This window comes from Mauremys reevesii, linkage group 15, assembly GCF_016161935.1.
Source record: "Mauremys reevesii isolate NIE-2019 linkage group 15, ASM1616193v1, whole genome shotgun sequence".
NCBI classification, from domain to species: Eukaryota; Metazoa; Chordata; order Testudines; family Geoemydidae; genus Mauremys; species Mauremys reevesii.
Genome location: NC_052637.1, coordinates 14,511,109 through 14,582,608, shown reverse-complemented (window position 1 = coordinate 14,582,608; position 71,500 = coordinate 14,511,109). Strand labels below are relative to the sequence as shown.

Here is a 71,500-nt window from a genome sequence, read left to right as displayed (position 1 = left end):
TGGAGGGGCGGGGACTTGGGCGATGTGATGCTCAGGGGGCGGGGACCTGAGCGGGGCAATGCTCAGGGTGGGGTCTGGGCGGGGCGCCGCTTGGGGGCGGGGCCTTGGGCGGTGTGATGCTCGGAGGGGGGCGGCGCTCCTTGTTTTCGCTTGGGGCGCCAAAAATGTTAGAGCCGGCCCTGTTAACAGGCTCACTAATCTTCTTCCTTATCCTGACAATGACTAGCCTTCTCCTGAAGAAATTAGGGTACAACAGAGGGTAACACAGGGCAGTGCAGCAGAGACTTACTGTTAATAGCTGGGAATCCTTCATCACACGTGATTTTCTTTTTTGTATGCATATGTCAGCTTGCCAGGGACTCTCCTAGGCCTTGTCTACACTACAGGACTATTTCGAATCTACTTAAGTCGAATTTGTGGATTCAACCTTAATAAGTCGAATTTGTGTATCCATACTAAATACACAAAATTCGAACTTCTGAGTCCACATTCACGGGGCCAGCTTCGACTTTGGAAGCGGTGCACTGTGGGAAGCTATCCCACAGTTCCCGCACTCCCCGCTGCCCATTGGAATTGTGGGATTTCCCCCCAATGCATGCTGGGGGGAAAAATGTGTCGAGGGTGGTTTTGGGTAACTGTCGTCATTGAACCGTCAATCACGCCCTCCCTCTCTTCCTTGAAAGCGCCGGCGGGAAATCTGTTCGCGCCCTTGTCTGGTCGGTTACAGCGCGGACGCCACAGCACTGCGAGCATGGAGCCCGCTGCGATCATCGCTGCACTTATGGCCGTTGTCAACTCCTCGCACCTTATCGTCCACCTCTTCCACAGTCAGCTGCTGAGAAACCGGGCGAGGAGGCTCCGGCAGCGCGGTGAGGAGAGTGGCACAGACCTCTCAGAAACCAGGGTACGCCGGGCAGTGGAGATGATGGTGGCAATGGGTCACGTTCATGGTGTGGAATGGCGATTCTGGGCCCGGGAAACAAGCACAGACTGGTGGGACCGCATAGTGCTGCAGGTCTGGGATGACACAGAGTGGCTGCGAAACTTCAGGATGCGTAAGGGCACTTTCCTTGAACTCTGTGACTTGCTGGCCCCTGCCCTGAAGCGCCAGGACACAAGGATGCGAGCAGCCCTGAGTGTGCAGAAGCGAGTGGCCATAGCCCTCTGGAAACTAGCCACGCCAGACAGCTACCGGTCATTAGCGAACCACTTTGGCGTGGGCAAATCTACCGTGGGGATTGCTGTCATTCAAGTAGCCCACGCAATCGTTGAGCAACTGCTCTCAAAGGTAGTGACTCTCAGAAATGTCCAGGTCATCATAGATGGCTTCGCCGCGATGGGATTCCCAAACTGCGGTGGGGCTATAGATGGGACTCACATCCCTATCCTGGCACCAGCCCACCAGGCCAGCGAGTACATTAACCGAAAGGGCTACTTTTCAATGGTGCTGCAAGCTGTGGTGGACCATAGGGGACGTTTTACCAACATCAACGTCGGGTGGGCGGGCAAGGTTCATGACGCGCGTGTGTTCAGGAACTCTGGTCTGTTTAGACGCCTCCAGGCAGGTACTTTCTTCCCGGACCACAAAATAACGGTTGGGGATGTGCAGATGCCTACAGTGATCCTCGGGGACCCGGCCTACCCGCTAATGCCCTGGCTCATGAAGCCCTATACAGGCGCCTTGGACAGTGAAAAGGAACTCTTCAACTACCGGCTGAGCAAGTGCAGAATGGTGGTGGAGTGTGCTTTCGGACGTCTCAAGGGGAGATGGCGGACCTTACTGACTCGCTCGGACATCAGCGAAAAGAATATCCCCGTAGTTATTGCTGCTTGCTGTGTGCTCCACAATCTCTGTGAGAGCAAGGGCGAGACCTTTTTGGCCGCTTGGGAGGTTGAGGCAAATCGCCTGGCTGCTGTTTACGATCAGCCAGACACCCGTGCTGAGAGAATATCCCAGCGGGAAGCGATATGCATCAGGGAGGCTTTGAAAGCGAGTTTCCTCGCAGAGCAGGGTAACCTGTGACTGTCCACTTGATTTTAAGAGAGCCTGATCACAAACCAAGTTTCCCCCACTTCCAAAGGACGTTTTAAAACTAAGGACATGTTTTAGTAATTAATAATAAATCTTTCGTTGACTTTGCATTTCTGTTTCTTGGTTGAAACATGGAAGCATTCTGTGCTGGGTAAGGTGTGCACTGATGGGTGGGTTTGCAGGAAGGGGCGAGGGGTGCCGTCTTTGGATAGGGGTTAACATGACGGCTGTGGGTTTGGGCGTTGGAAGGGGTGAGGGGTGTGGGGGAAGGGTGAGTATCTGCCCCTGGATGAGGTCTCTTTTTGGGGCTCAGGGCACCGGGGAGGATCGTGACTACGGTCCAAGTGCATGTGAAGGGAAGCCTGCCTTTACATTCGGGGATGGCAGGCACCAGGACCCTGCACAAGCATACACATCAAGGAAAGACCCGGGGCAGCATACACCACACAGACTGTCCCTGGTGCCTAGTGACTGCAGTCTGTGTGTGCCCTGCAGTTGACCCTGCAGCCAAGTCTGTAGCATGGCACTGTGGGCTATGCACTGAAATTACAATTCCCACACACACAACAACAGAAAGTCTTCTGACACCAGAAACGTGACGGAAACAGTCAGTAACACCAAACCACTTTTAATAATGTAGTACACAGTGGGGGGTTTGAACTTGGAGTTGGGACTGGTTGATGCTGTAAGGAAAGAGCTTGTACAAATTTACAGCGCGACAGTTGTCTCGAACATTATCGGTGTGCTGCGGTGCAGGGACAGTTCTCACGGCCCCTACCGCCCCTCCTTCTTGTAACTTTGGGTGAGGGGGGGACAGGACTTCCTGGCGTTGGAGGGCGGTTGCAGATGCACTGCAGGGGGGCTCTCTCCTCCTGCCTGCGGTCTTGCAGAACATCTACAAGGCGCCGGAGCGTGTCCGTTTGCTCCCTCATTAGACCAAGCAGCGTTTGAGTCGCCTGCTGGTCTTCCTGCCGCCACCTATCCTCCCGTTCCAGGTGTGTGCGATGCTGCTGACACAGGCTCTCCCTCGACTGTCTCTGCTCTGCCGCCTCCGCTCTGGAGCTGGCCATCAGTTCCTGGAACATGTCGTCCCTAGTCTTTTTCTTTCGGCGTCTAATCTGAGCCAGCCTCTGCGAGGGGGATGCCGGGGCAGTCCGGGAAGGAGCCGAAGCTGTGTGATGCGAAAAAGTAGGTGATTTCCTTGAACACATACATGTTTGCCAACAGTAAACACAGTCTAGTCAGTTTCAGTGAACAAGACCAAAGAGGGAACCAAGTCTCAGGAGATCTCAGAACTAGTCCGAGATTTCGGAATACGCTCTCATTGGCGGCGCCATCGCACTGGATAGCGCACAAGCGAGGAGAGACAGCTGCATCCCTCTTGCACAAAGTCCTGGTAAGCCTTACAGTACAGAGTGCTTATCAGTTAGTGCTTAGCTGTGCTCTCCTGCTGAAGGCAATGTGCAAAGCAGAAAAGATGACCGTTTTGCGGCCCCTCCCGCCAGTGCACGGGAAAGATCACTGTATGCTTTTCCTCTGTGGCCTCCAACACGTGGCTGTTAAGCGAGGGTCATTCTTATGCAAAGTAAAAGTCTGTTAAGCGAGGGTCATTCTTATGCAAAGTAAAACTCTGTTAAGCGAGGGTCATTCTTATGCAAAGTAAAAGTCTACCATTCACAATAGTAACAGTACACTAATTCCACTAATTAGATGCAGCACTTCCAGAACGACATCACCCTGAGGCGTGTCAGGCGGACTCAGAGAGAGCGGATGCTAACAGAAGCCCTGCACAGACCAGGACCATACGCTGCCATGCTCGTCGAGGCGATGGTCCCCCTTTACCTTAGGATGGCCTGGCGCGGAAGAGTGTGCTTCAACGGAGCACCCAACAAGGCACCTCTACCAAGGAACCTCCTGCTGAGGCTTTTCCAGCTGCTCTCTGAGAGCTTTTTTGAACTGTCCCCAGAGGACTATTGCTCCATTGCTATATGTGTAGACCTACTGTTTGTATAGTTTGATATTTAAAAATTTTTATATAGTATTTCTATTTTTTATATATATCCCTGTTTCTTAAAAAAATAAATGTTTCCCTGTTTGTAGCACTTACCGCCTGATCCTTCCCCTGATTCCGAGTCCGGGTTAACGGGCGGGGACGGTTGGTAGGGGATCTCTGTGAGGGTGATGAAGAGATCCTGGCTGTCAGGGAAAGCGGGAGTGGGTTCGATGTCACCTGCGCCGTCCTCAAAAGACCCTTCCTCATCTTCCCCATCGGCGAACATGGAGGAGGAACTGTCCCGGTACACTATTCCGTCCTCGGAGTCCACCGTCACTGGTGGGACAGTGGTGGCAGACCCACCGAGAATGGCATGCAGTGCCTCGTAGAAGCGGCATGTCTGGGGCTGGGCTCTGGAGCGTCCGTTTGCCGCTCTGACTTTTTGATACCCTTGTCTTAGGTCCTTCACTTTCACGCGGCACTGCATCGCATCCCGGCTGTATCCTTTCTCTTTCATGGCTTTAGAGACCTTCTCGAAGGTCTTTGCGTTCCGCTTGCTGGAGCGCAGCTCCGAGAGCACAGACTCCTCGCCCCACACAGCGATCAGATCCTGGACTTCCCGGTCAGTCCATGCTGGGGACCTCTTTCTATTCTGGGATTGCCTGGACTCCTCTGCTGGAGAGCTCTGCATCGTTGCAGGTGCTGCGGAGCTCGCCCCGATGTGCAACCAGAACGTCAGATTCAAACCGCCCAGACAGGAAAATGAATTCAAATTTTCGCGGGTCATTTCCTGTGTGGCTGGCCAGAGAATCCAAGCTCGGACTGCTGTCCAGAGCGTCAACAGAGTGGTGCACTGTGGGATAGCTCCCGGAGCTGCTAAGTTCGATTAGCATCCACACCTAGCCTAATTCGAGCTAGCCATGTCGAATTTAGCGTTACTCCACCTGCCGGGGTGGAGTACCAAATTTGAACTAAAGAGCCCTCTAGTTCGAATTAAATGGCTTCCTGGTGTGGACGGTTAAGCGGTTAGTTCGAATTAACGCTGATAAATTCGAATTAAAGTCCTAGTGTAGACCAGGCCCTAGGGATGTGTGGGGAAGGGAACATTTGTGTCCTTCTGAACAAAGGCAAAGACAACAGAGATCTAGATCACAATCTGACTGAGCATTTACACTGCCGATCCTTGTATAACCCCTCTGGCAGGTGGGGTCAGCAGCAACAAGGGCCAGGTCCAGTACCTAGGAGTTCCTCTTAACAATGCAAAACAGAACTGGCTCAATTCTGGGAAAACTGAACCCCACCCCGGGGTGCCTCTAAGAAGCAGTAATTTCCCTTTCACAACCACTGAGTCTGTGTATAACACAAACAAAACCAACGATTTATTAAACAGGAGAGGGAACCTAGCAATTTGGGAAAACACCACAACCACAATTCAAAAGCAGGTAACCCTAAGTAAACACCCACCTCAGAGTTCATTGGGCAGTGGCCTTTGCCTCAGTTTCCCACCTTGTGGGATGAGAGTGTGACAAACAAACATCCCTTTATACGCCACTCCCCACTCCCTCTGTGGCACCCACTCACCGATGGTCAGTGAAGTCCCAGAATTCACTGCCACTGCCCCTGCTTGTCTCTGCCACTGCTCAGCCCTCCACTGCTCTCTGCCACCGTTCTCTGCTGCTGCTTGCTTGATGCTGTTAATTCTGCCGCTGTCTGCTGTTTGCTGCCCTCTTTACCATGCTCACCACTGCCACTGCTCACCCCTGCTGCAATCGCTGCTGCTCCGGCTTGCTGCTCGCTGACACCTTGGCACTGTCCTGCTCTGAGGTTCCATCACTTAGCTCAGTTCTTAGTGATTTCAGTAGGTAGTTGGGACCTCACTGCTCCTGTGCCTCTGTGTTGGCTTTCACTGCAGCACTGTCCCCATGCTAGATGTAAGACTACTCCCTAGACCCCCATTCCGGATAGTTAAGTGTAAAACACAGTGTGAGGAGCTACAGAGAGATCTCACAAAACTGGGTGGCAGGTCCACAAAATAGAAGATGAAATTCAATTCTGATAAGTGCAAAATAATGCACATGGGCAAAAATAATCCCAACTACACATATACAACGATGGGGTCGAAATTAGCTGTTACCACCCAAGAGTCACCATGGATAGTTCTCTGAAAACTTCTTCTCACTGCCCAGCAGTGGTCAAAAAGGTTAACAGTATGTTAGGAACTGTTAGGAAAGGGATAGAAAATAAAACAGAAAATATCATAATGCCTCGATAAAATCCATACTCCTACCAGACCTTGAATACAATGTCTAGTTCTGGTCGCTCCACCTCAAAAAGGATAGAGTGGAACTGAAAAAAGTTCAGACAAGGGCAACAAAGATGATCCAAATTATGCCATATGAGGAAAGACTAAAAAGATTAGGGCTGTTGAGTTTAGAAAAGAGACGACTATAGGGCTGCCAATTCTCCTGATGAAACTAACAGGCTGCAGAATTATTATAAGCAAGAGGAAGTACTATTTCCACACAGTGGACAATTAGCCTCTGGAACTCATTGCCACTGGATATTCTTATAGCCAAAAGAATAACTGGGTTTAAAAAGAATTGCAGAAGTTCCTGGAAGATAGGTCCATCAATGGTTATTAGCCAGGATGGTCAGGGATGCAAACCCCTTCTCGGGGTGACCCTAAACCTCTGATGTCCAGAAGCCAGGACTGGAAGACAGGGGTGGATCACTCCATAATTGCCCTGTTCTGATCACTCCCCCAGAAGCTCTGGTATGGGCTGCTACCAAAGAAAGGACACAGGACTAGATGGACCATTAGTCCATGACCATTCTGATGTTCTCACCATCAGCCCTACCCATGCTCTCTCCACAGCAGGCCAGGGGCTATTTCACACTCTGCTGCTGCCAATGCTGTTGATGGAAGCCCTTTCCCCACCATACTCTGCACCTTGTCCCCTGGCCCTTGGCTATGATGATTCCCCTCTTGTATGGTAGCTGCTGCTGTTGGGAGACAGTAGCCTGCTCCAGGGGCAAGCACCCAGCTGCCTCCTGGGCTCTGTCTGACCAGGGGAGCCTGGCCCTTGTCCTCCTTCCAGGGGCATTCTCACTTGCAGTGCAGTGGGCTGCCACCTGCCCGGCACCCAGGTCCCAGCATCTCACAGATCATCTCTCTCCCAGTTTCCCCAAGGCCAATTGAACAGCACATTCTGTGGGGCTGCTGCCTCCCCTCCCCACTGAACGTGCCAGCTCTTTCCATCTCCAGATCAGGAGTCCGTGCTCCGTAACCCAGTCCTGTCTCTCCTATGAACTGGGACTTCCTCCTCCGTCTCACATCTCTCCTCTGGGGCCCCGACCTGCCTCTGCTCTGAGCGCTCCTGTCAATTCCTCTTCAGTCTCACTCATCTCTCCTCTGGGGCTCAGACCTTCCCAGTGGCTGCTGTCTTGTGTTCCCTGTGGTCGACTCACTGGCCTGCAGGCGCCCTTCTGGTCTCTTGCCTCCCACAGTGCAAGAACTGTCTTCACTTCTGCTTCCTTCACTGTCCCCAGGAGGTCAGAGCCTCCTCCTGTCCCTAGGGCATCCACTATGACAAGGGCTGCCAGTAGCACCTGGGCCCTGCGCACTCACGACTGCACCTGGAGATCATTTTAGTGCCCATCGACCATGGCCAGCTTATCCTCTGAGCCTGAATTCTGGGGAGGGGACACTCTGGTAGCTGTTGGCCCCCTGACCCATGTGGCCTTGCACCCCCACTGCCATTCAGCCCCTGACTCAGCACTGTCACCCCACTAATTCCTGAACCTGTGCCCCAGTCAGTGCCCCCCACTTGCCATTCTGAACCCCAGTCTGTGACCCACCCAGCAGCCCCACGTGCCCCGCTCTGTCTGTCCTAACCTGGCTCTGAGGGCAGGGTGCTGTGATGAACTTCTACTCCTGAGGGGATTCTGTGACATTGCGCATGCCCCAAATTTTTTGTTCCTGCAGAAAATACATTCTGCCCAAGAATCATAGAATATCAGGGTTGGAAGGGACCTCAGGAGGTCATCTAGTCCAACCCCCTGCTCAAAGCAGGACCAATTCCCAACTAAATCATCCCAGCCAGGGCTTTATCAAGCCTGACCTTAAAAACCTCTAAGGAAGGAGATTCCACTACCTCCCTAGGTAACCCATTCCAGTGCTTCACCACCCTCCTAGTGAAAAAGTTTTTCTTAATATCCAGCATAAACCTCCCCCACTGCAATTTGAGAAGTTCTGCAGTTCTACCTTTTGCCCACCAGAAGACACTGTGGTCCTAGAAAGCCAGCTATTATAGCCATGCTGCTGGACCATGGTGGCCTCTGGTGAGCAAAAGGCAGAACTGCAGCACTTCTCAGGCGGAATATATTTTCTCTGGGGAAAAGAAATCTGCACCAGACATGAATTCTGCACATAGGCAGTGGCACAGAATTCCTCCAGGAGTAGAAATTGGTAGTCTGCATTATTAGCTCCCTTTTAAACTCCACCCTTGAGTTCTCTGGCTGTTGTGAAAGTTTCAGACCTGCTCCCTATTGTGTAGAGAGCAAAAGACATGGCACTTCCCTTCCCTTCCAGGAAATTCCTTGAGCTGGGGATGCTGTAACTTGACTTGCCAAGCAGATCTCCATGAAGGAAAATGGCCACCTTGATCCATCGGAGAAGAGGATTATGAGATTTGTCTAAGAACTCCCAGAATTGCAGGTGGAAGAGGCAGGGCTTCATGAAAATCATCCAGGATGCTATGCATTCTAATGGGATTCACTTTCTTTCTCTCCTTAGGAATACACTACCTCTCTTTACCATAAGACAGTTACACACTTAATAATTTCAAATGCCTTTTTTATGAATAACACTCCAAAAATAATCTGTTATTTCGCTGCAGTTACAATGCCCCCTACCTAGACCAACATCCCTAGCTAGAGATTTGTATTTTCTCTTTAAAAGGAAGACTATAACACAGGGTCTAGACCCAAAAATATATATAATAGCTTACAAAATAGGTACAAGGATTGGGACTTTCGACTATCAGAGATCTTCCGTTTTCACATAGGCTCAACCTGGATATTATATTGACAATTGCATAAAACATTTAGATATATAGTACAACCCCATGTTTCAGCACCCATACTACTGAGCTGAAATAGAGCTTCAAATAAATCAGATTTGACAATTGCAGTAGCTGTGAGGCTCATACACTGTGTTGGGTTCAGTGATGTGTAGGCAGGTCTGAATGACCCCACCCCCCGACATCTAGTGCTGAGCTGGGTGGGAAGCAGGGGCGGCTCTAGACCCCAGCGCGCCAAGCAGGCGCTTGGGGCGGCCGTTTCCCGGGGGGGCGGCATTTGGCTCCGGTGGAGCTCCCGCCGGCATGCCTGCGGCAGGTCCACCGGAGCCCGGAACGAGCGGACCTGCCGCAGGCATGACTGCGGCGGGTCCCGTCTTCCCGCGGCTCCGGTTGAGCTCCCGCAGTCATGCCTGCGGCAGGTCCGCTGGTCCCGGGCTCCGGTGGACCTGCCGCAGGCATGCCGGCAGGAGCTCAACCGGAGCCGCGGGAAGAGGGGACCCGCCGCAGGACCGGGGAAGGGCGGCGCAGCGCTCCGGGCTGCTTGGGGCAGCCTACTTTCTAGAGCCGCCCCTGGTGGGAAGACTTCAGGAACAGACTGCATTTGTATAAACACACCTACTCTGCGTAGGTGCGCACCAGAGGGAACTGCTCCAACAAAGTGATCTATTTTGGCTGGTTTGGGGTTCCAAATCACTTTATTACTGAATGCAGGGGTAGTGAAACGTTGTTATCCTTATTGTATGCGTAATGGGCAGTGGAATTGTGCTTAGCCTGCCTGAATGAGGGGGTCACCCTCAGCTACCTCACTTGCTAAGCAGGGGTAGGGAGGCCAACTGCTAGTGTAACAGAAAAAATGGATGTAGGTAGGGTGTGTCTGAAGAATTCTTCTAGACGTTATTTAACTCTTCTGTTTAAAGACAAAGCTGATTGGACTCAGTTGGGAGTCTTTGTTGTGTGAAGTGATCACTAGAATTAAAATGACTAATAACTGGCAGCTGACAGTGTGAACACACAGCAGTGTTTCCCTGTGGTGTTCTCTGAGGAGTGCTGTAACACCCAGCATTGCAGGAGTTTATACAGGATATCGTGCAAGGCAAATGTCCTTCTTGGATTGGACTTAACTTTACAAGCCTTGCAATGAAGTGGACCTGAGTGGATGGCTCCCCATTAAATCAAACACTTTGCATCTTTCCCCATGTTAAATACATCTGAAGTGTTTTTAAACATTAGCCAAGCTAATTGTTTATCATTCTCTGTATTTATTATTGCTGCACAATAAAGCCTCTGATCAACTATAACAAGTGCACGTGTCTAATGGATGACACAGGGCAGCAAAGACTTCCATTGCCCATTGTGCTGGAACACTGTATTTATGCAAGTTTTCAGTTGCAGAAGTTTGGCCTGTATTTATTTACTTGTGAAAAACACCAAAAGTTAGATTCTGACTGTGTGGAGACATCAATTACTACAGAAACCACATTATAATGTTTACTTTGCTTACTATATATGGGATTATAATAAAAATGTCATAAGAAAGATCCAAATGATAATCCTAGCCTGTGTTCTTGCACATAAGTTGTTAAACCCTAGGAAGTGCTGGGAGAAGATTTAATCAGGCTATATCCAGTCCCACAGATGGGATACCAGTATGTACTGACAGCTACAGATGATTTTTCAAAATAGGGAGAAGAATTTCCACTTAGTAGTTTGGGTTTGGAAGGTATGACGTTATCTAAATGAACTATGACCATATACATCATCATTGCAACCACTGTCATATAGCTGCAACAAATCTTGTACAAAGATGGTCAAGTAAGATATCTATGAAAAGGTTGTAGTTTGCTGATTGTGATTAAACTACTTGTATGTGTGTATCATTTATGTATTTGAAGTTATGAGTATTGGCTATGTATCTGTATTTCAATGTGTTTGATTCTAAGTAGCACCAGTGAAACATTTGGCCAGCTCATAGAGAAGGGACTATTCAGATTAACTGCCCCATCCAGAAACACATAACTGACAATGGACCCTGTGAGACTCCAATCCACATCTGAGGAGCCTTCCTGGAATGTTCAAAGTAGCATGTGAGCAATGGCTGCTACCTGCAAAGAACTGAATCATGCATAGACATGTGACTTGCTCATGTGACTTCAAACTCCATCTTCTGCTGTGATTTTCCATAGGAAGAACAATGGGGATTTTCCACATGGTAGAGGATATAAAAACGCCCTGGAAGTCCGCCCATGTTGTCTTCAAACCTGCTTCTGATCTCTGGAGGAACTTTGCTACAAACTGAAGCTCTAAACAAAGGACTGAAGGACCCATCCAAATCTGTGGGTGTACTCCAGAGACTTGATTTGAGGCAGCAGTTTATTCCATCACTGCTATAAGCCTGAACCAAGAACTTTTCAATTGTTGTATGTATTTGATTCCTTTAACTGATTTTAACTCTCATCTATATTTCTTTCTTTTTATGAATAAACCGTTAGATTTTACATCCTAAAAGACTGGCAAAATCATGATTTTGGGATAAGATTTGATTTTTATATTGACCTGGGTTTTGTGGCTGGTCCTTTAGGATCAGGAGAACCTTTAATTGGGGACACTGGTTTTCATAATCAAACATCCCTATAAGGAGTGCTACTGGTGGCACAAGGGAACTGGGGTACCTGAGGGAATTGCTTGTATGACTTCTGGTTAGCCAGTGGTGTGAAACCAAAGTGCTCTGTTTGGCTGGTTTGGTGTGCCTTAGAGGTGGAGACCCACCAGCCTGAGGCTGTGACTGCCCTGTTTCTCAGCAAATTGCCCTGAAGTGGTACTCTCAGTAGCGTCCCACCCAGGGGCGGCTCTAGGCACCAGCAAAGCAAGCAGCTGCATGGGGCAGCCCATTTGCAGGGGCGGCAGCTAGCAGGGATCCAGCCTGGGAGTTGAGAACCAACAGGGGGCCCTGGAAGCTGTAGTTCCTTGGTTAGCTCCCTGACTATAGAACCAGCCCTGGAGCAGGGAAAGAACTACATTTCCCAGCATTCTCTTGGCCACTGCCAACAGGAAAGGGGGGAGGGAGTATGGTAGTTGAAACCTCATGCTGCAGCTTGAGCTCACTGCTAGAGCCGGGTGGCACTGTGAATGGGGAACAAGTGTGCCCAAGGAGTAGAAGGCTTTGCCCCCGATATCCCCTTCAGAAGACATCCCCAGACTGGCTTAGGGATACTGGTGTGACCTCCCCTTGCAGACCCCAAAGAAGGAATTGGGTAGACTAAATGGACAGTGCCCCTCTCTATCTGAAGCCTAGCAAGGGAGGTACGTGGATCCCACTAGAATTTAAAATGAAAAGTAAGGGAGGGGAGGTGAGGCTGGACCTGGGCAACTTTAGCTACAGTACCAGGCAATTAGGAGGCTTTCCACTTCTGAGCCATGGAAGCAGAAATTGACTTTTCCTTTCCAGATTTAGCTAATATTCAGAAAGGGAATCTAGCACCTGCCTTCCAGATTTGAACACCTCAAAATTCAGGAGTGCTCAAGCTCAATTTGGGCAGCTGTTACTTCATTTCTCCCAAATCAAATATACTGATCCACTATAATTCGCTGTAGAAAAAGTAGATATAATTGAGCAAGAAATACTTCCCAGTGGTTTTTAGGACTGGATTTGCTATTTTCAACAGCCAGTGCTTTTTGTTGTTGCTTGTTTAAAAGGAAGACAGTGATATTGCATTGGCAAATTCCCCATAGAAACAAAGAGTGGAACAAAAGAATAATAAAGGCACCTCAACTTTTCCTCATTTATGGAGGACAGTCTTATAATATACATCCAGATATCCTTCAATCACACAAACTGAAAATTGAGGCACTTTACTGCAGTTCTGTAACCATATGGGAACCAATCCTGTCTGTGTTCTGTGCACATCCAAAATTCCTGCTGAATGACCTGCTCTGGGAGCAAGTCACCAGTGACTGAGGGCTGGGGCAGAAGGAGGGTGCAGATGGGGGAGGGGGGTGAAGAGCCCAGGGCTGGGGTGGCAGGAGGTACAGGTGGGGGGGGGAGAGCCCAGGGCTGGGTCAGCAGGGGAGTGCGGGGGGGAGCCCAGGGCTGGGGTGGGGGCAGCCAAATTTTATTTTGCTTGGGGTGGCAAAAAACCTAGAGCCGGCCCTGGTCCCGAGAGCACCCCTTGTTACAGAAGGGGAGAGGGGATCACTTGCACCTATAGGGAGCCTGGTGAGGTCACTAGCTCAGCGCTGAGAAGAAATCAGCAGTACAAAAGGCTGAACCAGGGAGCTGGAAGAGGGCTCCTCATAAATGCTGCTATTCTGTGAGGCACCATAAATGGTAATAAAGACACGTGGTGGAGGTTCCCTGGCAGACTGGAGGCTGATTAATTCACACAGAGGTTTGCCAACCAGGGGTTGCAGGAACTGATGGGGGAGCCCAGGCAGAGTTAGAAATTTAAAAATGAACATTGCCAGCAATCTCTTCATGACATTTCATGCTGTAAATTGTTAGTGACAACACATTTTTATGTCTTGTCGGATAGTAAAAACCATGTTGTATATTAACCTATTTGCCAACATATTTTCCCATGTAACAACACAATAAGATTGGATAAGAAACCACAGTAATTACACATAATTCAGTGAGAAACAGGGAAAGGAATGCAGATATTTCTGAAGGAAATTTTAGGGAAAAATTATCTATTTTTAGATTAACATTTCCCTGTGTTAAAACTAGGAAAAAACACATAGCTTCAGCAGCCCATTCCACATAGACACCAGCAGACTGGATAAAAACACAAATGAATCCATCAAGACATAACTTTAGGGTATTTATTTTAAAATAATCAAAGTAAGTTTAGGGCACTCTGACATGAATGGCATATTGTGAATAAATTTTCAAAACTGAATTATTACATTGAAAATGTTCATAACACATCACGTTTAAAACAAAAAGTAGTCCTAGCAATGCCATGCAATGTGCCTCCCCTCATACTCTGCTGAGATATCTCTTGAAGAAATTAGTTCAATGTCTAATTTGAAGGAATTAGATCAATGTCACTATTTTTACAAGTATTCCTGAAGATGGTGGACAGAACTGAGAGGAACTGAGATGAATTTCCTGCAGCAACTTTATTTTCTTTGTACTCTAAACCTCACAGGACAACAAAATATCGCCCTTTCAACTGATTTATGGCCAAGAAGAAAGGTTTCCTAATAAAGCATCACCAAATTTCATGTTATGTGTCATCAAGTGCCAGTGTCTTTAATACAATTAACTTAATTTATGATGATTCAGTAAAGGAATACAACAACCCTGTCTCTGTTTCTTTACCAAAATACATTTGTTTCATCATTAGAACCAAGAACATAAAGAGCCCAGCAGTATATTGAAATCAACAGTGGACACTGACAGTACATTGCCTGCAAATCATATTTCTAAAGAAAAATAAAGTAAGAAAAGGATATTGTAGAAGAGATTTCTATCTATAGGAAGAGAGCATTTGAGGTTCGGGACCCTGTTTAGTTAATTGATGTGAGAGCAAGAAAGGAAGCGTCATATCTTGATTACCGATTATATGCAGTTAGACAGTTAAAAATCACATGAATTAACAGAAGTTCAAAGATTATTTTATAATCTTGTGTGAGTTAACTTAAATATATTGTTTAATTAATTCTATCATTTTTTCAATTAATTGTCAAAGGTGTGGTGGAGGGGGTGGGTGTATGTGCCCTGCCTGCCAGAGAGAACCAGTCAAGACAATAAATAGAGACAAAGAGAGTGAGAGCAGCTGCATATGTGTGTAGTTGTGATGTTTATGGCACATGTACACATTGTAACTGAGCAACCCAGTCTGACAATTAAATAATTTTTTTTAAGATAAATATTTTGGATTTCTTGAAATTCGACAGCTGAAATACAAATTACACTATTTAGAGAAGTTAAACTTCAATATAGATTTGAGGGAAGAATTAAAAAAAATGTACATAATTCCATTTCTAAAAATATGTTTAGATGCTTGTTTTTGAAATGCTGTTGAAATGTAAATGAAAATGTTCTTGCATTTACACCTTGTGACAATAATATTTTCTAAATTAGAATAATCTTTTTTCTTTCATATTTTACATTGAGATTTCACAGGAGTAGAATATTCTGACAGGAGTGAATAATCCCTGTCCATCACCATCTGCTATCCCTGGGACAGAGGATGGGGAAAGGTGAGGGCAGCAAAAACCACCAGCTGTCTGGCAGGATTTCTTACCAGCATCACCCTGTGCCAGGGATGGAGCAAACACAAGGGGAGGGGGAAAAGTTGTCTGGCTCCTTCCAGCAAGTGGGACCTATTCATCCAGCCTGGGGTGGAGTTGCGAGGTATCCGGTTCTCAACTGAAACCTCCAGTTGAAAAGGGAAACTGGCAGCATGTGGTCAGCACAAAATGTCCAGTTACCTGTAGTAACTGGCCCCCACCACTGGGGAGCGGGAAGAGCAGCAGGGCTGGGAGGGGCCAGTCTGTGCCACGGGGTCACTGTCAGGGACCGAGATTCTCTCCGGCCTGAGCTGGGACTGGGCAGATGATCAGGGGAGCCGCGTTTGTACCCCCAGCGCTGTAACTAGGACTGAAATAAGGGCGGAGCGTCCCGGAGAAGGTGTCAGTGAAAGAGAAGAGACGGGACCTGTCAGTCACATTGTAAAACGAGACCTCGCCCGCCTCATAGTCCAGGAAAATCCCCACCCGGCTGGGCCTGATGCTCACGGGGAGGGGGGTCGAGGGGGAGGTGAGGGCCTGATATCCCCCACCCCTCAGCAACATGACCCAGTATCCATGCTCAGGTGACAGTGTGACCTTCCCCTTCCTGTTCACAGTTTCCCTACAAACCCCCAGGTACCAGCCTGTCTTGCCTCCCACCTCCACCTCCCAGTAACGCCTCCCGCCCGTGAACCCCTCAGCGCCCAGGACCCAGATATCATGCTCAAATCCCTCAGACTTGTTGGGCGGATCCCAGTTTCCGTGTCTCACATTTTTCAGATCTGCAGACAGGACGAGGTTGGGATGAGCCGTGCCTGGATCCAGAGTCACATCCACTGCGGAGAGAGTCACAGAGTCAGGGCCAGGGCCAGGGACAGGGGCTGGTCACTGGGATCAAAGGGAAATTAACCTGCATTCCCGTTACTCCCCATGGTGCCTGCCCCTTCTTCCACACACACACCCGGACCCTTCCTCTTAGTTCTTCCCCCTGCTCCTCCCCTCACCTTCTGCCCCCTGACACCAGCACCCCTTACCACCCCTCTAGTGCCCTGGTGGCAGCCCCTCCCTTCACTCTTCCTCTGGCCCCCTGAGGCCCATCTCTACCATTGCCCCCATCTGCCTCCATGGTGCCTGCCCTTCCCTTCCCACTTTTGGACCCCTGGTGTAAGCCCTTTCCCTTACCCCATCTCTGCCCCACTGGTGCTCACCCCTCCCCTCATCCTCCCTCTGCCCCCCTGGGGCCCACATCCCCACACCCCTCTCTCTTTTTGGTTCCGCCAGGTGGCGCTGAGAGGGGGTGGGGGGGCTTGGGCGGCGCAATGCGATGCTCAGGGGGGCGGGGACTTGGGCGGCGCAATGCGATGCTGGGGGGGCGGGGACTTGGGCGGCGTGGCGTGGCACTGGGGGGGGTTCGGGCAGCACGGCGGTCGCGGGGGGGGGGGTGTTACGGCTGGGCAGGGCTCTTTTTTGTTGCTTGGGAAGGCAAAAATGTTAGAGCCGGCCCTGCCTGCGGTTTCATCAGTGCAGCCCCCACTGTGTGCCAGCTCTCAGCCAGCAGGGCCCTGTCCCCTGTCCCGTTTCCAGCCAGCACTGACTGCGCGCTGCGAGCTGCAGTAGCTGGTGAGTGCGGGCAGGCCCCAGGTGGCAGCTGGTTACATGTTGCCCCTGCTTCTCCCCACCCCGCCCGGCCCTTTACCTGCTCCCCCTCTCGCTGTCCTCTTCCTGCTTTGCCCCTTCCCGCCCCCCAGCCCCACTGCTCCTCCATATCTGCTGTCCACCAGTGGGACACATCCTGCTCCCAGCACTGTGTGAAGAACCAGCCCCTGATCCAAGTGCTCAGCAGCTCCCCAGCGGCATCGCCAGCAGTCTCTTTCCTTCCCCACTGCCTCTGGCTGGGCTGCACTCTGGGAAAGCCCAAGATCCTCCAGCCCAGCCAGGGCACTGGCCAAGCAGAGCCAAGCTCTGCATGTGCCAACCTCTCCCCCCCCAGAACTGGCACAAGGAAGCCTCTCCTCTCCTCAGCTAAGCTCTGGAGAGAGAGAGAGAGAGAGAGAGAGAGAGAGAGATTTCCAGCCTGTTCACGCCCCAAACTTGCCCGGGGTAGGGTCCTGCTCTCAGGAGTGCGGAGCTACTCCATCCCCTGGGCACCCTCCCCTGCTGAGCCACCTCACTGGCTCAGTTCCTTGAAGCCCCTGCAATCAGGTTCCTTTAGGGCTTAACCCCTTCCTGCCTGCACTAACGTCAGAGGAGGCTGGCTCGGGTATGTCGATGGCCATCCCCTGCCATAACCCCTCCCCTCACTGGGGTTATGGATGAACAGAGGCAAGGGCCAAGTGGTAATGTGGAGTCGCAGGCACCTGGGAAGCAGAGGCATACGAGGGATGGGGCAGACCCCAGGGAATCTCTGTTGCTTTGGAGGGGGGATTTCCTCACTTCCTGCCCCCTCCATCTGGGAGAAGCTGCATCGGGTGCCAGTCCCAGTCCATACCTGTGCAGTGCATCTGCACTAGGGGTTTGCACTGGGGCAGCTATATTGGTGCAAGAAAACCCCGGCAGACACAGCCTGAGACACCACTGTGCCGTGGCCATAAACTCTCCCCTTACTGGGGTTATGGGTCAGTAATTACAGGGGCACTGGGACAGGGGAGCTGGACTCTGGGCTCCAAGATATGGCCCGACCCACTGGGCTGCAGAGTCATTCTCACTCCCACGCTCTGGCCCAGGCCCATGGCAGTGTTTAGACTCAGGGAGCGTCTTCAGCAGGAGAGACTGAGGGAGCCCCACGTCCAACACCCGGAGCCCAGCAGTTCCAGCCCTCACCTGAGGAGGGAGACCCACATTCTAATTCCCGCCTCACATCACACAGGGGGCACCTTTTATTGTTCATTGAAACTAGTCAGCAAACACAACATGGATTCGGGAATAGTTTCAATCAAACCAAAAATACAAACTATTTCTCCAAAACATTTCTCCCTGGCCCACTTCAAACCTGTCTGAGCAACTTAGGAGTCCAAATTCCAGAAACTTGCGGTGAGTGACTGTCGTCATCCCCAGAAACACACAGTTACGGGCAGGCCAGGCTCAGGGCATCAGCTATGAAACACTCCAGAGCTGCTGTTAAATTTGCCCTTGGTAGAAAAATCCCCCTTTCCAGGCCCTGATCTCACCCCCACATCAGGCTTAAAATGGAGACGGCTCCAGTCAGAGCTCTCTGCCCAGAGCCATTTGTCCCATGGACTCTGTGAGTGGCACAGACCCTCTGCAGCTGCACCTGGGCATCTCCCAGAGCAGATAATGGTCACAGAGCCCATCTCAAAGCCCCAGGGGCTCAGGTGTCTCCATCTAACGACTGTGCCAGCCACCCTCCTCGCTCTCATTAACTGGCCCTGGGTCAGACACGCTGGGAACTTTCACACCCAGACTCTGGAGACACTTTGGATTCGTCTACACAGCCCGCAGCAGTGAGTCTCAGGGCTGGGAGAACAGACTGAGGTTTGTGGGGCTCTTGCTATGGCGCTAAAAAGAGCCGTGCAGACCTTCTGGCTCAGTCAGAATTTTGGGCTCTTATGCCCAGGGAGCATGGGGGGCTTCAAACCCAGGCTCCAGCCCCAGACACAACAGCTACACAGCACAGCACATACAGTAGCTGTGTTTAATGCTGTAGCACAAACTGCATGAGCCAAAGTCTGTCACCTCGGCTCTGAGACTCGCCCAGGAGGGCTGACAGAGCAGCACGACACAGACACCTTCCATGCCAGAGAGACATTCATTCTCCCAAGCTGGTGTCTGGAGGGCCAGCAACAGCCAAGGGTGTTCCAGCTCCCATTGCTGGAAGTGCCCAGGCACCCACAGCGATGCACTGAGGAGGACCAGTGACTGGAAAGTGTCATCCTAACCCACCGCAGACAGGGCTGATCCAATGCTGTGCACTGACTGTGGGCAGGACAGGCAACTGAGATGGGGCTGCCTCCAGGAGCAAGGATGGGGAGACTGGCCTGGTTTCCCAGAACACTCAGGGAACAGAGGAGTCCCAGGTTACTAAAGACACCCTGCCATGGGGAGGTGAGGCCCAGGACTGTGGGAACCCTATTTTGGCCTGGGAAAAGTGACCCTCCCCCAGGGTTAATTTGTTTTGACTGCAGGGAAAAGGGATACATAAAAAGATGCTGCCCTACAACAACTTTGGATTTTGGGCAGAGGGGATTGGGGATGTCGCTATGAGGCAGTGAGAGTTTCTAGTACTAGTAAAATGGGTTGCTAAGAAAGCAGGCCCTGGGGTATAAGCATCAGAGGGAGAGGCCAGCCGTGGGTTTCAGATGCAGGGGCGGCTCCAGAGCCCAGCACGCCAAGCGCATGCTTGGGGCAGCAAGCTGCGGGGGGCACTCTGCTGGTCACCGCGAGGCGGCAGGCAGGGTGCCTTCTGCGGCTTGCCTGTGGAGGGTCCACTGATCCCGCGGATTTGGACCTCCCACACGCACACCTGCAGGAGGTCCGCCGAAGCCGCGGGACCAGCGGACCCTCCGCAGGCAAGCTGCCATGAAGGCAGCCTGCCTGCCGTGGTTGGGACGGCAAAATGGCTAGAGCCGCCCCTGTTCAGACGTCCCTCCGCTTACCAGGGATACCTTAGCCTCACTCCCAGATTCAAAGCTTGGGAACTGGGAGCGTTTGAGTAGCTTCCCCCAAGAACCTGAAAGGACTCCCTTGGAAAATGATCCAACCAGCAGCTCTAGTGGACAGCCGGCTCTCTGGGCCAGGGGAGCTGAGACAGAAGCTAAATGTGATTCAGCCTTTCTGGTGGTCCCAAGAGAAGGGTGTGACAAGAGCACTGACAGGACTATTGAACAGCTAGTAGTTTGCAGGCCCAGGTGCAGGTTTTCTTACTGAAACTGGCCAAGCAACAGGAGTGAACCCAGTGACCAGAGGACAGGCAGAAAGAGCTACTCACAGAGCAGGAGAGAAGCCACCAGATTGTGGTTACAGAGGGCAAATGGATCAATGCACTGAAAAAGGAATAGGGCTTTCGGCAGAAGAAATTCTGCTCTAGTTCCCAAGAAGCCGTTGGAGATAAAGCTCCAGCACCCGTATGAGCCACGGACTGGTGAGATTATTCAAATGCAGGAGAAACTCACAGCTGCTGAATGCACCAAGTGCCAGGCACCACCCCATAGGGAGGAAGTGGCAGTTGAAATTGCCAATACCCCAGTCAAGGAGCCCTGTCCCTAGAGGAGAAGCAGCACCTGGGGACCAGAATAGTTCAGCCATTGGAGGTGCAAAGCAACACGGAGCTGGGGAACAACAGTCTCAAGGCAGCCAAGCTGCCGGCAGCCAAGGTAGGAAATGAGCCATGCAAGAGGAAAGTTACCCAGGAGCCAAAACGGGAAGGACTTGAACATGCCCTAGGCCTTGGGAAGGAGGGGCCCCAGAAAGATGTGTGTGGTGTGGCTGGGAAACTAGAGGAGGGTTTGCTCGGACACAGGAGTCTGCCACACCGGTTAGAAGGAAGAAAGTTAGAGAAGATGAAACAGAGGGTGTCTGCAACTGAGTTGGGAGGTGAGATTCCCAGCTCATGTAAACGTACCTGGACTAACTCTGCTCAGGCTATCACACTGAAGCTCGCATGCTAATAGAAGCAGTGTAGCCCAGCTAGGAAGGGCAGCTCAAGCCAGCTGCCTGAGTACATACCAAGGGGGCTGGGCAGGTTTCTACACAGGCAGTTGCTGAAGCTGCCACCTGTGCTACCCTGGCCACATGGCTATTTTTAGGTGCTAGCTCAGCTATGTTTACTGGAGCTGGGAATCACACCTCTTAGATCAAATGTAGATGTTTGCTAATAGAGGAGAAGGAACAGCTCCTGGAATAAGTTAAAGAACTAAACAGACAAAAGCTGATGGCTCAGGAGGGGGCAGAGGTGCAGGCTGAGGGCTCTGGTGTGTGCAATAAGAGAGAGCCGAGCAATAAATCACCAGGAGGCTGCATTTACACAGGGGAGTGCAGTGATGCCGTGGGTGTCCTTGGAGGTTTTTAGGGGAACAAGTTGATCACCCACTGAAGGGCTGGATGTTAACAGGCACAGATATGGAGGTGCTGGCTAAAAGGGAAGCTGTAGTAATTGCCATGTCCTCTACAAAGACCCAACAAACCCACCCACTAATGAACTGGGAAGAGCTAGAAGAAAAGGTTGCTGCAGCTGAGGGGAGCAGGGCAGAAGGCCTTGCACAGCTGAGCACCCTCCAGGCCCAAAGACTGAGGAGGAGCTAGAGAAGATGCGCTGCCCAAGGGACTGGATCTCAGCCCAAGCCATCTAGCAGGAGCAGGAGCACTGGAAGGAGTTTGTTTCAGCACTGGAAGGTGACCGGGGAACAGCAGTGGTTGTTGCTGCAGCAGGAGCTGACGAAGCTCCAGAATCAGCTTAAGGTCGAGTGTGGAATGAAGCCTGGTTCTGAGATGCATACAAAGCAGGAGACCCCGAGGCCTTGTGGAAAGAGAGAAAATTATGCCAGAGAGAGAAGACAAGTCATTTTCAGAAAACAGAGCAGCTGGGCAGTGAGCTATGCCAGCCAGCTGGAGACAAGGTCAGCGCTGTGATGGGTGCATCGGGTGGAAGATGGGCTGTCTGAGGTGGGGATTCCGGTTGCTAAAGGGAAAAGCAACCATGTTAATAACATAAAAACACACATCCAAGTAGGGTGACCAGATAGCAAATGTAAAAAAGTGGGACAGAGGGTGCAGGGCAATAGGCATCTATATAAGAAAAAGCCCCAAATATTGGGACTGTTCCTAGAAAATTGGGACGTCTGGTCACCCTACATCCAAGAGGAAGCTGAAATAAGAAGGGAAGAGACAAGGGACCTGTCCCCCGCAGAGGTCTGGAAGAGCAACACAAAGCATGAACTGGAGCTGGGCTATAAAGAAGTCCATCCGAAAGGAAAAGACGTCCCTCCAGGGGAGGAGCAGGAAGGTGCTTTTCCAGTTGATAACATTACACACAGTCGTGTGGGCGGAGGAGGATCCAAAATGGACTCCCAGAGCTCCTCTGCTGAAGGCTGCAGGAAAAAAGATATGGCAGTGGCAATTAATGATGCAAAGAAGGAAATAGTCTGAATGAAAGAGACCTTGGAAGAGACTCATTGCAGACTTATGTGAATTCAGGGGACATCATTACTTGCTAGTTGTGCATTATTTTTCCAGGCATATAGAAATAGTGTACTTAAAAGATATAACATATCAGAGTGTTATTGAGGAACTGAAGCCCACTTTTGGTCATTTCAGGGTTCCAGAAGAACTTGTGACAGAGCATGGACTACAATTCACTGCAGCAGAATTTAATTTAGCTAAATAAAATATGATCTTCCTCATATTACTAGCAGCCCATATTATTCACAAGTGAATGGAGAAGCTGAAAGAGCTGTACAGACAGCCAAGAATATCCTACAACAGAAAGATCCATTCTTTGTTCTTCTGAGTTACAGATCAACACCAATAGCAGCTCCTGGATACAGTGCAGCACAACTCCTGATGGGAAGATAACTCAGAACTGCCCTCCCAACGCAGGGAGTAGCCAAATCCGATAAAAAGGCAAAAAGAGCTTAGGAACACTTTTACAACAGACATCATTCAGAGACCTACCAGATCTAGAACCTGGTGACGGTGTTTGTGTCAAACTGGATGGAGAAAAAGAATGGAATACTCCAGGTGTCATAAAAAATAAATCAGCGTCTAGGTTGTATGTGGTCGAGACTGACAGAAGAGAGCTCAGCAGAAACTGTCAGTATCTACAGTTTGTTCCTCAGAAAGAACAATTGACAGAGAAAACTCTACAGATGGTGGATGCAGAGCAAGAAGACGACTCAAGGATTCCAGACAGACCACAGTCAGTCATTGCAACTAATGAACACCAGAGAACCAATCTCTTACATATTCGGGTCATGTCATTAGAAAACCAGTGCCATTCAGAGAGACCCAATAGACTGATCCATACTGCACTCCAAATACAGTGTGACAGCGTAAATACTGTAAATGGTAGGAATGTAGGATTTAAAGGGGGAGATGTAATAGCATGCTAAACTGTTCAGCCATTAGGTGCTGCTGTGTGCTAAATACCATTTTTAAAACAAACCTCAGTCAGAGCTGGCAGAGCATTAATTGATCTTACACTGAACACAGCTGGTGTGTATCTAGCACGGAGGGAAGCGCTGTGGGCCTGTGGCCATTCCATATCTGGCACAGGAGCATGACACCAGTGGTGAAAGGTCAGTGCTACTGACTACCTCTGCGATGGCCAGAGGGGCTGACTTAGGTTTGGTCTACACCACAGAGTCAGTCTGACGCAAGGCAGCTTATGCTGACCTAATTATGTCAGTGCACACACCACAGCCTTGCTCCCACTTATGTAAGTGCTGCACTACACCGACATAATAACTCCACCTGCACAAGAGGCATAGGACTAATGTTGGTGTAGTTAGGGTGATGCAGTATTGGTGCAGGCACTGCCTTACTTACCTCAGCTGTTGTCGTTAATTTCACGGCTCCATGCTGGGCCCTGAAATTATCAAGAAAGCCCAGGCCCATGGTGGGCTTCAACTGAAGCCCAGCTGCCCTCCATCCTAGCTCCCTGCTAAGGGAGGTGAGAAGCTGGGTGGCTGCCCAAGATTCCCATGGGGCAGCTGGACTCCTGGTGGGGAGCTGGGCACAGCTGAGAAAAGGAGGGCAGTGGGGACAACAGCCACCCCAGTAATTACTGCCGTGGCTGTAAGGTGACCTAACATAGGTTGACTGAAGTTTGCAGTGTACACATGCCCTTACAGGGGACACAAGTTCTGAACTACGCCATGCTGCAGACTATGGGGGATTTTGCCTGTCACATGAGCTACATAGAACATTGGGGACACAACTCCTGGTATCTTTATACTTCAGTGACGAGAATAAAAATATGGCCAAGGGCCTTGCAGATTTCCTTGTGGCAGCAGGGCAGGAAGTGCCCCCCTGGGTGCAGACAATAACCAAGTGTGAGCCATGGTCAAGCCTTCCTTTGGATACAGTCTGGCTTTGTGGGGGGAAGGGATGTCATGGGGGGCTGGACTTTAAGGGGAGTCAGGGACCAGCCTACCTATGACAGGCTCTTGTAAAGGGAGAACCAGCCAACCCAGCCCCACCTGGAAGTAATTAAATCTGTAGATGGCTGGTTGGCAGCCAAACAGCTAATGAGCCCGATAAAGGGTTACCAAGGCTCAGCTGAAGGGTTCTAGAGACAGGAAGCTGCTGAGGAGAAAGGATCCCAGGTGAGTTCACCAGAGTAAGGAGCCAGGAGGGAATGCCCCCAGAGAGAGGGGCTCCCCTGCGGGAGAAGAACCCTCAGAGGTGACAATGACAGCCTACAGCAGGACAGAGCCCTAAAGCTGAGAGCTGCAGGGAATAAAGGTGCAGCCTGACCTGAACCCAGCTCTGGGGGATCCTGATTCCACCAGGGAGATTGAACCAAGCTTGGCTCCAGGAAGAAGGGCTGGGGGCTCCTCATTCCATGAGGAAGATAGAACCAAGCCCAGCTCTGGGAATTGGGGGGCTGAAGGACTCCTGACTTGAGGAGAGTGAGGAGCTGGAGTGAGAGTCAGGGCTGGAGCAGAGCAAAGGAAAATATTTTATTTGGGGGTTTACATGAACTAAAAACAGACCTCAGCAGGGGACTTTTGTCTCAGACCTTTTGGACTGTGTGGAGTAATGTGGACTGTGAAGAGGGTAAGCTGAGGCGGGGTGTTTGCAGGGCCACCCTGAGCCAGCTGAGGGAGTGTGGGAGGGGGATGATGAGGGGAGGCTCGGGATCCCTACATGCTCAGGGACATGAAATGGCCCAGACCCATCTGTGACCAGGCCCAGTGGACACAGACTGCACTGGGCTGGGGGTAGCGAGGGGGAAGGGAGCAGGGATGAATTGAGCCTGAGCCTAGGTTGGTGCCTGGAAAGAGCATCTGGCCTTCCTGACTCTTGCCTTGACCTGCGATTCTGTTCTGATGGTTGCCACACAATTCGTCCTCCTCACCACCCTGGATGCCTCACACCCACTGCCATCCCCTTCAGTGGCTCCACTCCTTCTGCTCCCCTCCCAAGCTCTGCCCTGCTAACCCCTCACCCCCTGCTGCTCCCCCACTACCAGCCCCACTCACCCTCATGCTCACTTTGTTCCCTTCTCCCACCAGCTCCCCCTATACCAGGAACAAACTCCCTCCAGGGTTAAAGTGCTGTCCTAGGAACCAGCAGATCTAGGCCCAGCTTCACCACAGGCTGCCTGTGTCACCTTGGACAAGTCACTGAGTCTCTCTGTGTTTCAGTTCCCCAGCTGTGAAATGGGGATAATCGTCATGGGCGGTGGGTAAAATAGGCCAGGCTCTGGCCCCACCCATGTTCTGCGCTCTCCCCCAAGCCATTGACCAAGCCGGTGGGAGCTCAGCTTTGCCGCTGGCCAGAGGCTAACAACCCGGTGCTGGGGACAGTGTGGAGGCCTGCCGGTGACCTGGCACTGGGGGCGGTACGGTGCTGGTGCAGGCCAGTGACTCAGGATGGCTTGATCGGGACTCCTCTGGCCGCTTTGAGGAAAGGGGTGGAGGTGCATTCAGGGCACTGGTTGACAGGGGGGGAGCTGATATATGGGGCTCCAGCAGATGGGAGTTGGGGGGGATGGGGCCTTGGGCAGAAGGGGCTGGGCCATGTGGCTAGCTTCCCCGAAGGGGGCTCATGTGCCACCCATGATAATCATCCTTCCTTCCCCCACTCTGTGTCCATCTGGTCTATTCAGACTGGAAGCTCTTTGGGGCAGGGATGGTCTGTTACATGTTTTACAGCTCCCGGCACCAGGGCCCTGAGTGTGGCTGGAAACTCCAGGCCGTCCTGCACTGCAAATAATATCCATGAGTTTAGGATCAGATTGTGCCACCCTGACTCACACTGGGCAGCCCCTCGAGATCCATTGCACCAGGGTGGCAGAATCCAGCCTTTAACTCAATAAGAAATTCTGTCTGTTTTATGCTGCCCTCAGATTTCCCAAGTGCCCCAGTTGTTCCTGTTGAAGCCTGCACCTGGGGTGTGGAGTTGTCATGGGGGACCTGGAGTGTGGACAACCGAGCAAGGGACAGTCAGGGCTTGTGGTCCAGGGGAGAGGAGGGGAGGGGATGCTTCTCCTCTTTCCCTTGGAAGTAGCTTTAAGGGTTTGTCTACACAGGGAAAAGCCCTGAATAGCTAGTGCAGAACAGCTAGTCAGCACTGACTGCCTGTGCGGACACTCTGATTCCATGCTAAGAGTGCCCGTGTCTGCTTTGGGTTAATCCGCATTGGAACTGAGTGTCCTCACCCCCTGCTGCAGACTGAGTGCAGAATAATAGTGTCCACATGGGGAGTTAGTGCGGAATAGCTTTAAATTCACACCCTCACTATTATGGTGCAGAACAGCGATTCCACACTAGCCATGCTGGGCTCTTCCCTGTGAATTCCCCACACCAACAAGCCCTCAGTGTAGGGAGAGGAGGTTTGAATTCCTTGTTCCTCAACCTAGCAACCCTTCTAGAGCCACCAGCTGCCCCTCTGCCCTCCACCCACTCTCTACCACTGCATCCAGCAGGGTTGGATAAGCTCATCGGCTGGATGTTTCTGCCAAAAAATGGTGAGCAGTGAAACATAGCAACAAAGAACAGTTAAACAATTGCCTGTAGCACCAGCTTCCCCCTCACAGCAGGTACTGTGTGTGTGTGTGTGTAGCCTGGGTATTCTCTATTTTGCCCCACCCCTTAGTTACTGTGAGAGGCGTAAGAGGATTGAGCAGGGACCGAGTATCCCAGAGGAATGGGTCTGACAGCGACTGCAGCAGTATCAGTGTTAGTTACCTGCGTATCCTCGAGCTCTGGCGAGTCCTGAAATAATCAGACATGAGAATTTACACAAACAAAATGCCGACTCAGCAAGTTACAGGCTTAACAAGTCACACACTGAAAAACAAACGACACGGAACTTACCCAGTTCTGCCAGAGGGTCCATGGGAATGAGAGGGGAGAGAAGGGAAAAAAGAACATAAATGAATCAATAGGAGAGATTCTCAGTAACATAAGTGCCCAGTTCTAAACCCACATTACATTGGCTTCAGTGGGAATTTTGCCTGAGTAAGGACAGCAGGATTGGGCTCCTAATCAGTAGTTAGGGCTTCTCCTTTATTGCATCTGATCCTGCAAACTGTCCCCCCAGAAATCAATGGGGCCGCACCTGTGGGGATCACTCATGTGAGTCAGGGGGGCAGATAAAGGGCCCGGTTCACTCCCTGCTCCGGTCACTGTGTGCAGGGATGGTGCAGACTGTCTGGGACCAGGCCTTGGACATCAGAGAATTCCCCTGGCATAGGGAGAGCCCAGCTGGGGTAAAACAGCGTAACTGGCTCCTGTGCTAATTGCTCCCCTCATCCTGGTGTAGGGGGAGTGTCAGGGCTGGGGTGTGTGTGCTGGGGCAGGGCACATCACCAATTCTCAGGGACTACGGCCAGCTGGAGTGAATCAGAGCAGCCCCTGGGGCAGCCTGAGAACCAGGGAGCCATAACCAGCCCCCGCCCTGCCCCCGCCCCACCTCGAGCAGGTCCTGGCCCAGCAGAGAACCTGGGGCCTGTAGCTCAGAGAACTCTTCCTGCATAAGTGTCTCCATCATCTGGGTGATGCTGGTGACCCCAAGGGGTGCTGAGCTCTTACAACTCTTGCCGGCTTTGGTGTGATCAGACCCACGTGCCTGATCCTGCAGCTGCTGTGTGTGGAAACAGGGCTCAGAGGGCCTGATCCTGCTCCAAGGAAACTATGTGTGCGTGAGAACATCCATGGCGAGTTCTCAGGGTGGGCCCTATTCATGTAAACTAATTATTGTTCTCGTTAATATTAGTGTTGCCAGGTGTCTGGTTTATGACTGGAACACCTGGTCGAAAAGCGACCCTGGCAGCTCCGGTCAGCACTGCTGCCCGGGCCGTTAAAAGTCCAGTCGGCAGTGCAGCAGGGCTAAGGCTCCCTGCCTGTCCTAGCTCCGTGGGACTCCTGGAAGCAGCCAGCGTGTCCCTGAGGCCTCTAGGCACAGGGGTGATCAGGGAAGCTCTGAGCACTGCCCCTGCCCTAAGTGGCGGCTCCACGGCTCCCACTGGCCAGGAACCAGGGCCAGTTTGAGCTGCGGGGGCAGTGCCTGCGGGCTCTGAGGCACCTGGCCAACCCTGCACCTAGGAGCCGGACATGCTTCCAGGAGCTATGCAGAGCCAGGGCAGGCAGAGAGCCCTGCTCATTGGGAGCCACCTGCGATAAGTGCCGCCAGGTTGAAGCCCGCACCCCAAACCCTCTCCAGCACCCCCAACCCCCGGCCCCAGGTCGGAACCCTCTCCTGCACCCTAACTCCCTCCCAGAGCCCACACCCCAAACCCCTGCCCCAGACCTGAGCTCCCACCAGCACCCAAATTCCCTCCTGGAGCCCACACCCTCCCCACACCCCAAACCACTGCTCCAGCCTTGAGCCCGCTTCCACACATCAAACCCCTCAGCTCCAGCCCAGACCCCCTCCTGCACCCCAAACCCCTCATCCCTGGCCCCACCCCAGGGTTCACACCCCCATCTGGAGGCTTCATCCCCTCCTGCACCCCTGCCCCAGCCCAGAGCCCCCTCCCATGCTCTGAACCCCTCATTTTTGGTCCAACCCCAAAGCCCGCACCCCCAGCCAGAGCCAAAACCCCCTCCTGCACCCCAAACCCTTGCCCCAGCCCAGTGAAAATGAGTGAGGGTGGGGGAGAACGAGCGACGGAGGGAGGGGAGATGGAGTGAATAGGGGTGGGACTTCAGAGAAGGGACAGGGCCTAGGGGAAGAGGTGGGGCAGAGGGTGGGACAAGGGTGAATGGTTTTGTGCCATTGGCAACTGTAGTTAATATTCATATTTCAATACTACAAATTTTCCATTCATTATTTCTGGGTAATATCTGGACTTCCCCTTGTCATGTACATTACCTGTAACAGTAACACATTAATTTTTACACTAACACGTCTTTGCTCTCACAGCTCTGAGTGTTCCCTTTCCAATTTAAAGCATAATCAAAACTAGTAAAAACACACATACCTTTCACTGCCTCGTATTCCCCTGGAAAGTAAAATCCGGAGTTAACGTTGAGTCTCAAAATTTAATGGGAAATAGTTGAGCAAAAAGCAACGTCTCCCTCACTGGTGTTACAAATGTTTTGTAAAATGTGTCCATAAGACGCTAGGCAGAGCACAGCACAGGAGCCGGCTTCTTATGGAGGCAGGGACCCAACCTGTCCTGCCCCAGCTGTTACATGTACTATGTTATACACCTCAGACGCTGCACAGGTAAACCTGGACCAGAGAGCAGGGCTTCCTGGCTCCACATAACTACTCTCTGTCCCTCCCATATTGATCCCTGAAACTCTCCCCACCCACTCCTCTTCATCCCCTGACCTCTGCACAGACACACACACCTTTAAGTAGGGTTTCCAATTTTGGTTGGATGTATTCCTGGAGATGTCATCACAAGACATAATCTTTAATTAAGGATTAATCTTTAATGCCTGGAGACTCCAGGGAAATCCTGGAGGGTTAGCAACCCTACCTTTAAGCCCCACCCAACATCATACCTGCATATCCCATGGCCAGTCTCCTGCCCCACTCCAAATTGTTATTTGCATTCCAGTTGCATCTATAGGTTACACTTAGTGCTGGGCCCAATTGCACTAGGTTCTGTATGCACACAGTCCATGCTGGGCCCCACTGCGCTAGGTCTTGTACACACACACTCAGGGCTGGACCCCACAGCCAGGGCTGGATTAACTCTCTTGAGGGCCTGGGACTAGTTGATTTTGTGGGGCCCCCTTTTCTCTGGGGTTGGGCCAAAAATGAGGGTTTCAGTGTGTCGGAGGGGGCTGCTGGGGAGCGGGCTGGGGGCAGGGATCTGGGCGGGAGGTAGGGTGCAGGAGAAAGCTGGGGCTGAGGGGGCTGGAAGGGACAGAGGGTGCAGGAGCAGGGTGGGGGTGCGGGATCTGGGAGGGAGGAAGGGAGGGTGCAGGAGCAGGCTAGGGGTGGGGGTGGGGTCTGGGAGGGAGGGAGGGTGCAGGAGCGGGCTGGGGGGAGGGAGTGTGGGGTCTGAGGGAGGGTGCAGGAGTAGGCTGGGGGGGTCTGGGAGGAAGGGTGTGGGAGGGTGTGGGGGTGGGGGGTCTGGGAGGGAGGGAGGGTGTGGGAGCAGGCTGGGGGTGGGAATGCGGGGTATGGGAGGGTGTAGGAGCGGGCTGGCATGTGGGGCACTTACCTGCTGTTCCCGTTTGGTGTCAGGAAAGGACACCTGCAGGCACCGACCCCCACATCTCCCATTGGTCCCAATTCCCAGCCTACGGGAGCAGTGGGAGTGGAGCGAGCGAAGCACTGGGAGAGGAGCTTCCCTGCACTAGTGGTGGCGCAGCTCCAGCCCGGGGTGGGTGTGGGAGAAACGGGTCAGCAGTGCACGGAACCGCTCCCCCTTCCCCCCCGCCAGACAGAGCCGGCCAAGAATGCAACACAGAGGAGCTTTAGTGGCTGCAGCCCAGGCCCTTCCCCCCCCCCCCCGCTTAGCCTGGGGCCCTGTGCTACTACAGCCCCTAAAGGCCCTTTCTTAATCCAGCCCTGCCCACAGCGCTAGGGACCTGTTCACACACACTCCAGACTGTAAGAGACACAATCCCTATTCCAAAGTGTTTACAGTCCGGGGGGCCTGACCCTGCAAATATTTATGCCCAGGTCTAACTTTACCCACAAACCTCGTCCTCTTCCCCACCCACCCCTCTAACTGCTGCCCCATCTCCCTCCTCCCTTTTGTCTCTGAACTCAGTGAACCCAGGCTGCAAACACTGCTTGTGTCTCCAGCTGTCCTAGATCCCTTCCAGTCTGACTTCCCGCTCCACTCGAACCGCTCTCACTGGGGTCCCTAGTGATCAGCTTGGCCAAATCTCAGTACCCACAGCCTTGTGGTTATTTCTGGTTTCTCCCTCTGCACACCCAGGCCACTTCTGGTGCCTCTTGAGCGTTATCTCCAGTATCTGCCCTTTTCTCTCCATCCCTGTAGCATAACCTCTCTCTCAGGCCCTCATTAGATCCTGCCACAACTAAAACAACAGCCTCTTCTATGGCTCCCAGACACACCCACTGTCCCACTTCTGTCCACAGAAACTGCATCTAACAAAGTGACAGTCCCTGGACCAAGGAGCTCACCCTCTGCATGGCCAACCGGGTACAACAGGGGGATGAAATAGACAAGTGGCGTGAAGGGGTTGGGAGGGGAAGGTAACGATAAAAACAAACCACAGCCCAGCTCAGCAGGTGCCCAATGCCAGATGGGAGAGATTCCATGGGGTGCAGCACAGCTGGGTTTGGAGGAGGGATTGAAGAGAGAAGGGGGCAGCTTTACTAATATTGAGGGAGTGTTTTTCGGTACATGGAGTGGGAGGGGGAGAAAACACTGAGGTGTTTAAGGGAGAAGCAGACAGGTGGGTGACCCAGGCTGTGGGTGACCAGACACCCCAGTATTATCAGGACCGTCCCAATATTAGGGGCTTTGTCTTATATATGTAACTATACACCCTACTGCAAAAAAAAAAAAAAAAAGGCCAGCAGCAATACGGCTCCCCCTGGAAGTGGTGCTGAGGGTGATGGCTCCACGAGCCCACCCCTACAGCCGGCTCTGCAGGCTGCCATCATTGGCAGAGGGAAGGTGGCACCAATCGCTCAGACAGGGTGGGACTAAATGTTGAGTTGAGGGGCCTAAAGGCAAAGACAAGGAGCTTGTGCTGGAGCGGTGCTGGAGGGGCCTTAGTGGAACTAAGTGGTGGAGGTGGCAAGAGAGACGAGCCTGAGGGCTGAGCCCAGCAGCCGGGCTTTGGGTGCGGCTGAGGGGACAAAGCGACTGGCATCGAGGCCGGGCAGGAGGAGATCACAGCAGTGCAGGTGTGAGATGATGGGGGGAACGAGAGCCTGGGCTGTCGGGACAGACACAAGAGGCTGGATCTGTGACGTGTTACACACGCAGGAGCAGGGAGACTGGGATGAGGTCAGGACGTGCAGCCCAGTGAGAGGGTGAGTCAGAGACGATGCCCAGATTTCTTGCCTGAGTGACTGGGAGGATGGAGGTGTTGTTAGGGTGGCCAACACTGTATTTCAAAAATACAGGATAGTTTTTTCTGCCCGCTTGCCCAACTCCCAGCCCAGGCCTATATCATGGAACGGTTCTGAGCTACTCTGGGCTCCTTCCAGTCAGCTCAAGCCTCACACCCCACCTCAGGGCTACAGTATCTGGACCACAGGAGAAGCAGAGATCCTGGTACCTAGCTCGGGGCAGACCAGTGTGCGGGATGGGAGGCAGGGAGGGAGGGGGAGCAGCCACAGCCCCCTGCCTCAGGGAGGGCTCACAGTGTTATCCAAAGAGATGAAGAAACTAGGAAGTGAGGAGGGCTCTGAGGGGTGCAGAGGAGATTAAACACTCAGTGGTTGAACTTAAGTTGCCTTCTGGACATTGATGAGAAGATGTCAGACAGCCAAGATGTGGGAAGAGACTTTAGCGGAGAAAGAGTTTGAGAGACATTGGCACAGACATCTACCCTGACATCTGGTGGTGAATTATGGCGAGTGTGGAAAAGAACTTAGGGGGCTGGTCTTGTTTGCATAGGCACACCCAATCTGCCTAGCATAAGCCCACGGCAGCCCAAAATGGTCACTTTGACAGCTGTGGGATCCCCCATTTCTCAGTTATTGGGGTAGGATGAATAAAGTGTTGTTACCCTGATTATGTGAATGAAGGACTATGAGACTGTTTTATAACAGAGGGTCTCACAATCAACTAAGTAGCACTTGCTAGACAAGGGACACAGGTTCCAAAACCCAGTAAATTAAGAGTGGGTGGGGATAGGTGTGTCTGGTATGTCAATTGTGCGTTCTCTCTGTTCCTCCTTCTTGAGTAACAGAGCTACTTTTGATTCCATTAGGAATCTAGTTAGAGGCTGCTGAGCCTGATTTCAGTTTAGGCTAATGGTGCACCAGCACTGGGGCTCCCCTACTACAAGCTGAAACTACTAAAAGAGCTAAACTTAGTGAGCTGAGATCACTGACTGCTGTGTTAATTGGTGGGGGAGCCTAAAGATACATTACTAAGCATTTGGCAGAGCAGTTTGTAGGATGGTTGGAGCAGTGAGTGCAGCAGAGTGGAGCTGAGCAGTCTGTGGGGACAGTGGGAGTAGTTCACGGGACAGTGAGTGGAGAGGAGAAGCTGGTGGAGTGCATGTGGGACAGTTGGAGCGGCCCATGGAACAGCAAGTGGAGCAGAGCAGACTGGAGCAGTTTGTGGGGACGGCTGGAGGAGTGGAGCCGTTCATGGTGAAGGCAGCAGCAGACCTCCACGGAGAGGTGGGGTAGTCGGCCTTGACCCACATAAGGTGCCCCTTAACACCCTGTGTGCCCCCCTCATTTCCACCCAGGCTGCGGGGGTAAAACTCTGCAGATGAACTTTTGAACTCTGGGGTGGCACTCACCAGGGACAGAGACTTTTGGGTTGTTGGACTTTGGAGTGATTTGGACTTAAGACCCTGAGGGGAAAAGGACATTGCCAAACGTACTTGGAGGTGGGTCTTATGCTCATGGTTTGTGTTATGAATCCTGTTTGTGGTGTTTCCCCAATATGATGCCACATTGTTTCCCTCCTTTATTAAAAGGATTTTGCTACACTCAGACTCTGTGCTTGTGAGAGGGGAAGTGTTGCCTCCTAGAGGCGCCCGGGCAGGGGTGGTATGTAATTGTCCCAGGTCACTGGGTGGGGGCTCGAGCTGGTTTTGCATTATGTTATTGAAACAGAACCCCTCGATACTGGACCTGGCCCTTCTTGCTGCCAACTCAGAGGGGCAGAAGGGTTACACAAGTATAGGCTATAGATTGTGTTTCTTATACCTGTAACTTTGTTTACAAATCTACACTTGCTTTTGAGTCTCTGTCTCAGGCTCTATTAATTAAACTTCAGTTTGGTTTTACTGTAGATGTGTCTAAGTGCCTAGTGCAAAGGAGTGTGTTGAACAAAGGTGAAGCCAGTAAGCAGGGGTGCACTGCTTCCACTGAGGCACCAGATCGGCGTGCATTGCTGGTGTCCAGGAGGAGACAGGGGACTGGGCACGGGAATGTAACAAAGCCGGGGTGTGAATTGGTAGCCTGCAGAGAGAGACAGCAGGGCTCATGGAGCCCAGCGCCTCGTGTTGCCTGTAGCCAGTAGCTTTGGGAGAATTTCCCCTGGTGGGCACAGAGAAGGGTCCCACACTGTGAGCAGGTTGCAGCGATTTACCCTGGAGAACTCGTGTAACCCCAAAGGCATCTTAGAGCTCCCGATACAATGAATGGGGAAAAGCAGGTGCCTTAGAATGGGATCCACAGAACCCAGTATGTTAGGAGCCAGCCAATAGGAGAGACTGACAAAAGGGATATGTACATTAATGTGCTAAGCCCCACCCCTCTCCTGATGGTGGTGCCTTTCTCTGCTAATGATCCACAGCAAGGAGCCCTCTTCTGCAGCCAGGCAGTGTGTCTGTGAGACAGAGTAAGGCACTAGCCACACTCCACACAAGATGGCCGAAGGGCAGAGGGGTGTTATAGAGTGATTCTGAGTTAATATTTGATTAAAGTGTAACAACTTGAACAAAAAAGACAGAGGGAGACTCACATCAGAATGTCCCATAGCCCAGTGGTTAGAGCAGAGGTGAGCAAACTATGGATGTGGCCTGGGGGACCCTCCTGCCAGGCCCCTGAGCTCCTGGCCCGGGAAGCGAGCCCCCGCCCCTCCCCCACAGCCTCAGCTCACTGCGCTGCCGGCACAATGCTCTGGGCTGCAGGACTGGGAGCTCCTGGGGCAGTGCAGCTGCAGAGCCTCGGCCCGACCCAGTGCTACAAGCAGGAAGTAGGGTGGTTGGATAGAGGGCAGGGGAGTTCAGGGTGGTGGTCAGGGGTGTGGATAAGGGGCAGGAAGGTCAGAGGGTGGGGAACGGGGGTTGAACGGGAGGAGGGCAGTCAGGAATGAGAGGAGGGGCAGTCAAGGGCAGAGCTTCTGGGGGCAGTCAGGGGACAGGGAGCAGGGAGGTGGATGGGGAAAAGGGTCCCGGGGAGGCTGTCAGGGAACAGGGGGGCTTGGATGAGACAGGAGTCCCGAGGGGGCTGTCAGGGGGCAAGAAGCGGCGGGGGCCAGGCCATACAATTTTGGAAACCTGATGCAGCCCTCAAGCCAAAAATTTGCCTGCCCCTGGCTTAGAGCATTCTCCTGAGAGGCAGAAGATCCTTGTTTAAATGCCTTCTCTAGTAGAGATGGGGGACTTGAACCAGAGTCTTCTACATCCCAGCTGGGTACTCTAACCCCTGGGCTAAATGTTACAAGGGAGGCACACCCTTTTTCCATCTCCCACTTCATGCTGTGTGCTGTTGGGTGACCTCTGAGCACATCTACTGGATCAGGCCCCATAAGTGAGCTAGATGCTCCTCCCCTCAGTTGATGTGTCTCCAGGGTCACAGGTGGGAGATAGGTGCCCAGATGTCTATAGCAAGGCAGCCATGTATTCCATGTGTCCAGAGGCAGAAACTTAGACACTAAGAGAATGTTTACACCAGGGATTAATGCCCCGAGTGAGTTTAGGTGCCTACAGGGTTGGGTTTCAACCAAGTGGGGTTTTGTGAACTATGGTGCCTAAAACTGGGATTGAGAGGCTTATGGCTAGGGTTTCTTTGTAGGTCCAGGCCATAATGCACAATGCAATTCCCAGATAATAACTACATTAATGTGGAGTTAAGGCTGAGGGGACATACTTGTAACTGTAACCCTTCTGCCCCTCTGAGTTGGCAGCAACAAGGGCCGGGTTCAGTATCCAGGGGTTCCGTTTCAATAACACACTGCAAAACCGGGTCAAGCCCCCACCCAGTGACCTGGGACAATTACATACCCCCCCCCCCCGGCGCCTCACTTCCCCACTCGCAAGCATGGAGTCTGAGTATAGCAAAATCCTTTTAATAAAGGGGGGGAAACAATGCGGCATTACATTGGAGAAACACCACAAACAGGCTTATAATACAAACCATCAGCAAAAAAACCCACCTCTAAGTATGTTTGGCAATGTCCTTTTCCCCCCTCAGGGTCTTAAGTCTAAATCACCCCAGAGTTCAAAAGTTTTAACCCCCCCGCAGCCTGATTGGAAATGGGGGGAGCAGCACAGGGTGTAAAGGGGCACCTTATGTGGGCCAAGGCCAACTGCCCTGCCTCTCCGTGGAGATCTGCTGCAGCCTTCACCACGAACAGCTCTGTTCCTCTCACTGTTCTATGGGCTGCTCAAACCCTTCCACACACTGCTCCGCTCCACCCAGCCATCCTATGAACTACTCCAGCTGTTCCCACAAACAGCTCAGCTCCACTAGGCTACTCCAACCATCCTACAAAACTGCTCTGCCAGCCACTTAGCAATATATCTTCAAGCTCCCCCACTAGTTAACACAACACTCAGTGATCTCAGCTCTTGGTGATTTCAGCTTGTAGTAGGGGAGCCCCAGTGCTGTTGCACCATTGGTCCAAAGTGAATTCAGCTCAACAACTTCTAGATTCCTAATAGACTCAAAATTAGCTCCACTATTCAACAGTGGAGAGGAAGAGGGGGAAAGAAGTGCAATTGATATGCCAGACTCTCAAAAGGGTACCCATACCATCAGATACACATACCCATCCCTAACCTCTCTCAATTCACTAGGTTTTGGCATCCATGTCCCTTGTCTAGCAAGTGCTACTTAAGTGATGGTGAAACTCTGTCATAAAGCAGTCTCATAGTTCCTCATTCACATAATCAGGGTGACAACACTTTACTCCTCCTGCCCCAATAACAAAGAAATTGGGGATCCCACAGCTGTCAAAGTAACCATCCCAGGCTGCCGTTGGCTATGCTAGGCAGGGTGGGTGTGCAAATGCAAATACCTGAAATTCTTTTCCACACTCCCCATAATTCTCCACCAGATGTCAGGATACAGCTCATCCTGACTCTGCTTACGTAACTTAAGGGTAAAATACATTACAGGAGGAATCTTTTAATTATTCCCAAACCAAGTGTTATACACCCAGGAAATACAAATTATGGTTAAATTATAAAAGAAATCTATGGTCTAGAAATCAGCTAAGGGGGGAGGGATAGCTCAGTGGTTTGAGCATTGGTCTGCTAAACCCAGGATTGTGAGTTTAATCCTTAGGGGGGGCACTTGGGGAACGAAGGTAAAAATCTGGGGATTGGTCCTGCTTTGAGCAGGGGGTTGGACTCAATGGCCTCCTGAGGTCCCTTCCAACCCTAATATTCTATGATTCTAAGGCACCTAAACAACCTTAACTCTGCCCTGTAGTAAGATCATGAGGGGAAAACTGAAAACCATTGTGTGCCTTTAAAAATCAGTTTCATTTAATGTAGAACCACACACACTGCTCTGCACTGATAAGACCTGTATAGTTATTGTATGGAGTCACTGCAGGGTGGGGCTGAGGTTGTGGGTGTGCATGGTCACTGAGGGTAAAATCCCTCCCCCCCCCCCACACCATATTACATGGGCATGGAAGGGTCAGAACACAGGGGGTTCACAGGTGAGGGATCCTGTCAAACACTGGACAAGTCTCTCTGGGTTCATCTACATTGCAAAAAACCTTGTATCAATGGGTCTGAGCTTGGGGCAAGTGACTCGGGCTTGCAGCGCTCGCACTCCAGGGCTGAAAATAGCAGTATAGAAGTTACTGCTTGGGCTGTCACCTGTGTTCTAAAACCCAGCGATGGGGGAAAGCGTCTCAGAGCCTGGGCTCCAGCCCGAGTGGGAACGGTTACACTCCCAGATTTAGCCCTTGCAGCACAAGCCCCAGGCAATGAGACTCGCAGCCACGGGTGGGTTTTTGCACTATACACGTACCCACAGTCTCCAGCAATGAGACTGACCGAGCTGGGCTGGTGTATGCAGGGCCCTGGGCTCAAGGTGCCATTTCTGTAATTCCCATGGGGTTTATTAGGACAAATGGGCCATTCACCCTTCAGAGCCTCTTTGTGTCAGCGCAAGCAGCCCTGAGCTCACTGCTTGGGGCTCTGGCGTTGAGATGGAGACATTCCCTGTCACTCAAACAGGCTCTAACTCCACTTGCTAAAAATTGAGCTAAAGATGTTAAACTGTGACTCCACTGGCAGTAAATGTGGCTTTCAATTGAGTTCAGTTGGCTCAACTAAGCTGACATGACTGACTTCACATGAAATCTTCAACGCATCCCATTGGTCCCAGACACTGACCTTTCTGCCTCTTCATCTCAGATTGCAGAGCCTCTAAAGGGAGAAAAAAGGGAGAGGTGAGATTTCCCCCTGTCGTGTTTATGGGGATAGAGTTAATATTGTAACTGGCCCAGACACTGACCTTTTTCTTGTTCCCGTTCAGACAGCAGGGTCTCTAGAGAGAGAACAGGGTGAGAGGTGATGCATCAATTCATAGATTCCAAGGCCAGGAGGGACCATGTAGACAGGCCGGACTCACCCCTGCAGTGCCTCCTGCTGGTGACTTCCGGGAATTAGCTCTGTTTCCAGCCCAGAGCACCCTCTACAGGCCAGTGATCTGCCTTCAAGATGCTGGCCCCCGTGTCCCTCCCAGGACCCCAGTGCCCCTTTAACTGGGTCTACCCCTCCCAGGGGAACCCCCACCTCACTATCCCCACTTTGCCTCAGTATTGGCTACTGCCCAGTCTCCATCTAGCCCCCATTCCCTGGGGCAGATTGCAGTATCAGCCGCTCATCATAGGCAAAGGGGTTTGGACCTGCTGCCTTTGTCTACCCCGGGCTGCCCCCTGAAACCCCCAGTACCTCTTGGCCTAATGCTAGGCCACAGCCTGGGGCTTTCCAGGCAGGACCTCCCCAGCTCCTCTGGCTTTCCCCAGCCCTGCTCCACTCTAGTACCTTCACAGGCACCCTGCAGCCAGGCCCTTTTCCCTCTACAGGCAGAGGAAGAATGATGGGGTTCCTGGCTCACTGTCTCTTACAGGGGCCAGCTGGGCCTGATTGGGACCTGGCCACAGCTGGGCCTGCTTTCTCCCAATCAGCCCAGGCTTCTTGCCCCAGATACAGCCCTCTCCTGGGCTGTTTTAAGCCCCGAAGGGCAGGAGCAGGGGACCATCCTGCTACAGATCATTATGTTTGATTGCACTCCTGTCCCTGTTCTTTTATTAGTTGTCCCCCAAAATTAGTGGGTTTCTGAGGTCCTGTAGATCCTCCCCTTAGGCTGGGGGGGGATCCTTTAGCATTGGGCGGGCTTCCTCCCGCCCAGTTTCCCGGAAATCCAATAGATACAGATCATTATGATCACCTAGTCTGATCCCTGTATAACACAAACCTGTGGGCTTCCCCACAACAATTCCTACAGAAGATCGTTTTTAGAAAAACATCCATCTTGATTTACAAACTGCTAGTGCTGGAGAATCCACCACAGCCCTTGGGAAATTATTCCAATAGTTAATTAATAATGGTGAGATTTCACCCTATTTTATTTATGGGGATAACTCTACTGCCAGCTAGTGTGATGGGATCCAAACACTGACCTTTCTCGCTCTCCATCTCAGATCGCAGAATCTCTAGAGAGAGAAAAGGGCAAGAGGTGAGATTTCACCATCATGTTTAAGGTGCAGTTACTGCTATTAACATAATTGTGCTGTAACTATGGAAGCGAGACAGACAGACTGACAAACAGGACACACAGACAGATCTGTCTCAACATCCCTGCACTGACCATCCCTCACTTTCCTTCCACACTGACCATCAGCTCTAGGAGCTGCTCTAAGTGTCTCCCCCAGGAGCCATCCCTGCTCCCTGGGACCAATCACTCCTGTCTGATCTGGCTGTTGTGGGTAAGAGGAGAGAAGGTCTCTTTTTTTATCCAGTTCTCTGTCTGCTCCCCTCTGTGCCCATCCCCTGAAAAGCCCCAGCTCTCCCCAGCTCCTGACTGTGGGGATGAGGGAGGGAAGTGAGTGATGGGAATGGGGCATTGACCTGAGCTGGATACGAGACAGGGTCTGATTGGCTCCATCATAGGTCAACTCCTGGCCATGTCTCACTAGGGTCATGCCCATTCCCTGATCCTAGTGATATCTGGGACCAGCTCCTTCTAGGGCCTGGGTAGATGGGGTTCCCCAACTAAGAATGGAGTGGAGGATGGGCTGCATGCTTCGTTCAGCATGAACTATGAAGGGGTGTGTGGATGGGCCCTACAGGCATCGCCTCTAAGATCAGCTCTTTCCTACTTGGAGCTCATCTACTTGGTGCATCAACCCTGGGGTACCAACACTGCAGGAAATGGAGTTAGCATCGTGTCTAACAGTCACTGGTGAGCACAGCCTGAGCAAGACCATCCTATGCCCAGTGTGAGCAGCGTCTCAGACCAGCTGTGCAAGTCCTGAGTGTGTTTGTATTATTACAGCATCCTAGCCACAGCTCACCAGTGCAGCTAGTGCAGAGAATTCTCTGCAAGGCCCAGGGAACAAGACAGTGACAGTTAATTTTTCTGATTTTTTTAGTGCTTGGAAATAAATGATAGAATCATAGAATCTCAGGGTTGGAAAGGACCTCAGGAGCTCATCTAGTCCAATCCCCTGCTCAAAGCAGGACCAATCCCCAATTAAATCATCCAAGCCAGGGCTTTGTCAAGCCTGACCTTAAAAACCTCTAAAGAAGGAGATTCCACCACCTTTGGCTCATTGTTTATGTTTATGAACCCTGTTTGTGGTGTTTTCCCAAATTAATGCCAGGTTATTTCCCTCCTTTATTACAAGTTTCTTTCTACACTGAGACTTTGTGCTTGCAAGAGGGAAAGTACTGCCAGAGGGTGGTATATAATTGTCCCAGGTTACTGGGTGGGGGCTCAAGTTGCTTCTGTGTTGCACTGATGTACAGAAACCCCTAGATATTGAACCCGGCCCTTGTTGCTGCCAGTTCCAACAGACAGAAGGTTTACAGGTGACCGTTCTACAGGTACAACACAGCTCCTCTCTGCTTCTCTGAATTGCCTGCTTCCATCCTCACTGGGAAATCATTGTAACAGACATTTCCCCTTCCCAATTCTTCAGATACTTGTAAATTCCCACACAGCACTTCAGGCGAGAAAACCCTGCCTGGGACTTTCACAGCTGCCTTGGGGTTTGCACACTTGGTGCCCATTAATTTTAACAAAAATTGAGTATTCAGATCCCTTAGGCAGCTTTGAAAACCCAACATTGCTAGAAATGGCCAGATCACTGAAGGCCAATTTCTGCCCCTTGTGATCAGAGGAAAACCTGCAGCTGAGCACTTGTACCACAATAGAGGGTTTATTGCCCTGTCCCTGTAGCAGGATCTCAGGGCTTGTCTACACCTGCAGCACTGCAGCTGCACCAGTGCAGATGTGCCACTGGAGCGCTTAGTGGCGACGCTACCTATGCCGACAGGAGAGCCTCTCCCGTTGGGGTAGGTACTTCACCTCCCCGAGAGCTAGGTCGGGATCACTGAGTTGCTCACGGGCAAGGATTTCCCACACCCCCGAGTGAGGGATGTAGTTCTACTGACAGAAGTGTGCAGTGTAGATCCACCCTCAGGCTGAGTGCAGCAAGTTTCAGCGCAGCAACTTGCCAGTGTAGACAGGCTCCCCACACCGGGAGCTACACCCCTCGTGGAGTGGTTTTCCTAGAGTACAGGGAGAGCTCTCTCTGGGCACTGGCACGTGACCACACTGTAGAGGAGGTAACCTCTCCATTATCACTACTTTCCCATTCACAGCTCCTACTCATCTAGATGGGGAGGGGAAGGGGCATGCACAGACGGGGGAATGGAGCAGAACTGGAGCCGAAGAAATCTCCTCTCTCTTACTGTCCGTTAGTTTTTTCTTGCCAAGTAACAAATGTCAGTGGTCCAAGCCCAGCTCACTGAGCCCCACACGGGTGTTTCAATGTAAGCAGTGTTGATCCTGTGGAATAGTTCAGAATCCCATTCGATGGGGATCCTTTAGTGAGCATTGAAGGGGTGAAGCCATTTGACCCTTCTCAACTCAAATATAAAGTCATCATTCACCCTCCCCCTGAATCCCATTGCCTGAAACTCTTCTGAACATGGAATCAAAGTTCCTTAAGCCCTGTATCTTTACTTTTGTTTTTCATTTTTCTCTTTCCCCCCAACTTCAAATCCCCCCCACCCCTCGTTACTTCACCTGTTGCTCTGTGTCGCCTCCAGAAGCAGTAAGCGGCCAGGGCCATGAGAACAGCCAGGAGAGCCAGGATCACCCAGAGAGCCACTTTCGATTGATTGACCCTGGGGAAAAATGGCTCTGCAAGAGAAAGTGCCATTGACTTGGGAGCAAACATGCGCAGAATGAAGGCAGGACACTGTGACAGTGGTGACACTGTGATTAGTTAAAAGAATCTAACAGGGAAATACACTGTGAGAGGTGATTCCTTTGTGCTTTATTATTAAGTCAATGAAAGTCCAGGCTTCATTCTTCTTACTTATCATGGTTCATTAATGGGAGGGGGTGTGCTGGAGGTAGGGAGGGGGTAGAGACAGGGTGGAGCTCTGCTGTGTTACATCAATCCCCCACTGGCATTAATTCAGGTATTCCCTAGGCTGCTCTAACTGATCCTCAAGCTGCAGCCAGTGCAGACTGGCCCTGAGAATCAGAGAGTTGTGACCAGCTTCCTGACACCCCCAGCTCCCCTGTGCTCAGAGGGGCTCGGCCACATGAGAGACTCTGGCCCAAAATATCTTATTGCAGGATTTTAATACAAACAAAACTTGAGCCTGGAAAGTCAGATTAAAAATTCTTCCAGATTCCTCTTCCCTAGGCCCTGGGGCGATGCTGACGACAGGATCCTTGCTATGTGGTTAGTGTGATGTATTAAAAACTGTGTAAAAATCACAAATTGTCCCCCTGAATCCTGAGGGGATTTCTGGTGCTTGCAGACTAGGGGGCTCTATAAGAAGCATGCAGTGTGGGGCCTCTGCAGTCACTCTGCACAGAGCCAAGTGGGCTGTGTTCTGCCTCCCTGCCTCAGGGAGCAGCCTGCTTTGTCTCTCTCTGCATTTGGCTGTTGTGTGTTAGAGTTCTGGATTCTTGGAAATAAAGCAGTGTTACATTGCACCCTTCCAGGAAGAGTATTTGTTTTGTTTCTCACTCTCTGTGAGTATGCTGGGAACACAACAATCATGTGATACCGGGTATACCATAAGCTTATCAGCAGTGCAGCACTATGAGATCTCAGGTGAATAGTGATTAACATATGCAACATTGTTATTATAGTTATGAACTACTCATTCTGTATTAACAAAGTTATTTAGTAGATAATAACACAGAAAAATATGAACCTTTTTTTTCTAAAAATTAAGATGCTTTTAGCTAAAAGTTTGTTTCTGCATATTTTGGGCCTGATCCTTTAGTGTTAGCACTGCCAAAACTCTCATCAACCTGGTTATGCAAGGAAGATAGGATCTGTCCCACTGTGTGACTGTGAAATAAAAAAACACAATGTACATTCATGGCCGATGCTGGCTGTGGAGCTCGATGATTACTGCCTTCTGTGCAATTAAGCACAAGTTACGACCTGATCCTCAGTTATGACTAGGGCAAAATTCTCATTTAAGATGATTGGAGTTTTGCCAGAGTCTGAACTGAAGTACCGGGCCCAGAGTGGAGCTTTTATACTGATGTGGTATTTTCAGATATAATCTAAGTAGCAATGCTCAGACCATCTCCAGGGCTCTCTTGTGCTAATCAGGAAAAATGACTTAATTGGCTAAATTTTCATAAATACAGAGCACCCAGCAGTTCTCAGTGAGAAGAAAGGAGAGTTCCCTCCCTCTCCACACTGAGAACTGTGATCCTCACAGCACACACAGAGAGGTTAGATACAAACATAAATATTCTGGCTGGAAGGTTGCAGCGTAACACGACTTTATCCCTTAGAATCCAGACCCTTAACCCACAAGAACCCCACAATGGAGTCCCTAAGGCAGTGGGCACAACTCATCGCATCACGCTTTATGTAACACTGTGACACACTGTGTCCCATATAACACCCTGAACCCCCATGTTCACCACGGTTCTATGGTTATGATATATCTTGTACAAAGTATGCTTTGTGAGGTATATTTTGAAAATTCATAATTCAATGAACATCACTGTTCTGTTCTGTTAAAATGAGTACGTTAACATTGTATGTGGAGCTACGAGATTTTACTATGTTTGTTAGTGAAATATATTGTAATTCTGGGGAATGTCCACAGACTAGCTCCTGTGAAACAACAAAGAACTGATGACAGGTGTTAGAAAGCTATTAACTGCTGAGGCAACCATTTGTCATCGGGGGACTGTAAACAAAGGATTTGCATATCATCCCTTGTGACATCTCGAATATTACATACACGGCTGGTGTGAACAAGAAATTTACAGTTCTCCTGATAGACTCTTCAAGTCTCACATACACGGGACTGTTTTGTCTATACCCCAGTGGGGAGTAATCCTCGAGGAGAGGAGAAGAGTATAAAATAATAGACAGTGATCTTGACATTACATCTCTTCCCCCATGTCTACTCACAGCAATAAGATTGCTTGAAAGTCAATAGGAGCATCATAGAACTGGGGGTGTGGGGGGTGCAGGGGAAGAGTTGGTCCTAGCTGGAAGGCTTTCCAGTTAGTATGGACTTCAGTATGTTTTGGGGCGTGAGAACCCTTTTGCTTTCAAATCTTACTTAGCTTAGTAAAGTTTAGGAATTAGTTTTTGGTTTTATTCTTTATTTCTTTTGTGACCAATTCTGACCTTTATGCCTTTTCACTTATTATCACTTAAAATCTACCATTCTGTAGTTAATAAACTTATTTTATTGTTTTATTCTTAAGCAGTGTGTTTTGGTTGAAGTGTTTGGGAAATCTGTACTCAGGTTAACAAACACCCCAGCAGAATAATTTCCTTTGATGAAATGACTGACTATTAAAGATTGTTCAGTAATGTGCTGGACACTACAGGATGCACATTTCTGGGTACAAGACTGGGGAATTTGTGAGTGTTACCCTGTATGTTATGTAGTTCATAAGTGGCTGGGAAAGCATTCATGTAACTTTGCTGGGAGTGACATTACATGCTAATGGCTGTGTGTGAACAGAGCCTGGAGAGGCTGCTTTTCACTAGCAAAGCCGTGTAACAGGCATCCTGGGCTGGAGAGTTAAAGGGACACAGCAGTTCAACAGTCCAGACTGTACCCTAGGGCATGTCACAAACAGGACTTTACTTCTTAGAATCCAGAACCATAACACACAAGAACCCAAACCGGAGAGGGGAGGCTGCTCCCTAAGGCAGTGGGCACCTTGCTTTACGTTGGCTTGGCTATAGGAACAGTTTGTGCCCGGCAGGCTAGGGTGTAAATCCACTTTGCACTAACCTGCTGTGTGCACCCTGTTGCTGTGCACTGAAAGTTCCCTGGTGTACGTAGATCTGTTCCCATTTCAAAGCAGGGCAGATCAAAGCACACTATGGAATTGTTAGTGCATGTAGCAGGGGCCACACAGACAGTTAGTGTGCACCAGATTTACACCCCAGCTTGTCACAAACTAACTGTTCCTGTAGACAAGCTCTGATTCTGGTTTTTTACAGAGCCCTCTGTTCTGCAAACAGCACCTGGCAAACACCCATCTCTTAAAGTGACAACTTGCAATTCCAACACAGTCCTCACTACACCACAAGAACAAAGGAGAATTCCTTCCCCGACCCCTACTGAGAAGAATGATGGTTGCTGGTGTGACGTTACGCTCCATATTCTTTATGAAAATACGCTTCTGATATGAACAGGACATAACTGCTGTACTTTATGCAAGTAAGGTATCATTTGAAAGGTTGTGATTTAGTGAATGTGACTATCCTATTTGTATCCATGCATCTTTTTTGTATCTGAAGTTAGGAATATTGCCTATGTATCTGTATTCCAACTATACTACTTTGGGTGACAACCACTGTTAACACTTCAGATACAACAATGGAGAAGCCAGACAGGGCCGATAGCCCATCAGTGAGGACAATGGACTGTGTAAAGGCTTGGCCTTCCTGCGGTTGCTTCATAGTGCCACTCACTCATGGATGCTGTGATGCTACAGAGTCAGGTGATCTGGTTACCTGATACTAACTTCCATTTTGGACGGCTGAACTTTTTCATTGGGAGTTGGGGGAATCAAACAAAGGATTCCTGCCTTATCAAAATCCTACATAAGGTGGGGGATGGAAGGTCTTCAGTTCATTTCTCCGCTGCCTCCCCACCCAAAGAGACACTGAAAAACATCTGGAAACAAGAACTGTTTGACCCAGGCTGGAAAGATATTTGGCCTATGAAGGAATCTACCTAATACTGACCTCTATCGAGAGTGAAGAATTGCTATATGTAACCAATTTCTTTAGTGACTCTAGCTTAGTGTGTGTGCTTTGTTTTATTTTCTTAGTAATCTGCTTTGTTCTGTTTGCTACCTCTTTAACCTCTTAAAATCCATCTTTTGTCGTTAGTAAACATATTTCTTGTTTATAATATAATCCAGTTTATATAATTTCTAAGGGGGTCCCACCCATAACAGCTGAGTACTGAGCTATTATGAAAATGTGGCTAATGGTGTCCCAGCCTGCAAGGTGCTAAACACCCTCAGCTCCTACTGGAGTCAAAGTTTATGTCTATATTGCAGTTAGACACCCACAGCTTCCCCGTGCCAACTAATTCAGGTGTGATGGGCTCAGGCTAAGGGGCTGTTTAATGCCAGTGTAGATGGGTTTAGGCTGAAGCCCGAGTTCCGGGACCCTCACAGGCTCCTAGAGCCTGGTCTCCAGCCCGAGCCTGAACATCTACACTGTCATTTAACAACCCCTTAGCCTAAGCCAGCTGGCACAGGGCACCAGCAGGTGTCTAACTGCAGTGTAGACATATCCAGAGAGAACCGAGGTTGTTCAGGACTTTCCAAGATGTGCTCAGCACCTTGAAGGTTCAGGCCAATAAATGGGAGACACAGTGATAAATACTCTCCGCCCATGTCTGCAGTATCACAATCTATACAGGTGCAGCATGGACGGGCACTGACCTGCTATTGAAATTGCTGACTCTCTCTTCTGGTTGAGTCGGAGATTCCTGACACAGCAGGACACTTTCTGGTTGGACTCTTCTGTTATAACAATGGCAATCTCTGTTTGAAACAGGTCATCAGCCTCTGGGATTATTGCTTTAGAGGTTGATGGTAAGATCTTCCCCTGGTGATCTCTCCACTGAGCCTCGGGCTCTGGGTACCATCTGGATGATCGACATACCACCCGGATCCCTCCATCCTGATGTCCCTCCACAGAGATGTCAGGATCAGAGCCCAAACCTACAGAAGCAATAAATGAACCTGTGATAATCCTGCAGTGCCCAGTAAAAAGCCAAAAGCTTTATTACACTGTTATCAAAAGCAATTTCCTGTTAAACTAATAATCAAATGTGAGTCCGTGATTGTGGCTGGTCAGTTAATCTGGTCAGATTCATATTTGATAGACAGTAAAATTAACATTAATGTCAAGGCCGTTCTATGCACAAATTTGTTCCACTTTAGTTAAACTGGTTTAGTTAATCAAGTGCAGATCGCTGTGTGGACACTCTTAAATCAGGAAGGAATTGACTCAAGGTAAAGCAATATAAGCCATTTCCAAACTCTTTTAGGAGTATCCATACAGAGCTTTGCACTAGTTCATCAGAACCAGTGCCCATGTATGTGTAGACAAACGTTAAATTAATTCGCAAATAAAAAATCCCCGCTTGGCAGTGCCTTGTAGGCTTACAGAATAAATAAGTGAACAGCAGAAAACTGATACAACTGAAAACCAGGAAATACTCTCAGCAAAACAGAAACACAAACACTCACACTTCTCACACCAGATCACACTTGGGGGGGGGTTATTATTGATGAGCTAAACTGAAATAAAACTATCTTAATCTGAAACAAGAGTTTTGTACGTTAATCAAAAGTGTGAATTCAAACAGATTTCATTATTGCAGGGTCAGTGTGTGTGCAGAGAGGCCCTTAGGCTGTTTGGAAATTTCACACAGACCATCCTAGAAAGGAAAACGACCTACAAAGAGAGACAAAGAAGCTATGAGTGTCTGGAGCCTTCCCCATCTGGGATTCTTGCACAGGCTGTGGAGTGCTCGCCGAGCAGGGGTGTGACTCACACGGCTTTGGTCTGACAGACTCAGAGGAAATGCTCAAAAGCCACAGACAAGAATTGAAGTTAAAAGGCCTGATGTGAAAATTCTATGTAACCCTTCATGCTTCTGTTTCTGTTCCTTTTAAACAGCCCATTGATTCCAGCTAGCTGGGGACTCGCAGGTAAACAAAGGGAAAAGTTCATGAGCCCTTGCAGCAAGCTCAGTAGGGCATCTCCAAGGGTGGGGGCCAATTCCACTCCCAAATACAATAAAAGCTGTTTTATCCAACATGTTGGGGCAATGGGGGGTACCAGTGACTGAAAAATGCCAGTTAACTAAGGGAGAGAGTTTGGGTGCAGGAGAGGGTACGGGGCTGGTGGTTGGAGTGCAGGCTCTGGAAGGGAGTTTGGGGGATGGAGGGGGTTTGGGGCAGGGGTTTGGGGAGCAGAAAAGGGGGCGGGGTGACGGATCCTGGGGCGCTTACCTCAGGCAGCTCCCTGCAAGTTGTGACCTGTCCTGGCTGCTCCTAGACGGATGCATGGCAGGTGGCTCTGTGCGCTGCCCCCACCCCTCACTGAGGGAACTGCAGCCAATAGGAGCTGTGGGTGGAGGTAGCATGCAGATCCTCCTGGCCACCCCTCTGCCTAGCAGCAGCTGGGACAGGTCACTGCTTGCAGGGAGCCACCCGAGGGGGAGCCACCAAATCTGGCACCCTGCATCCCCTCCCGTCCCACAATCCCTGCCCTGAGCTCCCTCCCACACCCAAACTCCCTCCCAGAGCCTGTGCCCCAGCCCTGCACCCCAACCCCCAGCCCTGCACCCCTTCCCATACCCAAATTCCGTCCCAGAGCCCACACTCCATAATCCCTCCTGTGCTCCAACCCCCTGCCAGCCCTGCGCCAAGCGGATTATAAACTGGAATTTCAATGATGATCAGAAATGACAGTTTACAGAGCTTTCTAGCTGCTGAAGTGCCAGATAAAACAGCGTTTACTGTATGTAGAAAAAAAGTTGCCAAAATCTTAAGTTAGTTTAGCCAGACTCAGGGAGTGTCAGCCATACCAGATCTCCACCCTGAGCACTGATAGTCACAGGCCTGTTTTACTCATTGCAGCAAGAAGATAACCACAATGACAAGGATATCAGCCTACTGGAAGAACTGGGTGCTTGCTGTTTGTTCAGCTCATGGCAGCATGGTGATATTAATGCCATGTCAGTAATGTATGTTTTAAAGGCATAGGATTTGGGGCCTCTGTGTGAACAATTTGGTAGTGAAGAAATCTGTATGTTTGATGCTAATTTCATTGTTGTTGTTTGCAACGCGTTTGGATATAATGATAAGATTGCGTCTAGATTTATGAGGAGTCTCAGTTAACTCTCAGCTTGTCCTCTTATGAACCTAAGGATTGTTTTAGTTTGAGCAGCTTTACTCCATTGTGGTGTCTTGCTCCAGTCTGGAAGAAATTCAGGCTATGAGCATCCATGACTGTCCAAATGTGCATATTTAATCTCATGTGTTATTATGCCCCTCTCTGTTCCTGGAGTAACATGGAATTACAGTGGGTGCTTGTGTAACCAAAGTGTGGTGGGTTACATGTACATTACACAAGGGAATGCCTTGTGGTTATAAAGTAATATCCAGTCATGGCCATGATTGGCAGCTCAGGTTACCCACAGTTGACAGTTATTGTGCTGTGGATGGGAGTGAGTGGCTAGAAGGATTTTAAGTAGAATGTAACATTGTCAGTGCATTAAAATTAAAATGATGAAATACACAAATTACAAGTGTTTTGGAATTATTGGCTATGATTGTCTGTCATACAGCAGCGATTAGAGGCCCCAATCTTGGGCATAAGCACCAACTTTTCCTGGCACCAGTGGGTGATCAAGCCCCCTCCCGGCCCTGACCTGCCCTCATTCCAACCCCTTCCCCAAAGTCCCTGCCCCACCTCTGCCCCATCCCTGCCCCTATTGGACCCCTTCCCCAAATCCCAGCCCCGCCTCTTCCCCAAGCATGCCGCATTCCTCCTCCTCCACCCTCCCTCCCAGCACTTGCTGAGTGAAAGAGCTGTTTCACGGCACAAGCGCTGGGAGCTAGGGGGAGAAACGGGACATGGTAGGCTCAGGGGAGGAGGCAGAGGTGGAGAGCAGGTGAGCTGGGGTGGGGGGGCAGGGTAGGGAGCTGCCGGTGTGTGCAGAGCACCCACCAATTTTTTTCCATGTGTGCTCCAGCCCCAGAGCAACCACGGAGTCGGTGCCTATGGTCTGGGGCCCTGGTGTGTTGGGCACTGCACACACATCACAGGAGACAGCCTGTGCCCTGAAGAGTTTACAGTCTAAACAGGCAAGATGGACAAAGGGTGAGAGAGGAAACAGAGGCGCAGAGACTTGCACAAGTTCATGCACAGCTCAGTGGTAAAGGCAGGAATAGAACCCCTGTCCCTTGACTCTCAGTCCACTGCGCTATCCACTGGCTAACGCTGCCTCTCATTTAGTGGTGTTCTAGCTTATGTGCACATGCTTCATATTGCCTACTGTAACAGTGTACCCCATAAGGCTTAATGGGGGTGCTTATAAATGTATGTATGATATAACTGGAACAGAGATTTGCTACATATGCCATGTAACATATCTCTGTAAAGGTTATGATCTACTGGTTATGTTCATCCTAGTTGTATGCAGGCAACATTTGTGTGTTCAAAGTTATGAACATTGGCTGCATAATTGCTTGATTTCTAAGTAGCCTTAGTTAGAACATTTGGTCACTCCTTGAGAAAGGAATGTGCTGAATCAGGAAGCATTTAACAGACATAAGAGTTTGGAAGACTCCAATCCACATAAGAAGTCTACCTGAGGACATTCAAGGTAACATGTGGGTAATGGCTGCCGCCTACAAGACCTGAGTCATGCATGGGCAGGTGACTTGCCATGTGATTCCAAATCTCCATTTTGTGACTAGATTCTACACAGGGTAAGGAGGGGTCTCCACCCACAAGAGAGAGTCTATTTAAATGCCTGGGAGACCCCTCCATTTTGTTCTTCAGCTGACTAAAGAAGGGGCCTCTCCACCCCACCGCCCCAGAATACTTAAAGGAAACTGGAACAAAGGACAGTAACTACAGCGGTGTGAGTGATTGCTGGACCCAGGCTAAAAGGAGATCAGCCTGTAAAAGGGAGCATTCTGGAACTGATGAGGAACTTATCTGTATTTAGTTTGATTAAATGTAGATTTGCGCATTTTTTTTTATTTTGCTTGGTGACTTACTTTGTTCTGTCTGTTACTACTTGGAACCACTTAAATCCTACTTTCTGTATTTAATAAAATCACTTTTTGCTTATTAATTAACTCAGAGTATGTGTTAATACCTGGGGGAGCAAACAGCTGTGCATATCTCTCTATCAGGGTTATAGAGGGCGAACAATTTATGAGTTTACCCTGCATAAGCTTTATACAGGGTAAAACGGATTTATTTGGGTTTAGACCCCACTGGGAGTTGGGCACCTGGGTGCTAAAGACAAGCACACTTCTGTGACCTGTTTTCAGGGAAACCTGCAGCTTTGGGACAGGTAATTCAGACTCTGGGTCTTTGTTGAAGTAGATAAGAGTGTCTGGCTCAGCAAGACAGGGTGCTGAAGTCCTGAGCTGGCAAGGAAAGCAGGGATAGAAGTAGTCTTGGCACATCGGTACCAATTGTGGGGAGCTGCTACATAATCCTGCAATTTCCTGAGCAGGAACAAGAGACTGGTTCTTCCTCTATTGAACACAAACAACACCTCTCAGCAGGGACAAAGGATTGGATCAGAAGGACCATTGGAAGGAGCTGTGCTCTGCTTAACTGATGGGCAGGGAGGCTAAAGTCTTCCACTACTTCACTTAGTTACAAAGATAATTTTACAAACATTTGTGACCCTCTTGGGCAGAGGAAGTGTTGGGCGTTCCAAGAGAAGGAGAGTGGCGAAAGGGAAAGCAAGAGGGCGCGTGTGTCTGTACCTCCTGACAAGAGCCCTACAGTGAATGGGCCCTCGCCTGGTGAAGCAGCTGAGAACCTGCTCAAAGCCCAGGATGGACAAAGTGGCTGGCTGTGGACACCTCAGGATGGGAGCCAGGAGGAGCACTGTGCCAGGGAGGAATCATCCGAGAAGGACAAACCAGAGCCAGACCCAGTTTTGCTGTCACTCAGAGCTGTATAGGACTGTGAGTACTGGAGCTTGTGACTTTGCATTGGGATTAAGGTGGGAGGCTGTTAGCTAACTAACTGGGGACGTTGTTGCTCTGTGGGGCTTTGCCAAGAGCAGCAGAAGAGGGCACTTGGAGGGGTTTGCTGTGGAAAATTAATTGGTGTCAAAGACGACCAGGAGCACCCGAGACTCACTGCTGCATGGGAACTCGACCCAGGACTCCTGAACTCAGAGTGTAGACACAGACCTTGGTGTCTGCCTTGTGACACTGTGTTTGGGCCTATGAGTCCTTGGGTTGACTGTAACCTGTTTTACCAGGGCTCCCATATTTTCCCCCTGTTGTTTTTCTACCTTCATTCCTCTGTAAATAAATATTTCCCTTTCCTATGATCTATTCCGGGGTGTGTGCATTTACACAGGGGAGTCAGAACAGGTGCCTCTGGGGTGGAAGGGAGTTACCCCACTGTGCTCCAGTGTGTGCCTGTTCTTGACCAGAGCCGCTCTGCAGAGCAGACTCCATCTTGGCCATGAGGGCTCTATAGTTACATATTAATTCCCACAAAGCACTTCCCAGTGCAGAATTACAGTTTTTCAGCAGGGCCTGGTGCCGTTCCAAATGCAGGGAGTAGCTAAACTTACATTCCTAAAACCCAAGAGATACAAAGTAATAGTACACAGCGCCCCAGCCCTGCAACCTGAATTCTGCTTCCTGGGACTGGCAATAGGCACGGGGAGCAGTTCAGTGAGGGTGGTGCCATGATAAACAGGCACGAGGAAGGTGCCATTGCTGGCATTGTGTTTCTCGGATTTGGATGCCAGCATCTATCTGCCACTGCCTTCCCCGTGTTCGGAGTCGCTGTAGTGACTGGGGGAGGGGTTAGTTAGATCAGGCTGGCAAGATTGTCACTCAGGTCACTGTGATATGACGAGAGGGATCACGTATGTGTCTCACTGGACTGCTGAGGTCTGTAGGCTGTGTCAGCAGAAGTGCAGTGACTCTTAACCTTTCAGGAATCTGATTTGTCTTGCGTACCCCAAAGTTTCACCTCCCTTAAAAACTACCTGCTTACAAAATCAGACATAAAAATACAAGTGTCACAGCCACTGTTACTGAAAAATTGCTGACTTCTCATTTTTGCCACATAATTATAAAATAAATCAAGTGGAATATAAAATATTGAACTTACATTTCAGTGTATAGTGTATAGAGCAATATGAGCAAGCCATTGTCTGTATGAAATTTTAGTTCGTACTGACTTTACTGGTGCCTTTTATGTAGCCTGTTGTAAAACTAGGCAAATATCTAGATGAGTTCATGTACCCCCTGGGAGATCTCTGTGTACCCCCAGGGATACATGTAACCCTGGTTGAGAACCACTGCTCTAATGACCTCAAATTTAGGCCACTAACTGTACCCCAGACTCCAATGAGCCACAGAAATGTTCAAGACAATCTGAGTATGAGTGTGAATTTTAGAGCCTTAGGAAAAAAGCAGCTGTTAAACAGTGAACTAGAACAAACCTTAACCAGAGCAGAGCTACTGACCCACTATAATGAGAAAAGTCATCTGTCATCTCACAATGACCCCTCAGACTCCACTTATTACCCTATTGAAGACGTCAAAGTATCAGAAGAAATTGCTGACCTGCCACCTGCAGTTCCAATAAAGCTTCTTCATAAGAGAGACTGGACTCAAAATAACACGTGTACTGCCCATTGTCAGAGGGTTGGATATTCCGTATTCTCAGGGAAACTCTCCCATTGGTGATGTCGTCTTTCAAGAGCTCAGTTCTCCCTCCATATTCCGGCATCTGCTCTCCGTACTGATCCCGCCCACCATGGTACAGGTGCACGACTTCAGAGTACTTGGATCGGAACCATCTCACCTCCATGTTCTCAGCGCTCATCCTGGGGGAGAGGTGGCAGGACAGGATGGCCTCACCCCCTAGGGAGGCAGTGACTGGATGGTTAAGTCCAGTCACTGTGAATTGTGCTGTAAAATGTACAAAGGAAAATGGAAATTAAATTGGCAAGTGGCTGGGGGTGGCATTAACTCAGCAGTAAGACTCACAGTAAGAGAGCACCCTGGGTTAGAAGTGAACACCATGTCCCCATGCAGTGCCCTCGACATGTCTGTGAGTTCAGAGAGTCACAGGCTTGGGGTAACTGCACCTCTGACCCCTTTGTGGTCTGCTCAAGGAATGTCTCCTTAGGTCTCAGGCCTTCAGCCATCACCTCTCTCTGAACAGGGACCCACGGCCTTCTCCCTCCACACTAGGGTTTCAGGCCACTCAATTCACTGTGGTTTTCCCAGCAGGCCTGATCAAAGACCAGCATCTGTGCTTTGTTTTCTCTCTCAGGGCTATGAACAGCTTGTGCCAGCGGCTATCAATAACCAAAGAGCTCTTCCAAAGCAGAGAACATATAAGGAGAAAAGCCTGACAGAGAAAAGTTACCATAAACCAATCAAAGGTCTGAACACGCGTTATGCTTGTGCCAAAGGATTCTCATCTGGCACATGGGACTCACTGGTAGATTTCAAAGTCTTTGGTGTCTCCTCCCATCTCTTGGCACCCACAGTCTTCCCACTTCCCCATCACCTCCTTGCCCCACCCAAGTGTTTAATTTATATTGAAAGAGGTGCTAGAGCTCAGCTCCAGCACTGGCTGGGTGTCCTGATAGTGGTGGCTGCCAGCTGGGTGCCCAGCTCTGAAGACAACAGTCCTGCCAGCCACAGCACAGAAGTAAGGCTGGTGTGATATATGGTACAATGCTACCCTGACTGCTACTATGACTCATGGTGCCTGGCACTCAGCCTGCAGTTCAAGACAGGCTTTACACTACCACACAGGGGCTGCATCTTGCCAGAGCCTGCAGCCCCTTGGGCCACTCCTGGCTCACTGGGTGCCATTTCTGATTTTTGGGAGTGGGGGCAATTTTAACTGTGATTCCAGGGACTACTTAGGTACCTGAAAATGCCAGGCTTTGTTTTTTTTATATATAACTTAGTAATTAGCTGACAGGAGCACTATATCTATTTCCTAGAGGTAAGCAGGGTCTGAATGAACTCTCCCCTGACAGCTGAGAGGGGGAGAGACTTCAGGAGCAAACTGTATTTACATGAACACACCTATGCTGCCTAAATATCTAGCAGACAGGAGCTGTGCAGCTCCAAGTGATCAGCTGTGGCTGGTGTTGGGTTACAGATCACTTTAGTACTGAATGCAGGGGCAGTGAAATGCTGTTATCAGTGTTGTTGTCTTTATTGTCTGAGTAGAAGGGAGCAGAACTGTGCTTAACTTGTCCCAAATGAGAGGTCACCCTGACCTGAAAGGACCTCACTAAGCCAGGGGCTGGAATGCCAGAACTTCCTGGGAAAAGAGCAGTAATGGGGGCAAGTGTTTTAGCTAGAAGATGTGCTGCTTCTTAAGGGTTCCTGGTCTGGTTTAACTTGTTCCTCCCCATGGTTCAAAGATAATACTAAATAGGCTCTATTAGGAGCCTTTTGTTGTTTAGTGTTTAAAAGAGCTGATAATCACTTCTGGTGTGATAGTGTCTCTGCCCAGCCTCAGAGCTGACAATCACTAAGAGCTGGATAAAACCTTAAGAGACCAACCTGCCCAGGTCACAGCAGACACAGGTGGTAGAAGGTGATTGGTAAGAGGAATGGGGGCTGGTGAGGTAACTAGCCAGAGCAAGTGCTCAGATGGTAGATCAAGCCAGGTGCCTTCTTCCCTGCATGGGAGGTGAACCCACACAGATGCACCTGAAGTACTTGTGGCACCTTAAAGACTAACAAAGGTGTCTTTAAGGTGCCACAAGTACTCCTGTTCTTTTTGTGGATACAGACTAACACGGCTGCTACTCTGAAACAGATGCACCTCTGACCCTGATTCCTCACTGACCAAGGACAACCACTGTGAGTGGAGTGGGGTGGAGTGAGAGAGCAGAGAGGGGTTCAGAAAAGGAACTTTTGGTTGTAGAACTCAAGAACATGAAGCAGAAAACACTGCCCTACACACTCTGGGATGGGTGTCCTGCTCACAGTTTTATGATTATGAATCCTGCTTGTGGCATTTTCCCCTAATTAACGTCGGCTGACTTCCCTCTCCTTTCATTAAATTTCTTTTTTACACTCAGATTCTGTGCTTGTGAGTGGGGAAGTGTTGTCTCTCAGAGGCACCCAGGGGTGGTGTGTAATTTGCCCAGGTTACTGAGTGGGGACTGGAACCAGTTCTGGGTTGTTGAAGAGGAACCCATAGATATTGAACCTGGCCCTGGTTGCTGCCAACTCCACCTGGCAGAAAGGTTACATATAAAAGGAAAGAAAAAATATAGACAAACTCCAATTAAAGCCACTTTTAAAATGTATATGTAAATTTAGAACAATCAGGAGATAATAGAGCAAAATATTCCCAATCCCAAGCTTTGAGCTAACAGGTCTGGAGCTTTAACACAGATATAAGAAACACAAGTTTGATACTTTGTACTCTATCTTTAGTAGAGATAAAGAAAAATAAATAAAATCTGCTTACTTTCGCTAACAGACACAATCTCTTTTACTGCCATTATCTACTCTATTCTAGGCAATTGTTCTTCACTCCACTAAAAAAGTATTTACTTAATTTAGAAAAAGTTTTTTTTCTCTTTTATCAGAGGGGTAGCCGTGTTAGTCTGGTTCTGTAGAAGCAGCAAAGAATCCTGTGGCACCTTATAGACTAACAGACGTTTTGTTAACAGCAAAACGTCTGTTAGTCTATAAGGTGCCACAGGATTCTTTGCTGCTTTTTCTCTTTTATTACCAATGGGAATTTAGTTTTCTAATTACTTTTGCATTCATGTTTACCTGTCACAATCATGTACTTGACTCACTAACATTTGACTCCACGGGATGAAAAAGCCAGCAAACATCCTCACTGTGAGATGAGGTCTAGCTCTGAGTCCTAGTCAGATGTGTCTAGTGCAGCATGAATGAGTTGTGTGTAGTTACTTCTAAACTAGGATTCAGGACTCCTTCATGGCTGAAGAGTCTGATTTGTGAGGTATACGGTCTGGCAGTGTAGTGTCTAGCAATTGGAAGTGACTTTTTAAATAGTTTGCGAGCCCTGTAGTGGTGCTCACTGTGTTCTGTTTTTGAAGTTGCCAGAAAGCAGCCAGAACAGTAGGATGGATGTAGCCTCAAGGCCTGACATGATGTTGTATAGATAGTAACCATGGTTACTGAGGACCCAGCTGTGCCCTGTGCTTTCTCCATGGTACTAGTTGTTGACAGGTTGAGCAGATGTGGTTTGTAAGAGATGGCAGCAATGTGAGCTGGCTGCTAAGGGGGAGGGATAGTTTAGTGGTTTGAGCATTGGCCTGCTAAATCCAGGATTGTGAGTTCAATCCTTGAGGGGCTACTTAGAGATCTGGGGCAAAAATCAGTACTTGGTCCTGCTAGTGAAGGGAGGGGGCTGGACTTGATGACCTTTCAAGGTCCCTTCCAGTTCTAGGAGATTGATATATCTACAATTATTATTATTTATTATGTTAATGACCAGCAATACCAACAGCCAGTGAGGCTCCTACCTGACACCAGCCTGTGAACCTGTAGAGTGAGGCAGAGAGCAACATAGCCGGGCAGAGCAGAGCTCACTGTGGAGCCGAGGGAGAACAAGGGAACCTTCCCCATCATCGTAGCTGGGTCTGGGGAACAGGAGAAATAACAAACCAGATGGTGAGTGAGTGGGATGCAGAGACAGCGCCAGGTTGTCTGACTTTCATAGCCGTGGTCCATGGATCAGTTACATTTACATTAGCCCACTTCCCAGTATTCATCGACTAAGGTCAGAGGGGCCATTAGATCATCTACTCTGATCTGTGCCATGGGCCAAACACTCTCACCCATTTACCCCTGTGCTCAGCCCAAACTTGTATTTGACTAAAGCATCTTCCAGAAAGTCACCAACCCTTGATCTGAAGACAGCAAGAGACGGACAATTCACCACTTTCCTGGGTAGTTTGTTCCAATGATTAATCACCCTCAGTGTTATAATTCTGTGCCTTATTTCTAATTTGCATTTGTCCAGTTTTAACTTCCAGCCATTGGTTCTTGTTATGCCTTTCTACCCTATATTAAAGAGAACCTTAGTACCCTGTATTTTCTCCATGAAGGTATGACAGATGGGGAACTTTACTGAAATATTTTTATGAACTATCAGTAGGACTCTCTATCATTCCCCTTGTCATCACTACTGCTTTGGGGGAAAGAATTGCTTCTCTCACTGGAACTAGGCTGAACAGGCCAGAAATCTGAGATGCAGAGCCACTCAGAGTGTCTGGGCTGAAATCAACACATATCAATAGAAACAATGAGGAGTCCTGTGGCACCTTAAAGACTAACAAATTTATTTGTGCATAAGCTGTTGTGGGCTGGAACACACTTCGTCAGATGCATAAAGTGGAAACTTCAATGAGCAGATATATAAAAACATGCAGAGGTGGGTGTGTTACATAATTATGCGGAGGACCAAGTGCTAATAAGGTCAATTCAATCAATGCAGATGAGGTCCATTCCCAACAGTTGATGAGAAGGTGAGAACACATTATAATGAAGGAGGCTGACAAAGGAGGTGCTGTAGTCATCATGAAGAGGTCGGATTATGAATGGGAGGCTGCCAGGCAACTCTCCAAACCACATTCTATAGGCCACTATCCTCTGATCCCATTGAAGAGTACCAAAGGAAACTACACCATCTACTCAAGAAACTCCCTGAAGAATCACAGGAACAAATCTACACAGACACACCCTCTATCTGCTTCCCAAGATCCATAAACCTGGGAATCCTGGTCATTCCATCATCTCAGGTATCGGCACTCTTACAGCAGGATTGTCTGGCTATTTGGACTCTCTCCTCAGGTCCTATGCTACCAGCACTCCTAGCTCTCTTCGAGACACCACTGACTTCCTGAGGAAACTACAATCCATTGAAAAAAGAACAGGAGTACTTGTGGCACCTTAGAGATTAACAAATTTATTTCAGCATGAGCTTTCATGAGCTACAGCTCACTTCTTCTGATGCATAGAATGGAACACACAGACAGGAGATATTTATACATACAGAGAACATGAAAAGGTGGAAGTATGCATACCAACAGGAAGAGTCTAATCAATTGAGATGAGCTATCATGAACAGGAGAAAAAAAACTTGTGAAGTGATAATTAAGATGACCCATAGAAGGTGTGAGGAGAACTTAACATAGGGAAATAGATTCATTTAGTGTAATGACCCAACCATTCCCAGTCTCTGTTTAAGCCTGAGTTAATTGTATCTAATTTGCATACTAATTCGAGTTCAGCAGTCTCTCTTTGGAGTCTGTTTTTGAAGTTTTTTTGTTGCAAAATTGCCACCTTCAAGTCCGTCACTGAGTGGTTAGAGAGGTTGAAGTGTTCTCCCACTGGTTTTTGAATGTTATGATTCCTGATGTCAGATTTGTGTCCATTTATTCTTTTGCATAGAGACTGTCCGGTTTGGCCAATGTACATGGCAGAGGGGCATTGCTGGCACATGATGGCATATATCACATTGGTAGATGTGCAGGTGAATGAGCCCCTGATGGCATGCTTGATGTGATTAGGTCCTATGATGGTGTCACTTGAATAGCTATGTGGACAGAGCTGGCATCGGGCTTTGTTGCAAGGATAGGTTCCTGGGTTAGTGTTTATGTTGTATGGTATGCGGTTGCTGGTGAGTATTTGCTTCAGGTTGGGAGGCTGTCTATAAGTGAGGACTGGCCTGCCTCCCAAGATCTGTGAGAGTGAGGGATCATCTTTAAGGACAGGTTGTAGATCTTTGATGATGCGCTGGAGAGGTTTTAGTTGGGGGCTGTAGGTGATGGCTAGTGGCGTTCTGTTATTTTCTTTGTTGGGCCTGTCCTGTAGTAGGTGGCTTCTGGGTACTCTTCTGGCTCTGTCAATCTGTTTTTTCACTTCAGCAGATGGGTATTGTAGTTTTAAGAATGCTTGATAGAGATCTTGTAGGTGTTTATCTCTGTCTGAGGGATTGGAGCAAATACGGTTGTATCTTAGAGCTTGGCTGTAGACAATGGATTGTGTGGTGTGTCCTGGATGGAAGCTGGAGGCATGTAGGTAAGTATAGCAGTCAGTGGGTTTCCGGTATAGGGTGGTGTTTATGTGACCATTGCTTATTAGCACAGTAGTGTCTAGGAAATGGACCGCTTGTGTGGATTGGTCTAGGCTGAGGTTGATGGTGGGATGGAAATTGCTAAAATCACGCTGGAATTCCTCGAGGGCTTCTTTTCCATGAGTCCAGATGATGAGATGTCATCACTGTAGCGCAAGTAGAGTGCCGCCCCCTCCATTACTTGCTGCAGGCGGACCTCCCTGTACTCCCCCGCCCCAGGTCCCTCCACCTAACTGCCGGCGGCGACCGGTGGGCCGAAGATCCGGCTGCTGCAGTCGCCGCCGAAGAAAATGGCGCCCCCCAAATCCTAGCACCCTAGGTGACTGCCTATGTCGCCTAATAGGTTGCACTGGCTCTGGAAGGTGGCCCTTGAAGAATTCCACCGGGACTTCAACAATTTCCACCCCACCATCAACTTCAGCATGGACCAGTCCACACAAGAGATCCATTTCCTAGATGCTACCGTGCAAATGGTCACATAAACACCAACCTATAGTGGAAACCTACTGATTGCTATACTTACCTAAATGGCTCCAGAACACGTCACACAATCCATTGTCTACAGCCAAGCCCTAAGATACAACCACATTTGCTCAAATCCCTCAGACAGAGACAAACACCTACAGGATCTCTATCAAGCATTCTTACAACTACAATACCCACGAGGGGAAGTGAAGAAACAGATGGACAGAACCAGACGGGTACCCAGAAGTCACCTACTACAGGGCAGGCCCAACAAGGAAAGTAACAGAGCATCACTGGCCATCACCTACAGCCCCCACTAAAGCCTCTCCAGCACATTATCAACAATCTACAACCTATCCTGAAGGATGATCCCTCACTCTCACAGACCTTGGAAGGCAGGACAGTTCTCACTTACAGATGGCCCCTGAACCTGAAGCAACTACTCATCAGCAACTACACATCACACAACAAAACACTAACCCAGGAACCAATCCCTGCAACAAACCCCGTTGCCAACTCTGCCCACATATCTATTCAAGTGACACCATCATAGATCCTAACCACATCAGCCACATCATCAAGGGCTTGTTCACCTGCACATCTACTAATGTGATATATGCCATCATGTGCCAGCAATGCCCCTCTGCCATGTACATTAGCCAAACCGGACAGTCTCTATACAAAAAAGTAACTGGACAAAAATCAGACATCAAGAATGGTAACATTCAAAAACCAGTAAGAGAGCACTTCAATCTCCCTGGACACTCAGTAACAGATTTGAAAGTTGCCATACTTCAGTAAAAAAAACTTCAGTATGAAACTGCAAAGCTGGAATTCATATGCAAACTTGACACTATCAAACTGGGTATGTATAGAGACTGGGAGTGGCTGGCTCGCTACAAGAAGTCATTTTCCCTCTTTTGGTATTCTCACCTTCTCATCAACTGTTGGGAGTGGACCACATCCACCCTGATCTAATTGACCTTGTTAGCACTGGTCCTCCGCATAGTAATGTGGAATTGTGTGGATCGTGGGATCCACCACAATAGAAGGTCAGTCCCAAGGGACTGGCTGAAGGCCAGAGCATAGATCAGACCTAGTGAATCCATGACAGAAAGTCACCTCTCAATCTTCTCTTTGCTAAAGTGAACGGATTGATCTCCTTCAGTCTCCTACTTTGGGGCATTTGCTCCAGCCCCTAAGTCATTTTTTGGTGACCTGTTTCTGCAGTGTCTGTGATATTTTGGGTGCAATCCAGAACAGTGAGGGGCTGTGTCACCGCCTGCCCTGTCCTCCCAACTGCGGCTGCTCAGAGCCCTGGAAACCTGCCCTGTCAGACGGGAAGCAGTTCAGAGCTGAGCTCTCTTGGAAACATGACCCTAAGGGTACGTCTACACTACGGGACTATTCCGAATTTGCATAAACCAGTTTTGTAAAACAGATTTTATAAAATCGAGTGTGCGCGGCCACACTAAACACATTAAATCGGTGGTGTGCGTCCACGGTCCGAGGCTAGCGTCGATTTCTGGAGCATTGCACTGTGGGTAGCTACTCCGTAGCTATCCCATAGTTCCCGCAGCCTCCCCCACCTCCCCTCCCCCGCCCCTTTGAATTTCCGGGTTGAGAAATTCATTGTCGCGGGTGGTTCTGGGTAAATGTCGTCAGTCACTCCTTCCGCTGGGAAAGCAACGGCAGACAAGCATTTCATGCCTTTTTTCCCTGGATTGCCCTGGCAGATGCCATAGCATGGCAATCATGGAGCCTGTTTAGCCTTTTGTGACTGTCACCGTATGTGGACTAGATGCCGCTCACAGAGGCGATTCAGCAGCGCTACACAGCAGCATGCTTTTGCTTTTGCATGATAGCAGGGATGGTTATCAGCCATATTGCACCATCTACCATACCATAAATTGGTAATAAGATGATTGTGGCTACCAGTCCTTTTGCACTGTTCCATTTGCTGCTGTCATAAGTGCCCCTGGCTGCTCTTAGCCAGGGGCGCAAAAGCCAAAATTGGGAATGACTCCCTGAGTCAATCCCTCCTTTTTGGTATCTAAAAATAGAATCAGTCCTGCCTAGAATATGGGCAAGTCCCCTAGAATATGGGCAAGTCCCCTAGTCCTGCCTAGAATATGGGCAAGTGTACTAGAGAACCACTGTATCATAGAACCAAAGAGCACAGCTGCTCTGTGTCAGATCCTGCAGAAATTATGAGCTGTATTCTATTCACAGGGGGTGCTCCTGCAACAACCCCACCTGTTGATTCCATTCTTCCCCCAGCCTTCCTGGGCTACCGTAGCATTGTCCCCGCACTTGTGTGATGAAGTAATAAAGAATGCAGGAATAAGACACAGTGATTTGTTAGTGAGATATGAGTGGAAGGCAGCCTCCAGCTGCTATGATAGTCCAGACAGGACAGTAAGGAGTGTGTAGGAGAGGAGCCCAGCATCCCTCTGCTAGTTCAGGGGCACTTGAATCTTTTCTTTACACATGAAGGGTGGGGGCTGATGGAGCTCAGCCCCCTGTTTCTATGACGATGATGGTTATCAGCCATATTGCACCATCTACCATGAAAAATTAGGACCAGGCGCCCTTGATCGACCTAACAGATGCTGGTCATCATGGTTACCAGTCCTTTTGCACTGCCCCTTTTGCCAATAGGCTGATGATGAGGACGGGTACCAGTCGTATTGCACCATCAGCCACCCATGGCGGGGCGAAGCAAGGATGTTGGGGTTCAGTGCTGCAGCATCGGGTCTATCTGCAGCATTCAGTAAAGATAGGGTGACATGTTAAAGAGTCAAGAGAGATTGTTTTCCCTTTCACTTCTGGGGTGGGTGGGGGGGTGCGTAAATCGCCGAGCTATGCCCTGACCCACCGCGGACACTGTGTTTGACCCTAGAAGCATTTGGAGCTCAGCCAAGAATGCAAATACTTTTCGGAGACTGCAGGAACTGTGGGATAGCTTGAGTCCTCCAGTCCATGAGCGTCCATTTGATTCTTGGGCTTTCCGTTACGTTTGTCACGCAGCAGTGCGCTGAGCCCCTGCTATGGCGTCTGTCTGGAGATTTTTTAAAAATGATTTTGAATTTCGTCTTCTGTAACGGAGCGCTGATAGAACAGATTTGCCTGCCCTTACAGCGATCACATCCGCATGGTCCATGCGGGAGCTCTTTCTTTATTTTGATTTTTAACTGCATCGCCACCCGTGCTGATCGGAGCTCCACGCTGGGCAAACAGGAAATATTCAAAAGTTCGCGGGGCTTTTCCTGTCTACCTGGCCACTGCATCCGAGCTCAGATTGCTGTCCAGAGCGGTCAGTGGTGCACTGTGGGATAGCTCCCGGAGGCCAATACCGTCGATCAGCGTCCACACTAACCCTAATCCGATATGTTAATACCGATACTAGCGTTACTCCTCTCGTTAGGGAGGAGTACAGAAACCGGTTTAAAGAGCCATTAAAATCGATATATGGTGCCTCCTAGTGTGGACGGTTGTGGCGTTAAATCGGTTTTACGCTCCTAAAACCAGTTTAAACGCCTAGTGTAGACCAGGCTTAAGTCTCTATGGCCTCCAGTGCCTGCAAGAGGCTGATTTGCTGTGAAGGGCAGTGAGCTTCCACATGGCGCTCACTCCACGTTACACCGATGGAAGCTCTGGCTGGGTCTGGACTGTGATGTGGTGAAGTGGTAGTAACATGCCTCAGGCCAGGATGGCTGCAGGGGCTGGCATGGCTCAACGATCAACCACACTGGGGAGGAATTAGGTGAGAGCAGGGCTGGTGGGCCACAGTGTGTGTCACTCACTGGGCACCTGCATTCGGTGGCAGCTGCTGATAGAGCACCAGTGAGAAGTAAAACTGCCCCCGCCCTGCCAGAAACCCCCCTAAGGGCAGCAGCAGCCTCACCAGCTCTCCCTTGGGGTGAGAGGCCCCCAGGATGCCAAGGGCCTCGTGGGCACAGACAGGTGCAATTGACTCTCAGAGGGGGAGATTTTTACAAACACAGAGGAGTTAGGGTCAATAGGGAATGGGATTATGCTCCAAAATCCATTAGGAGCTGTAGAAAATTTCTCCCTTGCTGCACCACTTGCACCCAATCCAGCCCCAGGTGTTTCCCTTCCATCTTTCACCCTCTCATTCTGGAGTGTCCCATTAGTGAGCTGAAGATGAAAACACCTGCACACTCCCAACAGCGCCCCACGGGAACATTACACTGGCGATTGGCCTACCCCTGTCAGTAAATAGAGCAGAACAGCAAACAAACGCAAATCTGGCAGTGGAGACACTGGGCAGGTCTCTGAATCTGTGTGAGCATTTCTGCAGCCACAGCTGCGATTCCCATAGGAAAGTGACAGTTTATCCCCCAGATCCCAGGAACGAGGCTCGTTGATAGCAGCAGCTCGTCTGACTAATCAGCCTGGAACTATCCAGGGGAGCAGTTCAGCTGGGGTTGCACTGAGTGACCCCCCTACCTGCAGTGTCCTGTGGAGTCGTTTCTGAGCCATTCCAGTCTCTCCAGGGAGCACCCAGCTTCACTAGCACCCAGAGCCATTTGCTCTAGGCAGAGCTCCTGCTCCCAGGGACTGGTTCCCTTTCCCAGGCTGTGACATCCATCCTGCCGGAGGGGTCAGGGAGCCGCAGGGGTTAACTCCAGCCTGCCCCTGAGCTTCTCAGTCAGGTAACGCAGGTTATATTGAATGGAAGCCCCGTCCTCTCTTGGCCCATCCACCAGCTTCAAAAGTGAAAGAAGGATCGAACATGACTGTGGCTGGATCCGCCTCACAGGACGGTTATGGCACAAAGATCAAATTCCTCTGACACACCCACAGAGCTAGTGAGAGCGCAGCTTCTTCGGTGCCAGGAGCCTCAGCTCTGCAGGTTGCCTGGTGACGGCCAGTTCTGCAGGCTGTTTGTCCCGTTGCTCTACGAATCTCTGTAATCACTGCAGCCCTGTGTCAAGAATGGGACCAAATCCTGCTGCAGCAGCCCCTAGGCTGCTAATTCATTCCAGTTCCCTGATGTAAAATTAACCAGTGATTATTCAGGGAACAGGGTTTTGCTCTATGCTCTCCAGTGGGCCAGCCCTACTCCCTAGGCCTCCACTCCTGCAGTGTTATTCAGACATCCTGGCCCAGATCCTCTTTCCTGGGCCCTGGCTGCTCTGCTCTTCCCCTAGAAACAGGTCCCAGCAGGGCAGGGAGACAAAAAATAAAATGGTGCCTGGCTGAGCGCAACAAACCTCCTGAATTCTGTGGTATCTTGGAAAATGCTGAATTCCCTCACTGTGTAATGTTGTGATAATTGACTACTCATCTACCCGAATTGTGAGCCGAGATGTGAGAAGTGAGAGAAAGTTGATAAATTTCAGAGTAGCAGCCGTGTTAGTCTGTATCCGCAAAAAGAGCAGGAGTACTTGTGGCACCTTAGAGACTAACGAAAGCTTATACTCAAATAAATTTGTTAGTCTCTAAGGTGCAAGAAGTACTCCTGTTCTTTTTTTTACAGTTGATAAAATATCACAATAGCCAATAGCAATAAATGCTGATAACAAAAGCTGCAAACAGAGCCGGTGCTACCCCATTGGGGTCCCTTATCAGGAACAGTGTGTGTGTGGGGGGGGGGTGGCCCTTATCCAGCCATGTGAATTCTAACTGTATTTTTTCCACAGATCAGGCCCCTGAGCTGCTCGGGGCCCTAAGCAGCTGTTTAGTCTGCTTATGCCAAGCACCGGCTCTGCTGGGAGACAGGCCGACTGAATCAATCCCTACAGACAGACTCCTGGTTTAACTCCAGGACTGTGTTCAGATCGTGCCTGGTAAACATGAGGAGGGTGGGATGGGAAATCAATGGAGCACAATGGGTGTGTCTGAAATTAGGCCTACCTGGTGAACCAAATAATGAGGGGATGGGCTATTCCACCCACCACTCCCTCTGTGGGAACCTCTAGAAGAGAACCTGGGGGAAAATTAGCAGCCGCTGGCTGACTAGGATCTCGGTGGGCCTGAAAGAGAGAGCTCCACCATCATGGCTACCACCCCCACCATCTCTTGGGACCTCAGAATCCACTATTACACTGTTGGGCCTTCATAGGCCTGATCCAGAGAGATGCGCTGACCAGACCAAGCCAGGGAGGGTCCCAGGTGACATCACCACCTCCACCGACTCTGGATACATCCCTGGGATAAGAGACTTTGTCTCTCTCTCTCTCTCTCTCTCTCTCACACACACACACACACACACACACACACCTACCTCTCTGTGTCCTTTTCCTTCCCTGCCTTATTTTTATTCTGTCCAGTCCCTCTCCTTTTGCCTTCTGTATATTTTGCAAAATAGCTGTAAGCCTGTGACCAAAAAGAGGCACTAAAAGCAATGACCTAAACAGCTGGATGCTGGTACAAGTTTGCTCTGTCCTGCGAGTGGCTGATCAGACCATGTGCTGTGATTCTCCAGCAGTGAGGCTGTGAGTCAGAGTCAGACCCACAGACAGAAGCTGCATTTTCTCTCCCTGACGTTCTTTTCTCTCCCCTCCATGGAACCTTAGCTCAGATGTCTGGGGCAGTTCACTCCTCTCAGAGCTACTGTTTCAGTCTGTCTGCAGACTCAGGCAGTCATTGCCTGTTCTCATTTCCAAGGTTATTGCTTAAAAGTCTTTAAATCATGACTTGAAAACTTCAGTAACTCAGGCAGCAGTTATGGGTCTATTACAGGAGTGGGTGGATGAGGTTCTGTAGCCTGTGATGTGCAGAAGCTCAGACTAGATGATCACAATGGTCCCTTCTGCCCTGGAAGTCAATGAGTAAATGAATTGGGTGCCCAATTCTCATTAATTTTAAAAGGGAGCTAGGCCTCCAAATCTTCTGTGGGGCTTTGAAAATCCCACCCATGATTATTGAAGATGCAGATGGAGATTCTGGAGCCCAGTTCTGCAGCAAGAGGTGGATTCTGCAGCCTGAGAATTGAGGGATTCACTGGGCCCAGGTGTAATTAGGAAATAATGTTTATGTAACACCCACCTGCCCAGGCTTCCTGACGCACTAGAGAAAAACGCCGACACAGGTCTGGTTGTGAGGAGTGTGACAAGGACCAGCAGCCTGGCAGGAGCTCAGCAGCCGCCCAAGATAATCAGACAAAAACCCCTCCACAGTGTCAGTTTCATTCATAGATTTCTTGGTGCAATTAAATAAAACAATGTAGCAGAGTCTATGGCCAGGTTCCCTTCATGCAGCTGCACAGGCTGAGATCCCATAGGCAGGGCCCCCTCTAGGGATCTGAGTCAGTCACTCTCCCTGTCCAAAAAAACCAAGGAGTCCTTGTGGCACCTTAGAGATTTAACAAATTTATTTGGGCATAAGCTTTCATGGGTTATGAACCTCTTCATTAGATGCATGGAGTGAAAAGTACAGTGGGCAGGTATAAATATACAGCACATGAAAAGATGGTAGTTGCCTTACCAAGTGGGAGGGTCCTTGCTAATGATACTAATACAGTCCAATCCCTCAGACAGAGACAAACACCTACAGGATCTCTATCAAGCATTCTTAAAACTACAATACCCACCTGAGGAAGTGAAGAAACAGATGGACAGAGCCAGATGGGTACCCAGAAGCAGGGCCGGTGCAACCATTTAGGCGACCTAGGTGGTCGCCTAGGGCGCTGGGATTTGGGGGGCGCCATTTTCTTCGGCAGTGACCACGGCAGCCGGATCTTCGGCTGCTCTGGTCGCCGCTGGCATTTAGACAGAGGAGCTGGGGCAGGGGGCACGGGGAGGGCCGCCTGCAGCAAGTAAGGGGGGAGTGGCATGCAGGGGAACTCCCCGCCCCAGCTCACCCCTGCCCCGCCTCCTCCCCAAGCACGTTGTGGCTGCTTCACTTCTCCCACCTCCCAGGCTTGCGGCACCTAAGCTGATTGGTGCCACAAGCCTGGGAGGCGGAGAAGTGAAGCAGCCATGGCGTGCTCAGGAGGAGGCGGGGCAGGTGAGCTGCTTCACTCTGCCTCCCAGGCTTGTGGCGCCAATCAGCTTAGGCGCCACAAGCCTGGGAGGCAGGAGAAGTGAAGTAGCGACGGCGTGCTTGGGGTGCTTGTGCTCGTGCGCGGAGCTGGGGTGAGCTGGGTGGGGGGGTGCCTCAGGGCGGAGGGTGGGGGGTGAGGAGCTGCCGCAGCAGGGGCACCTCAGGGCGGAGGGTGGGGGGTGGGGATCTGCCGCAAGGGGGGCACCTCAGGGCGGAGGGGGGTAGCTGCCGTGGAGGGCGGGCACCTCAGGGTGGAGGTGTGGGGTGGGGCGCAAGGTGAAAGTTTCGTCTAGGGCGCAAAAGATCCTTGCACCGGCCCTGCCCAGAAGTCACCTGTTACAGGACAGGCCCAACAAAGAAAGTAACAGAATGCCAGTAGCCATCACCTACAGCCCCCAACTAAAACCTCTTCAGCGCATCATCAAGGATCTACAACCTATCCTGGAGGATGATCCCTCACTCTCACAGACCTTGGGAGACAGGACAGTCCTTGCTTACTGACAGCCCCCCCAACCTGAAGCTAATACTCACGATCAACTACACACCACACAACAGAAACACTAAACCAGGAACACATCTCTGCAACAAACCCCATTGCCAACTCTGCCCGCATATGTATTCAAGGGACACCATCATAGGACCTAACCACATCAGCCACACCATCAGGGGCTTGTTCACCTGCACATCTACCAACGTGATATATGCCATCATATGCTAGCAATGCCCCTCTGCCGTGTACATTGACCAAACCGGACAGTCTCTACAAAAAAGAATAAATGGACACAAATCAGACGTCAAAAATTGTAACATTCAAAAACCAGTAGGAGAACACTTCAATCTCCCTGGACACTCACTAATAGACCTAAAAGTCGCCATTCTTCAACAACAACAAAACTTCAAAACCAGACTTCAACGAGAAACTGCAGAGCTGGAATTAATTTGCAAACTTGACACCATCAAATTAGGCCTGAATAAATACTGGGCGTGGCTGGGTCACTACAAACAGTAATTTTCGCCCCCCGCTGATATTCAGACCTTCTTGTCAACTGTTGAGAATGGACCACATCCACCCTGATTGAATTGGCCTTGTTAGCACTACAGTAAGTAATGTTTTTCCTCTGTTGATATTCACACCTTCTTGTAAACTGTTGGGAATGGGCCACATCCACCCTGACTGTATTAGCCTACTTAGCACTGACCCCACAACTTGGTAAGGCAACTACCATCTTTTCATGTGCTGTATATTTATACATTTATACTGTACTTTTAATTCCATGCATCTGATGAAGTGGGTCATAACACATGAAAGCTTATGCCCAAATAAATTTGTTAGTCTCTAAGGTGCCACAAGGACTCCTCTTTTTTTTTTCTGATACAGATTGACACGGCTACCTCTTTGAAACCATTTCCCTGTCCAGTGGATGTTTTGTCTCTGTGCTGAGACTTCAAACAGCATCTGTGTCGGTGCCAGTTGTGAGAGTGGATGAGGCGATTTGGTACCAGTTCCCTATGAAATAGACTAAGACCCAGCAGCTCACTTCACATAGGTCACCAGACGTCCATGTATCATTGCCCTGTGCTATTATTGACTGATTATACCAGTGCCCTAGTGGTGAAAGCCAGGTGTGTGCCAATGCCCAGCCACTTCTCTGTTGCAGAAAGCTTTTTGAAGGATCATTGGATTATATTTGTCCTCCTAGCTGCTTTGATTTCTGCGTTTGATACATCAATATCTCCCCTGCATTTCCCCAGAATCTTTTGTACAAATTATTGCTGGGAACATTTGTATTCTACTTTTCTATAAGGTTAATTTCTTTTTCTTTTTTAAACACTTCCAAAATTAATGAAAGACTAAATATATAAATTACAAGGTTACAGAGTGCATAGGGATGGGTGCAGTATAAGAACCTGACTAGAGCAGGAGGGATCACACCCCTGCTGTGGTAACACATACTGGAGGGGTTGCAGCTGCAGGATGTCTCCATGGGGCTCCCATACAGGAATACCCTTCAGACAGCTCTGTCAGTGGTGGGGGCTGCTTTCCCACAGACAGAGCCAGAGACTTGCCC

The 71,500-nt window shown here is 49.8% G+C and overlaps 1 protein-coding gene across 2 annotated transcripts; it reads right to left on the bottom strand.

Moving 5' to 3' along the window:
- Positions 1-13,958: 13,958 nt before the first annotated feature.
- LOC120383008 (butyrophilin subfamily 2 member A1-like) lies at positions 13,959-58,444 on the bottom strand. 2 transcript variants are annotated; one of them, XM_039500597.1, is made up of 11 exons: positions 58,339-58,444; positions 54,416-54,763; positions 47,495-47,776; positions 42,602-42,718; positions 39,969-40,001; positions 38,798-38,830; positions 38,677-38,709; positions 29,445-29,465; positions 27,337-27,342; positions 27,208-27,234; positions 13,959-16,176 (listed from the first exon to the last, which is right to left on the bottom strand). In XM_039500597.1, exons 1-11 carry the CDS (start codon positions 58,442-58,444, stop codon positions 15,623-15,625), a joined length of 1,560 nt encoding a protein of 519 aa, XP_039356531.1. In that variant the 3' UTR covers positions 13,959-15,622. The 2 variants fall into 2 exon arrangements, with proteins under 2 accessions (XP_039356531.1, XP_039356532.1); XM_039500598.1 differs by lacking the exon at positions 58,339-58,444 and adding an exon at positions 55,227-55,365.
- Positions 58,445-71,500: the final 13,056 nt, after the last annotated feature.

Coding starts and splice junctions, on each gene's coding strand:
- LOC120383008 (XM_039500597.1), bottom strand. CDS start 58,444: ATGATGGGGAAGGTTCCCTTGTTCTCCCTCGGCTCCACAGTGAGCTCT. Junction 54,764..58,338: donor GGTTCACAGGCTGGTGTCAG/GTAGGAGCCTCA, acceptor TACATTTTACAG/CACAATTCACAGTGACTGGA. Junction 42,719..47,494: donor GTCAGCAATTTCAATAGCAG/GTCAGTGCCCGT, acceptor TTTCTCTTGCAG/AGCCATTTTTCCCCAGGGTC.